Consider the following 67,601-nt stretch of genomic DNA (forward strand, 5'->3'; position numbering starts at 1 on the left):
GAGGATTTCTCACGCAGAGGCGGACTTTTGGGGGGAGCAGCAATCGATCGGACCGCCGAAGGAGAAACGAACATGGACGGAACCGATCTGAACAGCGGCCATTTTCAGAATGACCTCGACGGCCACCGAGCGTTCTCCTCCAAACGCTCTCTCTGGAAAAGATTCCTCAGACGGCACCGTAAAATGGCGGAACGAGACTAACCGACTGCTGGGGCCAATGGGGTGGCAGCGAAATTAACATAACACACAGAGGAACGAGAGGGAGGAAGAAATTGAGACAATTGGAAAAAAAAGTCCTTAAAAAAATCACTAGGCCCAGGTGATTATGGGAGGGTGTGTTGACCAGCACTTGGCTGACATTGCAGTCCCATTCCAGCAGGTGCGGGAGAGGTGCCGGTGCAGATATATGGGGTACAGGAAAATCTCCCAAAATCTGTCACCTCTCCACCCAAGAGGCAAGGCTCTCTGAATGGGCCCACTGTCCGTGGTTCTCCTCGGCCTATTTGGGCCCACCCTGGGCCGGGACGGACCTGCTACACTTTCTGTTTTTTCTGGGAATTCCTCCACTGTTATTACAGTCATCAGAGATGGGGGGGGGGGGCGGGGGCGGGAGCAGGTTTGGGCAGGGGGAGTGGAGCGAAGTGGGGGGGGGGGGGTAAGCTCCCGTCGAGGCGTTCCTCCTCCAGCCCTTGTAAAAACAGGAGGAGCGCTCCGCAGTCTCGTGCCCCCCCCGCCCCCCCTTCTCTTTTTTTTCGCAGAGAGGAAGCTGGGAGGGGCCCGCTGACTGACGGGCTGGGGCTAATGAGCGTGCTCAGACGTCTCGGGGAAAAAGGGAATGTTTCCTGGCTCGTTTCCCCAAAAGAGCCGGCGCACGGTGGGTGTTCTCGCCGCCGCCACCGCCGCCGCCGCCCCTCGGACTGAACGCTCCTCCTCCTTCTCCTCCTCCTCCTCCTGCGTCCTCCTTCTCCTCCTCCTGCGTCCTCCAGCCTCACGGGAACACGGTGGTAACAACGCCAGTAGGTTCCTCCCCACTCCACCCCAACAGAAACAGGGGTGAAGAGCTGCACTGTGGGTTCCTTCCCACTCCACCCAACAGAAACAGGGGTGAAGGGCTGCACTGCGCTCTCAGCCACAGGCAGATGGTTCTCCGCCACGCTGCGTTTCATTGCCACACTGAAGGCATGGTATTACCACACCACTACCACACCATTACCATACCATTACCACACCACTACCACACCATTACCCATTCTTTATCTGCAGTAGATTGGCTGGTCACACTCCAGTCTGACAGACTTCGTCCTCCACCCAAACCTACCCTCCCAAACCAGTGCTGTGTGTGTAATTTCAGAAGGGTGGAGGGCAGGAAGTCACTGTTTGGCAGTTAGGAAGAAGCTGGCATCCAGTGGTTTTGTGTGAGCCACCTGGAAAAGTTCAGGGAACCACACACCCCCCCCCCCCACACCCCCCCATTCCCCCACCCAAATTCTCCCACAGCCCTTCCAAGCTCCTTAATGGAAATATATGATCTGGTTAGTCTACGTCACCCCCAAAACAGCCCAGTTCATATATATACCGTATGTATCGCTAATTCACAGAGGGCTTATTAGCGGTGATCTCGACACGTTAACTGCGCCGACGCCCGGGAAACCTGCGTCGTGGCGACGGTTGCCGGAGCGACGGCGGCGGGCGGGCGGGCGGTCGACACGCTCGCGGGGTAAGGGGAAGCTGCGGGCGGAGCGCAGGCGGATTGGCGGTAATGGGACGGCGGCGGGGGCTAAATATAGCGCTCGCCACGGGGAAGCGCGGTGAGGAAGGGAAACAGGCGCGCTGACAACCCTGCCCTCCGCTGTCCTTTCACGCTCCGGGACCTCGGCTGCGGCCGGACGGGGCAGGCCGCTGACTGCGCAGTCTGTCTGCGCAGAGCAGCCGGCCAGCTGAACATACCCCCCCATAGAACATATCCAGTGGTTCGACTGCGCAGAGGGACATCTGTCTTGTACAGACAGCGAGGCAGGTGCTCCAGGGGGAAGACTCCAGGTACCACCCCCCCCCCCCCACCTCCCCCCTTAACTCCCAGGATATAGGGGGTTCCTGGGCATCACCCAGCCTACAGATATCCTCCAGGTAAATCAGACAGGGTGACACAAGTCCCTTCTCCTTTGTCTGGAGCAGCTGAAGCTCACAATGCAAAAATGCTGAACTAAGCATTCTCCTACAAGGGGGGGTGTGGGGGGTGGTGTTGTCTGGCAGAGGGAACTAAACATGATTGAGCCAAATCCAGATCAGAAACTGAAAGTGAGAAATTGCCTTCTTCTCAGCCTGTGGCTGCAGTTGAAGAATATGCACTGCATTGTAGAACACTATGAAAAGCAATGGCACTAGTATTAAAAATGCATGTATGCTGCTGATGTCAATTTGACTGGTCTATGACTTCAGAAACAAAGACACAGAATATAACTACACCACAATACATCACACAAAATGCCAACTCTGTATATCTGTTTCCAGAGGACAGGGAGCATGAAATATAAACAGATCACTGTGCAAAATGATGTAATGTTTTGGCAATATTCAACTCCCTATTTCATCTAATTAAATATTCTGTAGTGAGGACTATTCAGAGTACTACCTCGGGTAAATGCAGTTCAGTAGAATATATTATATGCTGTGACTTGTATTTAAAAACATCCTTTAGTGTACACTTCCTCCTCCACACCTAATGATGCATTTTATCGTTTAAGATCACTGTGACGAACATTTGCTATTGATCAGCACCGACGAAGCAGCGCATTCCGTTACATTCATCGGACCAGATCGGTCATTCCTTTCGTCCCCGAAAAGGACCGTCTCTGCCTTGTGAAACAAAGGCACTGTCGTCTCGGTACAGTAAGAAAAATAAGGTGGGGGTTGGGTGAACTGATGCATCACTTACAGGATGGAACTGGGCAGCACCGAGTCGATTCCTCCTGTCTCTTGATTATAAATGAAATGACGTCATGCGTTTGAGGGAGTCGAACTAGCTTGAAGTGGGCGTGTCCTCTCCGTTCTGACGAACTTGATGGACGGGCCTTTACAGAAATTACTGGGCAAACATATTGGACATTTTAAAGCAGGTATTGCAAAACGCCGAGAGAAACAGTAATGTATTAATTGACCTAGGTATCTGGACGCTTATATCTCCGCGTGTGCGTGCGTACGCACACACAAATAGCCTATAAAATGTGTGTATGCTAATTTACTTACCAGATGCGCAATGGACCGTAGTCCACACTACCTACCACAATTAGATAATTATGATTCAGATCTTTTAATCGTTCAGACATGGAATCCTGTGAAAGGGCTCTTAAAATGAACTCCCTTAAACTCCTAAATTAACTTCCACATAATTACACAAAAAAAATGAAACTCGGACGAAGGGAGTAAAAACTCATAAGGTGTGTATCGAAACTCTCATAAGTATAGATGACTTACAGGGAAAGTACCACGACAGGTGAAAACATTAGTTTCCAGGTGTCACTCTTGAAACAACTGTAAGACTAGTGTTAGGGTGGCTTATTTCCAAGCTTCCGAGTCTTATGTTGATTGCATGTATTTAAATCGGCTCGCTACACGGTGATTTGTGCGTATTAGGCTACCAAAAAGACACTTGCCTCGACATGTCCTGTAATAGACCCACTACTGTATATTCGGATGTTGTCTCTTTAAAAGGCGATCCCGCACGCGGAATCCAGGGGGCAGGTCTTTTAACTGGGGTTAGGCTGAGTCTCGGAATACAGTACTGTATAAGTTTCTGCTTGCTGCTCGCTGACAGGAGACGGAATGTGAACTAGGATAACGCATTAGCTAGGTTGTGCAAGGTACTGTCACAGTAAAGTCGCGTTTGTTCCTTTTAATAACTTATTTTATTTTTTTTGCAAATTGCTTTGCGATTTTTGTAGCTATAAAAACTGAGACAAGAAAGCCCAGGCTGGTGTGTACTATTTACGCTGGGGGTTTTTTTTTACACGCAGAGCTGACAGAGAAGCTGGCGTCTCTCTCCTGTCCAGTTATTAAAAGGACCAGAGAGTGAAAGGAAAACTGTCAAGATGGCAGCGGCGAGAGGAATATGAATTTGCGGACATTAATCGTTTCTTCTGTAGCGAGCTAGCTGAAGTTTCTGCTGCAGCTGTTATTGTTCTTGGTTTGTTTATGTTTTTTTATTTTTATTATTATTATTATTCCTCGAAGTTATTTTGAAAAGCTGATCAGCCAACAGGAATATTCCGACGGAGGGGTAGGCTACTGGAGGTGGACGTACATGTTTTTATAATTTACAACGTCAGTGCAATTTTCTTCGATTTTTCAGGTAGCCTACTCTCAATATTTGTAGCGTCTTAGCAAGCTTACTCGCATTGCATCACAGCACCGTTGGATCTACGCACGCACCGAACTTAATTCACGCTTTTGTTTTCAAAGCCTTTGATTCGGCGTTCGATTTGTTAATAACCTGTTAATATTGATCAGCATCAAACAAGGTAAACAAACAACCAAATATATTTAGTGATGTATCCGTATACAAGTTACCTTCTATAACGATAGCTAACTAGTTAGCTAGGTAGCTAGAGATCATTTGGTGAGGACATGGTGTTGAAGAGAGGCTACATGTTACTGGAATACAAGCAGCTAATGGAAATTGTTTTATTATAGCTGCAAAGCTCGTTGTGAAGAAGAAGAAAAATATAGCCTATAACACAGACTAAAGCGTTTAGCCTAATTTAGGCTGCAACACATTGCGTCGTGTGGATCTCTTTTGGGAGCATTGGACTGGGTACCAACTTAGGCTAAAACCAATTGAGACGCATTGATGGAATGCGACTTTGACAGGTATTCGCTACTTGTTTGTTGACTGATTGGTGTGTAGCAGGGACGAATACCGAGCGTAGAGATGGCAGAGGTACTATCGCCAGACCCGCTGTCTCAATTAGACGTCGAAATTGATCCAGAGTTTGAACCACAAAAAAGACCGAGATCGTGCACCTGGCCTTTACCCCGACCCGAGTCCAGCGCGGGGAAACCCGAACCCAGCGACGCGGACATTATCCCCGAGGAAGAGGACGATGAAGAAGAATCGATGACCATCAACGCCAGCGGCGCACTAAGCAACACCAGCATCGCGGGGGAAGACCAAAACAGTCCAAACGGCATAGCCTCGGACATACATGCATCGTCCCTCGGCCAGGACAGCGCGGGTTCCCCGCTCTCCACCCAGTCCCCAGCCACCACTGGCAGCGGCGCGAGCAGCAATGGCCTGGGCTCCCAGCAGCCGAGGAAGTCCTCCTCGCGCAGGAACGCTTGGGGGAACCTCTCGTACGCAGACCTTATAACCAAAGCCATACAGAGCACGCCCGATAAAAGACTGACCTTGTCCCAAATCTACGACTGGATGGTCAGATGTGTACCATACTTCAAGGACAAAGGAGACAGCAACAGCTCCGCTGGGTGGAAGGTAAGCACGCGCTTCTGTCGCCCATCAAAACAATAACAAGAAACACATGTAGCTGTCTGGAGCTCGCACGCTCGTTTCCGTGTATTGCAAGTGTTTGTGGTTCCAGCTGAAGCCGTTAGAAAAATGCAAGCAAAGCGTATTTTTTTAAGGGCGACCGTTACTTTGGAATGTTCAAGGCTTGACAGCTGCTATAACTGGTTGACGATTGAGTTCTGTAGCGAGTTTAATTTATTTGTTTATTTTTAGAAGATGACATTTGGCTATACCAATATAGAGCTCCTGAGCCTTTATCAATAGTAAAACAAATCCTAAATGTAAATAGCCCAAATGTTTGCATTTGCAGCACTACCTGTTCAAGGTCTTTAAAGTCACTTGGCAACATGACAACTTATGTTGTCATGTTGCCAGTGACTTATGTAAAAGCCCCAGTGCGTCGATTGTACGTGCAACCGTGTTGATATCGGTATTCCGATTACATAATGGCTTAAATGCAGGCAAGATCTGAGGACGACAAAAAATTACCTTCAAAGGTAAATAGCCCCCTGCTTTAAGTCAGAAAATAAAGACACGTGGAGCTTAAGTCGTATCTGAATACGGAAAAGTTTGGAAACCAGCATGCGGTCTCGTGAATTGTTGCGCTGGTCTAAACGGTGGAAAATTGTCACGCTAGGAGAGTAATCCATTCTGACGGCCACGCAGAGTATATTAGACCATACTTCGACACTACTCTGACGCCCGAGGAATGCAACGTATGAAAGATTAGGTTTCGGCCGCTGGTTAAGCTTCTGCAGGCCGCGACAACACGCTGCTATCGCGTCACTCTAAATTTAGCCTTTGTACACGAGCTTGTGTTTTCGTTACGCATTTAGCAAGATGCTGAAGGCTTCACAGACCTCAAAATGCTGCGGCGTCCACATGTTGGCTAGAACATTTTTTTTAAACAACCGGTAGGCTACTCCTCACGAGCCCGCAGTTTGTGCGTTAACACCACTATCTAGGTTCCTTATCCTACCTTATCTCTGTATGACGTCAGCCGTATATTTTATTGTGGGGAGGAGGCGGACTGATTGTACATATACTTACTTTATAAAGTGTCTTTTATCGACTGCACTGAACATTGTGACAAGGTGTTTTATCCACAAAGCATATTTTATATAAACCGCAACTCGGATCGATGAAGGAGAAAACCCCATCCGAACTCCGTGGTGAAAGGACTGTCTGTTATAAATGCAGTAGCTCACCGAGGTTAAAAATAGACCATCAAACATTTCCTGGTTTCGCCACAGCTGACTGGCACAGGCCAGGTAGGTTCCCGGTGTACTGCCAATATACAGAAGGCAACGGCGCAATATTGCCTCAGTGGAAGACGTTTACCAACAAGGGATTCCTGTAAACATTCCTTGCAATGTATTCTACAGTGTCGAAAACTTGCCTGGGCTTGTTCCAGTGAACTTTGCACCTCCTGTTACTTAACCCTGCGTAACTTTGCACGGATTCCCGCCCTCTGCAGCAGCAGGGCCAGCTCTGGGGGAACGCAGGGCACTATATCGCTGCCTTCCTATGTTCCCTATGCGTCTGAATCGCGCGTGCTTTGTAAAACGATAGCGCACGCATAGCAAGGCTGTTGAAAAAGCAACCCTTTATGTCATCCCTGAGACGATCGAAGCCGATTAGATAGTCAGAATGGGTGTCTGGATTTCACTTGATTCTGTCCACTTTCTCTTTACAACCTTGAGAACCAAGGGAAGCCCAATTGAAATGGAAATCAGGAATGAAGAGAGAAACCTGTTGTGGAATAGAGTAGGAAGACGCTTATACATTAGCAGCATATATGTGTTCTGTAAAGTGTAGACAACAGCTGGCTTTGAAAAAAATAGTCGCTGTTCCTGTAATAGCTATGGGCAGAATATGAAAGTAACTCCAGAAGATAATCCATTTAGCAGAACTGCTGCTGCTTACGTGACATTTTTAAAAATCGTTCATTCAATAATAATTTAGATTCAGTTCCATTTGAAACTCGCACTCTGATTGGATTATGGACCGAATCCAAACGAACTGCCTCTTAATATTGCCGGTACACTGCGGGTATCATGCAGGTATGCCCTGCAAACATTTTCCCCGCACTGTGTTTCTGACGAATGATTTGAAGGAGAGAGGTCGTTAGATTGCGGACCACTTTCACCTCAACAAAAAAACAATGAATAATAGATGCTCTGATACGGTCTACAGGACTTTTACCGTCTCTGCTTACAACAATAAAAAGCAAACAACCAATACATGGCTGAGAACTCCGTCAGTTTGGAGACTCAGTTCTTTGAAGTTATAAAATTCAGTTATATGTGCCCATTTCTCCATGCACTTCTGTAATTCACTCGTGTCAGATAAGTTTAAATTTTACCCATCATCCTCCATTCACTCCATTTGATCCTTAATAATAAATGACTTTGCCACTGGCCACACTGCATGAATATCACACCAGCACTGTTGACACAGAGGTCAAAGGTCAATGGCTAACAAGATAGGGAGGTGCCAGTTTTCCACCGTTTGATACACAGCAAATGCTGATAGTATATTTGACTTTTGAAATGTAAAATGTACTTTAAAAAACACGAAGTGTACCTTGTAAATGGTTGCACATGCCTAGGTTAGGGTACAACGCGTTGGTGTGTGTCATACGGCTATAGCAGAACATTGTGATGTAGTGGTGGTTAGGGACCATGTTACATATATGCGATGAGGAGCATTTCATATCATGAACCTCAAAGCAGAGGTTAGTCTTCTCTGTATAAGCTATAATACATTCATTGTAACAGTTGTTATACCATTTGTGTAAGGTGCAAGATCACAAATGTGTGATTAGAGTGTTCTTATCTGAACATTCTAATGCTGATGTAACAATCATTGCTGGCAGTTGAAAGCAGTGGAGTTCTAGAACACTGACTTATAATTTTGAAGAAGAAGAAAAAAACATTCCAAAAAAAAAAAGCCTACTCTTCAAATGGTCAACTCTTTGCCTAGCGTTTGGGTTCGTTGGTCAGGTTTTCGGGTCTGGACCGATGGCCGGCGGGACCTTGAGGAAGTTCCCGGCACTGTGGAGCAGAGTCCTGTGCATCCACTCATTTCCGATTTCTCAACATCTCCCCGAGCAGTTGTCTGAAAAATGTCAATTTGGCCAGGAGTATTCCGGCTATGCGTTCCCCTCGCTCGGACGCCCCATTGCAGTGCCCGCCAGCTGTACCTGGCTGGTGCACGGTGAGGCCAGCGGTTGCTATGATAACAGACGAAAGGTCTGGAACCTTCGTCTTCCTCCCGGAACGTCCAGGCCAGCCGAGCTGCCGTCGTTTCCTATCCAACAGTGAGACCTCGTTCAAAAACAAATGGACTCATGGGAACAGCGGGTTATTTCAGGGGCAGCTGTCACACCTGACCGATTATGGAGGGTTCACAGATAATGCCCCCCCCCCCCCCCCCCCCAAACAACCCCTCCCCCAAAAATCTGCACCACCGCAGTCGTCAGGTTTATGAGAAATTTTTGAAGAAGTCAACGTCGGAGCAGGCCTGGAACCTCACTGAGAGAAATTCAGAGTGGCCCGGCTCCGTTCCTGCGTTTCCCCTCCCCCTCCCCCTCCCCCAGGGGAACAGCGGGGGGGGGGGGGGGTCTGTCCTTTTAGCACGGAAGCACAATATAAAAAGTGTCTAATAAACAGCTCGGCTTCAGTCTGGGGTGTTACACAGCCTGGTGCGTTCCTCACTGGTGGTAATTCTCAGCTGGTGAGCACAGTTGCCTTTGAGCATGCATGCTATGAACGGGCCAGTAGTGCCACTGGAACCGCAGTAGAATGTGGATGCAGAGGAGAGAGCTGCTGAAAAGATGTGTGACACGCTTAACCCCAGTGCATTGTGGGTCATGAACAAATAGCTATTTATAGTGCAATAAGGCTTCAAATGTAGCCACATAAGAGCGGGGTAAAGCCCCTTATAGGATGCCATGCCCCAAATACAAACTCTAACTTTTAACCACCTGTCTCCTTGACTATTTATCCTTTTTATTTTTTTTGTATTTTAAGCCCATGGTTATCTTTTTTTTTAAAAGGTGAATTTCAACCAGGTGTACGTGGGATGCGTTCACCTGATCCACCTGAACGGTGCTGCTTTGCTTATCTATTTGGTGTGTACACACACACACACACACACACACACACACGCACACAGTGCACCAACACTCCGGAACTTTGTGTTGCTTACTTGAACATTTATCATAATCGCGTCTGAAGCTGATAAGCGTAATGGCTCAAGTTTATTTGAGGCTCTATTCTGTTTACAGTGATTATTGTAGGATTGAGTGCTGTCCACCTCCTCCCCCCCACCCTCCTCTTGCCCCCATTTTGTCATAATGACCTTTCAACCTGCTTATGACCTCAGACTGTAGCGCCAGGTAGGATACAGTAGGATCTGGATGAGGTTGTGTAGACCAGCAAGTAAGTCAGAGGGATAATTTGTACAATCTGGCAACCCGGTGCGTGGAAACATCCTGGATAGATAGATAGATATTGAAAATGGCAGGAGGAAAACTTAACAGCGGCGCAGATAGATGACTTCCGTCACAGAAAAGGTCACGGCATATTGGTCGAAATGGCGGTCTGAAGCTCTTTGTTCTTTAACGAGGCCGACCAGGCGACGTGATGAAGCCGAGGTATTATCTACGGGGGGGGTGGGGGGATGGGGGGGGGGGGATTTGGTGTACCACAGCCACGCGAGTTTCTCTTGCGTGACGCGAATAGAAATACGAATCTGACTGGTGAGGTTCCTGTCGCGTACAGTCAACCTTCATCACACAGCAGAACCCCTGAGGTGGGAACACAGTAGGAAAGGCAGAGCGTTCGTAACTCTGAAAGCGGTGTGTGAGCATAGACATGTTTTAAGGACGCAGGACGTTGAGTTGTCCGCATTAAGACCTGCAAAATAATTTGGCCGGGTTGACTGGTGTGAAGGTGAGTTAGTTCACTCGATTCCGTGTTCCCGCCCCTCCACACCTCTCTTCTGTCCGCGCTCTTCCCTCTTCATCGGCGCACGCAACCGACTTTTTAATAATTCAGTGCTTTCAGTATTAATTCAGCTCCTTCAGATTAATTTTTAAGAGACTGCTCGTGGGCAAAAAAAAAAAAAAGCCTGCGTTTGAGAGCGCTGCTGGATCTTTGTCGTCTCCGCTTCTCTCTTTCTCGGCTCTCTGAAATACAGAACGTCCTAAACAAGATGGCAGGAGGCCTTTGGGCACTCTTCGTCTTTTTTTTCCGCGGAGGACGGCGGTGTTTTCCGACTTTGTTTCCGAGGCACCGGCGGGTGGCGACGGCTCAGTGTTTTCAGTGTACGTTTTGAGGGGCGGAAAAGCCAGACAAAACCGGTACTCTAAAAAGACGGTGTCCTTATTACTTTATTTTGAGTGACTGCGAAGTAGGAGACTGTATCATAATTTGGTCTCATGCAAGTGATGTCAGAGGTGAGGGACCGGTAAACGAGGATATCATTTCCTGATAAAACGTTTTGGGTTTTTTTTTTTTTCATACTCTAACTGAAGCAGCCTGATGTTTGAGTGGATAGCAGTGGAGGATAAATCATTCACACACAGGAGAAGTTACAGATTCACTTTCGAAGCCTCCGGTCTCCTTATCAATCATGCTCTGTCATTTTAAAAGTACAGCCAAAAGTACCAAGCCGGAGTTTTTTTTTTTTTTTTTTTTTTTTTGGAGCTGGTGAGAAAGTCGGGTCCCACCAGTGTAACTCGTCTAATCCAAATTTCCAGTTTGATGCTTCGTATGCTAGAAACTAGCATGTTTGCAGAAGAAGGAGATGAAGAATAAAAAAAACTAGAGCAGAAGAGGAAAATAAATGTGTGTAAATGGACAAGCTGGGGGTGTGTGCGTTTACATACAAGCAGGAAGTGGCTATTTTGGAGCATCAGATTGAGGGGGGGAAAAAAACCCTCCTCTAATTACCCTCAAATTGCTACCTTTCCAGCCCCTCCTGCCCTTTCCTGGGCCTTGTCTGCAGTTGGGATCTTCCCCTCGCTGCCACAGCCGTGCTGTGCCGTACCAGCGTTGTGTCGGCAGATGAGTCATCGTCAGTGGCGCCACGGCGATGGAGCCGAACGTGTCATTTAGGCCACGCCCCCACCGCGTGATGGGTACGGCACCCCCCCCGGCCCCCAGCCCGTGTCACGCGACCGCATGCGGCCGCACTCCCCACCGCCTGGTACGCAGCTGGGGAGGTCCCGCCGGCAGACCTGGGTCAAATACGCATTCATTTTTGGGTTCAAATACTTTTCTGTGCTCTGTTGATCTTGCCTGATGTAACTGAGTCTGCCAATATGACCAGAAGAGGGTGGGGTTTTTGCACTTTTTGACAGCATTTCATTGGTTCCAATACACACTAGACAAGCTCAGTAAAGCGTAGAGAAGCATTTGAATCAAAAACAAATATGTATTTGACCCAGCCGGGTCTGCGAGCCGGGAGTCGGGTCATCGAGGAAAGGGGGGGGGGGGGGTTAATAGGACAGGAGGGGGGGGGGGGCAAGGCGAATACACAGCAGAGTTCTCTGCGCTCGGTGAGCAGGCGGAGAGTTAGCGGCGCGTGGAGGCCGTGTGATAAAAGGGTGCCCCCTTCAGCTCGGCAGTCCCACAGCTCAGATAACGTACGACGAGGGCTGGGCGTCGCCCGATAAACGCCCTCGCGCTTCCCCCCCCCCCCCCCCCCCACGCTTCGCCACGGGCCACCTCCCCGCCAGGCCAATGCGCACATCTTTGCGCTCAATCAGAGGCACTGTGGTCCAGCACGTGTAGCGGGGTGAGTCTGGCGTGTCCACAGGAAAGCTGGGGCTTAGCAGCTCGCGTGTTAAGGCTCCGCAGTACGAGCCCTAGGCCCCCCCACACGCCCACCTTCACCGCTGAGACGGTTTGTTTTGAAGGTCACCTGCTGCTCTGACCAGGCTTTTTTTTTTTTAAAACCTACCCCCTCCCCCAAAAGCTGTCTCTTTTAGTTACGCCACTCCAGTCCTGCACCGCTCTCTTGAGCGGGCGGAGCTAAACTGTTCTTGATTAAATTTTAATTGACTAAAATACGGCTAGCTTTCTGTGTCAGGAGTCTGGACCCAAGATGAACCGGTAATTAAAGATGACAAGATTCTGTAACAGTGTGACATTAGGAAACATAATGAACACCTTTGTGTAAAAAGAGCTCTTTTTTGTTACACACAAAAGTAAAAGTGGACTATTATTTGGTTTATTTTAAGTTATTGTTTGGTTTACACCATTATGACTCATTTTTAATAATAATACAGGAAGGAATACATCTACTTCCTCTCTTTTTGTTTTTATCTCAAAAGCATCAGATTGAGTTTTATTACTTTAGATTGTGAATGTGGTCACAGTGTCGACTGCACAGAAACCCCAACCAGGAATTTTTTTAAAAATTAACAAGCAATTTCAATGACGATAGTATAGTTCCTACAGCACAGTATTGCTGCAACACAGTGTTCCATTTTTACAGTACTTTAATAGGAGTTCGCCCTCTGAAAATCATTTAAGAATAATAACAGATTTAAGCATGCCGGTACTGTCCGCCATATCTACCGGTCCAACGTGAGCCCTGCAGACAGGCCGAGGTTCTCTCTAATGAACTGAAACGCAGACGGAGAGTGTGGCCTGTGCTTCGAGCGGGCGGCCAGCCGGCCTGCCTGCCCGCCCGCCTCCCGCTCGTGAGCGAAAACGAAGTGGACACGCGGGGTCCGAGTCGGGACGTGCGCTGCCCGAAAGGTCGGTAACTCGAGACTCGCGTCCCGCCGGTAAGAAGAAGTGAGAAGGGCCCGTTGGGTCACTTTCGGATTTTGGCCCGGCTGCGCTCTTGGCCGGTTAGCGCTTGGTTAAGTGCGGCCTCTGGTTTCTCGCCGAGATGGGCGTGCGAAGGGCGTGTGTGGTGGATTGAGTGGCACGGGGTGAGCTTATTGGCTCAGGAGAGAGGTGAGAGAGAGAGTGAGAGAGAGAGAGGAGAGAGAGAGGGAGAGAGTGAGAGGAGAGAGAGAGGGAGAGAGAGAGAGAGGTGAGAGAGAGAGTGAGAGAGAGAGAGGAGAGGAGAGAGAGAGTGAGAGGAGAGAGAGGTGTGAGAGAGAGAGAGGCGAGAGAGAGAGAGGTGAGAGAGAGAGTGAGAGAGAGGGAGAGAGAGAGAGTGAGAGAGGTGAGAGGAGAGAGAGAGAGGTGAGAGAGAGAGAGGTGAGAGAGTGAGAGAGGTGAGAGGAGAGAGAGAGAGGTGAGAGAGTGAGAGAGGTGAGAGGAGAGAGAGAGAGGTGAGAGAGAGAGAGATAGGGAGAGAGATACAGAAGTGGCTTTCCATTGGTAATCCGTTCTCTTTATAGAGTCGAAAATCTGCCCGGGGTATGAGGAACGCTGCCAGCTAGAAGTAGGTCTCATGTGGCACCACACATTTACTCAACTAACGGAACTGGCCAGATTACATGGCTTTCCCTCACCTTGGAGCACAGGTAGCACGGCAGCTAGCTGCTAGCAGCTATTTCCGCCATTCATTTTTTTACTGAAATTAAGCATCAAATGCTCTTGGCAAGCTACCATTGCAAACCTGTAATATAACAAGTAGGCTATTTGAAATAATGAGCTTGCCGCTTGAATAATTCCGATTTACCTCAAGGACCTTTTCCTCTTTTTCTTAAAGCTGACAACCATATATGCATACATATATGGACAACAGCTGCCTTTGTGCAGATGATTGTAATATATTGCTTTATTTACACATACCTCCCTCTCCGTGGCATTACTCCACACTGACATGCGATACGAAACCGACAGGGAGTCATGTGTGTGTGTCTGCATGTCTGTGTGTGTGTGTGTGAGTGTGTGTGTGTGTGTGCTTGTCTGTGTGTGTCTGTGTGTGCGTGTGTGTGTGTCTGTGTGTGCGTGTGTGTGTGTCTGTGTGTGCGTGTGTGTGTGTGTGTGTGCGTGTGTGTGGGTTAGCTGACTGCTGCTCTTCATGTCAGACGCGCGTGTGGCTCAGTGCTTATGAGGGCATGAAATCGCTCCAGTGCTCTGAGGCACAGGACTGCACTTTTACCCCCGAACCCAGCGTGTGCGTCCTGTCTGTCTGAGCCCGTCTCACTGGGCTGTCCCTGAGTCCTGTCTCTAACTGCCGTCCTGAATCCCATCTCTGAATCTCATCTCTGAGTCTCGTCTCTGAATCCTCTCTCTGAATCCTGTCTCTGAGTCCTGTGTCTGAATCTTGTCTTTGAATCCTATCTCTGAGCCCAGTCCTGAATCATGTCTCTGAGTCCCGTCTCTCTGAGTCCTGAGGGTGCGGTCCCGTTTGAGTCCCTGCTCACCTGTCTAAAGGGCATCCCAGAGTAAAGGTCACTGATTGGCTGTGGGGCAGTTGGGCTGTAAACCGTGCTGGCCTGTGCCAGTTGCCAGTAAACAGACTGGAACAGGACACGGGGACGACGTCAACAGCAACGGCGGCGACAGAAAGGTCCGATTGTGCGGCGGCGGGCGGGCGGTCCCACGCGAAAACGAGAACGGTCCTCGTAAAACCTTGTTTGTTCCTAAATTAAGTTAGCGTCAACACAAGGAGCGTTGTGCCGCCGCTTTTGGTGGAGACAATGATCGCGTAAGAGGGGAGGGGGTGGGTGGAATGTTGTGATGTGTACATCACTTGGGGGGGGATGGGGGGGGGGACGGTGGAGTTTCTGAGGAATACCAGGTCTTTGATATTGTTTGGACTCCATTGCCGAAGCGCCAGCATGGGCTGGGAGTGAACGGGAGTCCCTGTTTGGTGCAGAGGCCCCCGACGGTAGGACGCTCTCACCAATCCCAGACATGCTTTTTTTTATGCAATGTTCAACCTTCCAAATCACCAGCTCTCCCTTAGAGTAGGAAAAGCAGGGAGGTTAAGGGAGGAGGTATGGGTAGGTTGGGGGGGTGTCGGGGGGGTGGGGTGGGTTGAGGGGGTGTCGGGGGGGGGGTATTTCAGTGATATGAGGCATGGGCTCAGCTGATGAAATTGAGAGGCGTGTTTTGTAACGTGATGCTCTGCGGAGTTTCTTGGCTCCCGCTGAATCCCCCCCCCCCTTACGTGCCTTTTAAAGACCCTCTCCAGCCTGTCGAGGCGCTCAGCTGCTGATTCGCTCTCGGTGCGAATCCTTTTGAAAACGTGTTTGGACAGGGCCGGCGACTGCTGAGGACGGCCGGCGGTGACCGAGAGCTCAAATTAGCCACTCGGCTAGCGCCGCGGCGTGCGCGAGGACCCCAACCTCGGCGAGGGGGTGACCGGGCCTCAATGTCGCAGCAGCGAGGACCACGGAAGACAGATGGCCTTAAGAGCAGAACTTCAACTCAGCCGAATTTTAAGAGTGGACAGAAGGCTCATAAGATTGATAAATCGCAAAACACTGTAGCTCTCCACAGGGTCTGTCCAGACCTCCCACACTGCCTGTTTCATTTTAGCATAAAAAAACAAAAAACAAAAAAAACGATTATTTATAAAAACATTCAGGAAAAAAATTCAAGTAAAACTTCTGTTATTCAAATCTGTTGTTCACTTGCTCAACAAACCGTAAACTGAGTGAACTCTTCAGCGACTTTCCCGGGACAAAGAGGAATTAGTTACTGCATCTATAATGACGGCGCATAATGGCGATAAAAACGACTCCTATTCGCCGAGCCGGATGAAAAAAAACAGCTAATCTACTGCGTTTGAGGGACCCGTTGAGGCCCCCCAAACGCCCAGAAACCGCGCGTAGCCGCCATAGCCCCCCCCCCCCTGTTAGCGCGACCCGGGGGTCTGAAAGAAGGGTTTTGTTTGGCGGTGAAAGTCGGTCTGAGGCGCCGAGGGAGGGTCCCGGCTCGGGGCTTTAAAGGAGTTTGGTTTTGTTTTGTTTTTTCGCGGTTGAATGAGGGTCCATCTGAGCCCCAACATTGGCGAGCTTCAGCTCCTTCGGGCTGGACGGGCATTCCGGACCGCACGCCGACACGTTTCAACTTGGGCCCCCCGCAACTCCCTCCCCCCCACCCCGACCAGTGCGGGACGGGGGGTGGGGGCAGGGTGGGAGGCCCCTCGTTCGACCGCAGTTTCCCTCTACGCTCTCTTCCTGTTTTCTTTTATTTTTTTTCTCGCTGTCTGAAGCTCCCAGTGATGTGAGGTTACAGTGCTGGGGCCCCTCTCTTACAGAGGAAGGAGGGGGTGGGGGGGGGCAAGGAGGGGGGAGGACGAAACGCGAAGCAGCCATGAGGGCTTTAAGGACAGGCTTTTGTGCGCCAAACCGGTGTGTAAATTCGGGTTACAGAAGGACAATGATGCAGAACGTTCTCAATACATTCCGTCCTCCCGCCGCACGCCAGGACGGAACAGAGAAGGTTTCTCTCCGTTTTCCTTCGCTTTTTATTTGTTTTTCTTTTTTTTCTTTTTTTTTCTTTTCTTTGACAGCGGAGAGGCGTTCTAGGGACGCGTCCGTGTCACGTGACGCCTGCTTGCCTGGCCCTCTCGCTCCGGAGCGGAGCTCGCGTTTATTTGCACGTTTGTTTGCACGTTTATTTGCACGTTTGTTTGCGACGCTGCCCCTGGTTACCAGGCGGACCTCCGGTGCGGTTTCCCCGCGGTCGTTTTCCCAGAAGGCCGCTGGGCTGCTGACCAGGAAGTGATCGACGTGGCACCGATTTCAGAACAGAGCTGGTTCTGCAGGCCCCGGGTCAAGCCTGGAACCCCAGCAGCCCCGATGTTTAAAAAAAAAAAAGAAAAGTAAATAAAAAAGGTTCTAATCCCGTGTCACTCTTCAAGAGTGGGAGCCAAGCGTGTGGGTGCGCGTGTGTGTGCGTTGTGCATGTGCGTGTGTGTGCAGATGTGTGTGCGCATGTTTGTGTATGTGTGCGTGTATGTTGTGCATGTGTGTGTGTGTGTGTGTGTGTGTGTGTGTGTGTGTGCATGGACCTGTTGTCGGGGGAGGCAGGACGGTTATGCTGTTATTTTACCGACAGAAGGCAGGACTGACGCAGGCGAAAATAAGATGTGAGCACTGATGTGAGGAGAGCCAAGCTTTGCCCGTGTAGGTGTTGTGCATGTGTGTGCGCCGCTTTCTGAGTCCGTGTGAATAAAAATCACATTCTGAGGTGTCACATTTGGGCTCGTTGCGGTTCGCTCTGTTACACAGTGACTGAAGTGGCCTAACCCCCTGCCCCCTCTGCCTCTCGTGATAAGGAGACATTAATCATCCGTTTTGACAAGGAAATTACAATACTTTATACTTTAACCTTTTTTTTTTTTTTTTTTTTTTTTTGGGGCGATAATGCAATGATTTCAGTCCATTCAGAGGGAGCTACTTAGCATAAGTGATATTCGGGGAGTAGTTAGGTCGGTAATGGTCAGAAATTATTGTCATACAAAGCACTTTAGTAAAACAATGCATAATTCATGGTGGGCCTCCCTTCTCTCTAACACTCCCCCCCCCCCCACCCCCCCCAACCCCCCCCCCCCCCAAAAGGTTTTAGCCTGCTACTGATACGCCTTGCAAAGTGCCATCATAGCATTGGTCCCTGTGGGGCTGGATTGTTGATTATTGCTCAGTGGTGACATCACAGGAACACTGAAAGGCTTTTAGCCTGATTAATCTACGCCGGGGGGGGGCGGGGGGCGGGGGAGGGGGGGGAGCTGCCTGGCTCTGAAAATAAACAGAGATTTTGGGTCTTTGGCACGGCAAGCGGGGGCCTTCGTGTGTCTCTCGCACGCGGGCCTTCACCACAAAAATTCACGCTCGTTTCCGCTAAAAAAAAAAAAATGGCGTTGCGTGCTGCTGCTGCTGTTTCGTCCAAAAGAGGAAAGAAAAAAAAAGTCACACCAAGGGCTTTTTTTTTTAATGGCTGCAGCTGAATTTGACGTTTTCCATAAGAACTTCTGCAGCTGTTGCAAATGTGAGATATTTTTTTTTTGTTGTGCAATGGATCGTTTTAACACATTCATTTTCTTTAATGGACGAGCTGCTTAAGGTGTGACAGAACACCGGGATGCCTGTCCTGGCATTTCTGTTTTGTTGCAGTCCTAAATTGGATCATTTTGCCCACCCCAACCCCTAACCCGTCCCCCGTCCCCCAGCCACCCCCGCCCCCCACAGATGCCGACCTACCCGCTCACCAACCGATCTGTTAGCATAACTTAAAACATGTTAGCCTACCTTACTTGTCTTCTGCATTTACCTTCACTTTTCTCCTTAGTTTGAAAAGAGAAAGATGAATTTGTGGTTTTGGGACACTGGCGTGAGAGAGCCCGGATGCAAAGCTGCCCTACAGAACAACGTTTTTCATTTTTCCACAAACACATTTACGGCCTTTCTGGTAACACGTGTGGCCTTTCTGTGTTGTTTGTTGTCAAGTGTGCGTGAATGAATTGATTTCATTCCTTGGAGAGGGATGGGGGGAGGGCGATGTTTTGTTTACAACCAGAAGACAGCCGTTTGGAGAGCTGATTTCAGAGCTCGCTCAAGTACGTGGTTCTGTTATGCTGTACTGGGTCTGGTGAGGGAATAGTCAGTCCGGTTCTGTTACACTTTAATGGATCTGGTGCGGGAATAGTCAGCCTGGTTCTGTTACGCTTTAATGGATCTGCTGCGGGAATAGTCAGCCTGGTTCTGTTACACTTTAATGGGTCTGGTGCGGGAATAGTCAGTCTGGTTCTGTTACACTATAATGGGTCTGGTGCGGGAATAGTCAGTCTGGTTCTGTTACACTATAATGGGTCTGGTGCGGGAATAGTCAGTCCGGTTCTGTTACACTATAATGGGTCTGGTGTGGGAATAGTCAGCCTGGTTCTGTTACACTTTAATGGGTCTGGTGTGGGAATAGTCAGCCTGGTTCTGTTACACTTTAATGGATCTGGTGCGGGAATAGTCAGCCTGGTTCTGTTACACTTTAATGGATCTGGTGCGGGAATAGTCAGCCTGGTTCTGTTACACTTTAATGGATCTGGTGCGGGAATAGTCAGTCTGGTTCTGTTACACTTTAATGGATCTGGTGCGGGAATAGTCAGCCTGGTTCTGTTACACTTTAATGGATCTGGTGCGGGAATAGTCAGTCTGGTTCTGTTACACTTTAATGGATCTGGTGCGGGAATAGTCAGCCTGGTTCTGTTACACTTTAATGGATCTGGTGCGGGAATAGTCAGCCTATCTCTTCTTTCTCGGATTCTTTGACAGTTCTTTGACACCTTTTTTTTTTCCAAAGCTCAGCTCCGCTCGCTTGTGTGACTATGACTCCTCATTTGAGTTCCTTATTTCATAATACGTAATGACATTAGCCTGTGTGTGTCTCTGTGTGTATGTGTGTGTGTGGTGTGTGGTGGGTGTGGGGGGTGGGGGGGGTTTACATGCCAGAAATTTGAGTGTCGTGTTTCCTTTCATATTCTCAGCGAATACGCATTGGCCCATAAAGCCATGACGGTTGAAAAATAATGCATCCATGTTCTGTTGGGGAATTAGGCCTTAAGTTGAGAGCATATATTAACTAGCCTAAATTAAAAATGTTTTAGCATCCTCAGACAGACAACCAACCTCACTGAAAACGGACTTTAAGAAAATATAAAAATAAGTAAGTGTTCAGACTGGGCTGGCTTCAGCTCGCTCACCGCGCTGTACTGCGCGTCTCCCGGGGAGAGAGCCGTGCCGGGCTGGTTTACTCACACGGTGATCCGTTCAGCTCGCTCACCGCGCTGTACTGCGCGTCTCCCGGGGAGAGAGCCGTGCCGGGCTGGTTTACTCACACGGTGATCCGTTCAGCTCGCTCACCGCGCTGTACTGCGCGTCTCCCGGGGAGAGAGCCGTGCCGGGCTGGTTTACTCACACGGTGATCCGTTTGCCCGACTGAGCGACTGAATGTCCTCATCCCCCAGAATCCCGTTTCACGCGCAGCCTCGCACGGCCGCGGTCGACAGGGCTCCTCGATCGCCCGCTTCGTCACTGCCTTTGTCTTCGGGTTAATGACGGCACCGACATCTAGCACGTCTACACAGAGAGAGAGAGAGAGAGAGAGAGAGAGAGAGAGAGCGAGAGAGAGAGAGGGAAACAGGGAGAGAGAGAGAGAGAGAGAGAGAGGGAGAGAGAGAGAGGGAAACAGGGAGAGAGAGAGAGCCATTAGGAAATCCTTTGTTCGTTTTATCTGTGGAGGAACAGGGTTGTGTGGGTCAGCAGTAAAGCCATTGATTGACCAGTCTGTGCTGACGTGACCCACAGGTAACCTTTTTTAAAAAAAATTTTTTTTTTTTTTTTTTTACGTTAATGGTCTGAAATCTGCTGTGGGGTACATAAAAACGCTGTTAATATTGTTATTGTTATATTCGGCTGTAATGAAGTATCGAATGGGTCGAGGAGGATGCCCAATCATAATTTTTCCGTCTTTATCTGCGGTGCTGGATGATACGCTTTGCGTGTGTGTGTGTGTGTGTGTGTGTGTGTGTGTGTGGGGAAATGTCCTTGCTGACCACACCTCAGATTTCCTACCGGTGACCGCCATAAGTAATGACACCTACATGAATCAATTTAATCACACGGCAGTTAATATTTTATTTACCAAATGGGAGTCATGCATAATTCAGACATCTGGGAATACGCTGGTACCCGTACCGTCGATATCGCAAAAAAAAATGGGGGGGGGGGGGGGGTCTGTGGTGGTGAGGAAGGGGGAAGGGGGAAGGAGGGAGGGCAAGGAAAAGGTTTTTGCTTCACCTGCCTTTGTTCTTCCCAGCCGTTTTATCCGCTAAGCATTCTGGGATTTTGTGTTCCCAGCTCTGCTACGGCTGTGCTCGCAAACGCTACACTGACACACTTAGAAGCTAAGGCTAAGACTACAAACACCAACCAGAGCAGGAACGAGCACTAACGAGCAGCTAACTCCACAGGCCCCCTGGGGGGATGACTGCAGTCAGTCACCTCTCCCCCCCCCTCGTTCGGCTCCCCGCTCCAGCCTTGAATTTGACTGCGTTCCCCTCGACTCCCCCCCCCCCCCCCGGAGCTCTTTGTTGATTACACGGAAGGCGCCATGGACGGACGGACGGACAGACCACCGGAACGTTCCGCGGGGCGCCGCGGCGGAGCTGCTCGTGATGGCGCGTTTAACCTAACGGCCTGGGGTTTCGAATGTCCTTCGCGTTGGTAGCGGTGAGAATGTTCGGGGAGCGCGGAATGTCTTCGTAAAACAAAAGTTGCGCTCTTTTCTGGCCCGGAGAGGAGGCCGCAGAGCTGGCGGCGTGTTTACATTAGCGTCGGGCTCGGGCTACGCCGCTGCGCGTCGGGGGAGCCGTTTCGCAGTTACGCACACCTCCGGTCACGCATCGCCCCGGGGTTCGAGACCGCTTTCTCTGGGCTCGCTCTCCCCTACCGCCCCCAGCGTACCCAGACTGGGCCCGGCAGCGGTAGCTGTGTCCACTGTAACGCGAAACGAAGGCTCGGGATGTTTTCATTGGCCCAGAGCAAGGAAGAACAGCCAAAAATGGCCTGTTTTTGTTTTATTTTACTGCAGGAAAGGCAGAGTTCCAGGTACAAAAAAAGTCAAATAAAGGGTAAATACTCTGTTTATTGTTCCAACCTGGAATGCACAGTAGACCTTAATTACACACGTGTCAGGTGTGGTCAAGCGCTTTGGAAAGGTGACAAGCGTTCTCACATGACCAAGGAAAGGTCATTAATCACACCGCTGATGGATCCATCTTGTTTCCTTTACCTTAAAAAAAAGACTTCTATTTGAAACAATTCCAGGTTAGCTACCTTATTCCCTGCTATGTCTCGACCGGGAATCAAACCCACACAAGCCCAGTTCCCTAATCGCTACGCTACACTGCCACTCCAGACAGGCTGCAGACACAAAATGAAATGCAGAGGATAACTGTAATGAAGTATCGAACGGGTTGAGGAGGATACTCGTAATGTCATGATTGTTCAGCCTTTATCTGTGGGCCTCGGATGCTGTGATGATGTTGCGTTGTGTATGGAGGGCCATGATGCAGGAGTGTTGTCGGGGGCACCCCGTTGGGGGCACCGTGTTGGGGGCACTGTGTCAGGGGCACCCTGTTGGGGGCACAGTGCTGGGGGCACCCTGTCGGGGGCACTGTGTCGGAGGCACCCTGTTGGGGGCACTGTGCTGGGGGCACCCTGTTGGGGGCACGGTGCTGGGGGCACCCTGTTGGGGGCACGGTGCTGGGGGCACCCTGTTGGGGGCACTGTGCTGGGGGCACCCTGTCGGGGGCACTGTGCTGGGGGCACCCTGTCGGGGGCACTGTGTTGGGGCACCCTGTCGGGGGCACTGTGCTGGGGGCACCCTGTCGGGGGCACTGTGTCTTTGATGGCGCTGGGAGTGAGTCAGAGGTTAAGTTCTCCTAATCCGACAGCTCAGGATGAATGTGGCTGTGACAGTGATACTCAATAAGGCGCTTAGCCACTGGCTGCAGGAAGGGTAGCACAGCCTTCATGGAGAAATAGTGCCCTTTTTTTTACTCCCTCACTGGGCCTGTATAGAGACTATTTCCATAGTCGCGTCGTTATCATCGAGGCCAGAATTAAATATACATGGCAAATGAGTCAGATTATCCCCACCAACTGTCCTCAAGCCTAACCTGATAATTGAAAATAATAAAATTTTTAAATCAGTTTCTAATTTTATTTATTTATTTTTTTTTAAATACAACAGAACTAGGCAATCAGGGTACTTTTAAACGGTGCCTGAAAAATGAGTCAAGCCAGTTACTGGTATTTGCATACTTCGCACGTCGTCATGGGAAAGGCTAGAATTTGTGTGTGCATGTGTCTGTATGTGTGTGTGTGGTGTGTGTGTACGTGTGCATGCGTGTGTGTGCATGTGTGTGCGTGTATATGTGCGTGCGTACGTGTGTGTGTGTGCGTGTGCGCGTCTCCTGAAAAAGCACAGCAACAGCAGAGAAACGGCAGAAGCAGAACTCGCTGTTTAATCTGGCTGAATGCAGTCAATATTTAACCGTCCTTTTCCAGCTGTATTTGTCTTTTTTTCACGAGGAAAGGAGCTATCAATTTAGATTACAACCCCCCCCCCCTTCCCCCCCTCCCCTGGGTAAGATATACAGCTCTTGAGCTTATTTGACTGCGCAGCTCCTGGTGATTATTGAAAACTGTATGGAAACTGTGGGCTCCGTTCCGACGGCGGCCGCCGCCATTGGCTGCCGCGCACTCCACCCCCGCGCCCGATTGGCCGACGGCCGCAGCGGAGGAATCAATCAGCTGACTGGAAGCGTATGTAGGTCAGTGTGTAGCAATGTGAAAGCCGCTAGCTAGCAGCTCTCTCACTCTCTGAACCGGCGTTGTGTAAATTGGCTGCGTTCCAGCCACTGTTAACTGCTCTGAGAGCGAGCGAGAGAGAGAGAGAGAGAGAGAGAGAGAGAGAGCAGCGTTGCTGGGGGAAGGGGGGGAGGGGCAACGTTTTCTGTCTGACTCCCAAGTTGTGTTCCCCTGGTGCTTTACTTGCAAATTAAAGACTTGCTGCCTGCTGTTAAAAATTCTCTCATATTGTCCCGATAAACTCCCCCCCCCCCCCCCCCCCCCGTCACCGAACAAGTTTATGTGTCATTGAATGCCGGTCCCTGATTGGCTGACGGCTGCGATCACCCCCCCCCCCCCTTCCTCCCCCCCCCATTCTTTTCCACCAAATGTTCTCTCTTGTCATGAGTTTCAATGTTTTCTTTTCTGAGGGGAAAAAAAGAGCGTGACGTAGGAAGTGAGCGATAGTTTCACAAGGGCACGTAGTTCAGCCTCTTCATGGCGTTTCATTTTTTTCTCGGTTTTGTTGTAACTGTGTCATTTTTTTGTCACCAGGCTGAGGGGGTTGTGGGGGGGGGGGGGGGTCGGGGTGTGCTAGGCAGTCGCCTCCCAAATCGATTATTATTCACACACAAAAAAAAAAAACAATGTATTAGCGCTCTGAGGGGTGTGCAGCTAGGGCTACTTTGTTCATGCACTGAGATGAAGACGCACACACGGACTAGAAGTGGCCCGGCTGGTCTCTGGGGAAACCCCCCGCTCCTGTAAGAATTCTGACATTTGGTGTGTGTGTGTGTTGCGTGCGGGACGCGGGAGAACACGGATCGCTGAATAAACAGGCGTCTTTGAGTCCGCAGCGCCTGTGTCAATAGCCCCGGTCTCGCCGTGGCGGACGGCTGTTAAATCTTCCCTTCATATACCTGAACAAGCTGAGAGAGAGAGAAGAGAAAAGGCCGGGCCTTTGGAAACCGAGAGTTTGTGGCTGTTCGGTGGTCTAAAGCACAGCCTTGCCTCCATTCTCCATTCGCCTGCAGCCCAGCGTACTGTTAACAGACTGTCGGATTTTCTGTCAGTTTTTCATTTATTTTTTTTAAAACAAAAAATAGTGTTAATAAAAATGCATGTTTGGATGATTTAGAATTCCACATAGATTCCCACCAGCCTGCACACACATATGCACACACGCATGCACGCATGCACAAATGCACACACACACACACACACACACATGCACATACACTGGGGTGTAGCATGAAATTCTGGGCCCTGTGGAAATGCAGTCACTGGGCCTCTTCCTCTTTTTAGTTCAGGTATTTTGAGGGGGCCCCCCCACCCCTCTCCCTCCCTGCTTGGGTCCCTGGGTAGTCAGTTCTACTATCAGGCCCCCCCCCCCCTCCATGCACGCACGCACGCACACACACACACACACACACACACACACACACACACGCACACAATCTGCGCTGCTGTAACCGGCGATATGAACTGCCGTTGGCGCGGTAACGCAGGCTGTTGAAACTCGGGACTTTGCTTCTGAAAAGATGCTTTTGAAAGGCGCATGAACCCGAGAGAGAGAGAGAGAGAAAGAAAGAGAGAGAGAGAGAGAGGAGGAGAGAGAGAAAGAAAGAGAGAGAGAGAGGTAAGAGGGGGAGAAAGAGAGGGTGAGAGAGAGAGAGGCAGAGAGACAGAAAGAGGAGAGAGGGGGAGAAAGAGAGAGAGAGAGACAGAGAGAGCGAGGGAAAGAGAGAGAGAGAGAGCAGGCTGTGCTACCGGTCCGGCTGGTTTGGAGCGTTCAGGCAGAAAACCCTGCAGGCTGCCGAAAAGCACTTCAGTGTGTCAGTGCTTCTTTTTTTTTTTTAAACCAGTCTAGTCATCCACACGCCACCCCCGAAGACTCCGTTTTTTAATGAACCCTCAAAAGAAAAAAAAAGAAAAAAAACACACGACACTCAGATCAAAATGCTGTGGCCCGATTCAGAATTAGTTTTTTTTTTTTTTTTTTTGGAACACAGGATAAGTTTTACGGCTGACTAGGTTAGCTGAAATGTGAGCGGCGTTCTTTGTCCGGTCAAAGTAGGGAGAAGTTTTCCGGTCAGCGCTCGACCGCAGGCGATGCGTGTGCGCTTTTGTAAATAAAAAAAAAAGGCTCTGTGTGTTGCGAAGCCGTGATGTTTGCCTCTCTCTCTGTTTTTTTTATTTTTTTATTGCTTCACCGCGCCGTTACGGAAGAGCGTCGCCGCGGCTCGTTAGCCGACGGTCTGAGAAGGCCGGCCGAGGCCTCTCCCCCCGCGCCGCGTCCGCCTGCTTGTTGCCCGGTTACGCTACGCTACGCGCCACACGGCGCCGCGGTTCCATCGGACCCGGACCATTTGCGCTACGCGAGTCGGAACGGTGCCGCCAGGGGCCCTCGGCGTTCCGACGCGCCGGGAACCTGACAGGGTGTCACAGGGGCGCACAGCAAGGGCCCATCCGTTTTTCAGGATTTTGTGCCAACTTCTCTTCTTGATTATTCAGTCAGCTCAGTCATATCTTGATCTGAAAATGGCGTAAGCGCCAGCTTCAGCTGCACACTGCGAGCGCATCCTAAAGAGTTTACTTCTGTGAAACTGGGGACCAATGATTGGCTGAGGTTGGTCCTGAGGGGGTTTGAGGTGCGTGATGTCACTGATAAAGTTACGTGTCGGGGGGGTGGGGGGGGAAACAGATTTACAGTGCATACACATTATAGCTGCACTTTTCAAATCCGCACCAGACTAAACAGAGCCTTAGTTTACATGTGCACAGTGTACGTGAAGGTCACAGCGTCTGAGAACTTCTTTTGACAGTTATAAAATACATTAACAAAACTGAACACATAAATGTTCCTAAGTAAACGTATCTCACTCTATGTTTCATTAAGGGGGGGAGGGGGTGGTCATTAAATAGAGGTTTTTTAGGGGGGGGGGGGGGTTGGGGGGATATTGGAGGGGTGGTGTTTTCTGGACTGTACGAAAACTCTATCGGCATCTATCGGAGTGTTTCTTAAATCCTGGCTTGGTGCTGCGTGTCACAGAGAGGGCCTCGGTGTGTTTGAATAGTCACGGCGCTCACACAGCTGGGGAGGGGAGAGGGGGGATTTGCTCCTTGCAGCTGAAGGAAAGTGGAAAATGGCTGCAGAGAAGGGCCTTCCTCTCAGCGCGTCGGCCCGCGCTGCCACTGTTGCCTAGCGCAGAGAGTGCACCCAGAGGGCTCTCTCTCTGTGCTCCCGAGATACGCAGACACACAATACCAGTGTGTGTGTGTGTGTGTGTGTGTGTGTGTGTCCACACAATGAGTGTGTGTGTGTGTGTGTGTATGTGTGTCCACACAATGAGTGTGTGTGTGTGTGTGTGCACACAATAAGAGTGTGTCCACACAATGAGTGTGTGTGTGTGTGTGTATGCGTGTGTGTGTGCACCCACACAATGAGTGTGTGTTTATGTGTGTGTCTGTGTGTGTAAATTTCTTTGGGCTGGCTATTTATTTTATTTATTTATTTCAAAATGATTTCTGGGTTCATTGTTTGCTGGAGCGGGGCGGGGGCCTTTGGGCCTGGGGGGCGGGGGGGGGGGGGGGGTCCGTGTGGGCCGGCCGCTCGCTGTGATAGGCCCTGCGTTGTCGGAGCCGCGGTAACGGCGGTGTGCTGGAGCGCGGGGCGGTTGGACGGCTTCCAGCAGCGCTCGCACGGAATACACTGCCGGCCTTTGTTACGCGATCTCAGAGAGAGAAGACCTCGCAAACGGGGGGGAGGGGGACGGGGGGGGGGCTTTGGAGGGGGGGGGGGGGGGGGGGGGGGGCGGAGTAGGTGATGGTTGAGAAGGCAGCAGTGAATGATTTCTTCGGTGAGTTATTTGACTTTTACATAATGTTTATGGGTTACTCCCCACCACTACCCACCCCCACCCTGCTAACATTACGCTCTCCTGTTCTGCCAGGCCTCTTTGCAGATGTTTCCTTTCGCGTGCGTACATTTGCTGCGTCATTTTAACCACGCCGAACTGTCACCGCTGAACGGGGCGATACGAAGCGAAGCCAGAGAGTCGCTGCAGCTGAGCCGCGCGGGCCCAACCGTCGCTGCGTGTTCCCTCCGCCTGGCCGCGCTGCGCCGGTGCGGCTGCGCTGATGTGGCTGCGCTGGTGCAGCTGCGCTGTTGCTGCGGCGCTTGTGGTGTCGCAACATGGGGGAACGCGCGCGGTAAAGTAAAGAGTTCATTTAAAGTTTACGGCTTAGCGCGCGCTCTGGGGATTACAACCGTACGCCCGCGGTTCTGTCGCCGAAAAGCTGAAACTGTGTATAAATATCTCTGAGTGCTCGTTACGCGACAGCCAACCGGGAGCTCACTGTCTGTCTGAATATCCAGGACACTTCCAGTTTTTAAATGACTTGGTAACACACCATAGTTTTTAGAATGGAGTATGACGCAGCTTATTGGTAGAATAAAAAGTTAAAAGACAACGTCTGCTTAATGACAAATGGTATCTGGTGCTACCGATAAAATATTAACATTTTTTATGAATAAAGCGGGTGTCCTTCTAAGGGGGCGTGGCCTAAATGACCAGTTCTTTCCAGTGGGCCAATGGAAACAAGCCTGCGGGTTTAATCCAGTAATGGGCTTGGGCGGAGAGGTTACCGGAATGACGGTGATGTCACCGTGTCAATCAAAACGATGACCCCCCCCGCGGTACAGTCAGAGGTGAGCGGGTCGCCCGGCTCACGGCACAGGGACGGGACGGGGCGGGACGGGACGGGGAACGCCGTCCCAGGTGAGCCTGGTTAGCGGCTTAGCCGTAAGCCGCTGCTATTGTGAGCCATTCATTCTGCCGAAAAAGGGCTCAGAGGCACTGTGACAAAGAGAACTCTGAAAAGCGCAGGGGGAGAGAGAGAGAGGGTGAGAGAGACAGAGGGAGGGAGCGTTAGAGAGAGCTAAAGAGAGAGAGAAAGAGAGAGGGAGGGTGAGAGAGAGAGGGTGAGGGAGAAACAGAGAGAGGGAGAGAGAGAGAGGGAGGGGGTGAGGGAGAAACAGAGAGAGGTAGAGAGAGAGGGTGAGAGAGAGAGGGAGAGACGGTGAGAGAGAGAAAGAGGGAGACAGAGAGAGGGAGAGAGAAAGAGAGAGACAGTGAGAGAGAGAGTGAGAGTGAGAGTGAGAAAGAGAAAGAGAAGTCATGTAGCCGCTCTAGGCCATCTTCCATTCATCCTAATATCAGAGAGTGGAAACATAAATAAGATTGGCGCTTTTATGAAGAATGTCTGAGAGGGGCTTTGGGCTGCGGTGTCCGCAGAATCAATACAAGCCACTGTTACCTTGTGCGGCCCGACTCTCCCCCTTGGAGCGGGTTTCAGAAAACAGCAGCGGCACAAAAGACTTAAGTGGGCATCTCCACAGTCACATGACAGGGCGAACGCAGCATCTGACTGAACCTGACTGTGCCAGGCTGACCTCCATTCCCTTTCCCACACACGCACACATGCACACACACACACACGCACACGCACGCACACACACACATACACTACACACACACACACACACACACACACACTGGCCTCAAGGTGTTTACCAGGGACCTGGCTTTATGAGGGTGGTCAAATGGGATCACACCACGGACGAGCTTTACGTGTCTGCGTCCCGGGGACTTGACTGAAGGCCTTTGTCTTAAGACACCGCCCCCCCCCTCCCCACCCCCCCTCGTACTCAGGTCGTTACGTTAGCGAAGGAGGAGCGACACCCATGGCAACACCAGCGAGAAAAAAAAAAACTTCTCGCATGTGATTGGCTGTTTTTGTTGTTGTTGTTGTTGTTGTTGTTGTTTGTTGTTATTCCTCGCTTCGGCTGCTGCGATTGGCTCGCCACCCGTGATGTAATCGAGACTCGTCGGGCGGCCCCTGATTGATTTGCGTCGCCTTGGGTTGCCGCCACGGCAAGATCTGATTCAGCTTGTTTAAGGAGGGGGGGGGGGGGCGGTTGGCGTGGCGTAGCGTCCCAACGGCTTTTGGCTTGGCGGTAACCTCCCTGGTCCTGCCCTGGTGCGGGGGCCGTCCCAGATCAAACGGTGACACGCTTTCATCAAAGGCTCCCAATTAGCAGAGCAACTGAACAGAAGGGGGGGAGATCTGGGTTCGGGTTGGGGTTAGTATGCGGGGGTCGTGTTTAGGGTCGTACTCAGAAGAGGATCTCAGGGTAAGGACTGCTGATGTAAGACGAGGTTTTGCTTTACTGCGCATAAAGGATAAGGATGGGATGGGGGCAGCGGCCTCCTCATCCCAGACCAGCGCTCCTGCTCCAGGAGGCGTTAGACCGAAGGGTGTCAAACTCCGGTCCAGGAGGGCCGCAGTGTCTGCCGGTTTTCCTGGGTCTTCTCAGCACCAGCGGGTCCACTGAAGTCAAATCTGGCCCTCAAATCCAAATCCGGCCCAGGTTTTCTTTTCTGCCAAGTAATTAACTGAACAGTTTGTGCTACCGTTTGGCCAGTCTGTCTCTGTCACACCTGACTCCCAGGTAACGGAAGGGTGGGAAACCAGCAGTTCTCTTGGCCCTCGAGGACCGTGATTTGAGTGACAGGGATTTAAGTCATTGATTTGGCGAAAGCATCCACACACATTGTTCTCAAGGCCTTAACCGGCAGCCAATTGAAACAAAGCCACAAAAAAGCGCAGCAGACTCCGCGGCCCGTGGGGAGCTTACTTAGACACCCCCGGCTTCAGAAACACTGAAGGCCCCTGTTCCCTGTTCCTGTTCTGGGGTCAGTTTTTCCCTACAGGCCATAATGGTCTGCATCAGCACTCTAGCACTGAGACCAATACGGGCCCCCCCCACTCCAGCTCTGAGACCAATACGGGCCCCAGGAGCCACTCGCACGGATCAGGATTTAAACTTTTTTTTTTTTTGGTCTGGGCGATGGGGGCGGCCTGGCCCGGCCCGTGCCGATGCCCTTGTTGAGCCTGAATGTGTTTGCCCCCCCCCCCTACCCCCCCCAGTCCTTTCCACTTGACTGATTACGGCCGGGCGCTCTCTGAAAGCTCGGTGACAAGCGGAGATTAGCGTCTGACGGAGCCGCAGAGGGCCGCGGGAATGTGAGAGATAACACCTCCGCAGACGCCATTTGCTCACGCAGAGGCCGCGGGGAGGGGAGAGCGTGTTCGTGTGTGGGTGTGGGATTGTGTGTGTGTGTGTACGTCTGCTTTACTGTGCGTGTGTGTGTGTGTGCATATGTGCCTGTGTGTCTGTGTGTGAGTGTGTGTGCATGTGTGTGTGTGTGTGTGTGTGTGCACGTGGGTTTGGGTGTGTGTGTGTGTGAGTGTGTGCATGTGTGTGTTTGTGTGTCTGTGTGTGAGTATGTGTACGTCTGCTTTACTGTGCGCATGTGTGTGTGTGTGTGTGTGTGTGCATATGTGCCTGTGTGTGTGTGTGCACGTGGGTTTGGGTGAGTGTGTGTGTGCGTGTGTGTCTGTGTGTGTGTGTGTGTGCATGTGTGTCTGTGTGTGAGTGTATGTGCGTGTGTGTGTCTGTGTGTGATCCCACTCAGTCGGGCATTGGGATATCCTGTACCCTGTTCAATGGTAGGAGTGACAAAATGAATTGCAGCAAATTCATTTTGTTCAAAATATTATAAAGCACCAGCACCCAGAGGAGTGGAACAAGCATCCTCTTGGCCCTCCCCCCAAAATAAACAATCCGTTGTTTGTCCCTGTCAGGGGGTAACGGGAACAAGCAATAACGGGTGCAGGAAAGTCCCGCTGGTACAAGGTGAAAAGAAAAATGTAATCACTTCTCAAGGATGAGCGCAAAGAAAAAAATCATTTCGAGTGTACGCATCAGGTTTTACAGTTGTCCTCCCCACTGACGCGCTGTACCTACGCGGTACCGAAGAGAACGGAGAGCCCCGATAGTCAGACAGAAACATTCGTTCGCCGTACCGCTTTTTAATTCGAACCTACTAAGTGAACACGTCCGGCGATTTACCGCGAGGGCGTAAATAAAACACGCTCAAAAGCGCGCCCGAGACGTTCGAATCGAGTCGTTTTAACGGCCGTCGTTTGGCGGATTGCGGTAATTAATTAATCAATTAATTAATCGGCGGTTAGCGTGCCGTCGGGTGGTACGCTAATGCTAACGCTAACGCTAGCGGTCGGCGGTATTGTTTTGGTTGAAAAACCCCGCTGCTGCTTCTCTCCGGGGCCTCGGCCTGTACCGTGCTGAAGCGGCCAGATTTAAGCTGACTTAGCACTTGTGTGGACGGTGGGGGGGGGAGCGGGGGGCGGGGGGGGGGGGGGGGGGGGGGGGGTGGGACGCGTCACCTTATCTGGTGTCATGTGGACGTGATTAATGGTCTTAAGGCATTTGGTTTTAGTGAGGGCGCAAGCTGCTTTTCAGAGTGCATTTCAAAGAGGGGCTGGGAAAGTGGAAAGCAAGGATAGCCGCACGAATAGAAGCTGGGGCTATCCCGCTCCTTAAATCGTTTGTGCGAGCGCTTGCTTGCTTGCTTGCTTGCGCACGCGAGACTGCGAAACGTCATCATTTTTTTGTTATTGTTTCCGTCATCTTTTTATGATCGCAATGCCAATTACTTTGAGAATGTTACCTTAATGGCTATTTTTAAATGTTCACACCCATACGATGGGGATTTCCTGACCTTACCTGTGAATCCAGTGTCATGGGTTGTTACAAACCAGACCAACAATGTTCCTTTCTCTCTTCTCTGCAATAGCTTAAATCACATAAAGATTTAAAATTCAACTCTGATTTCAGATTTCTTAAGATGTGAATTTGGTTCCTGGTTTTGTTTATAAGCACAAGCACAACTAGTCTCAATATAAACTTGCACTTATGCATCTGAAAAGTGCTACGAACCCTTATGTAATGCATATTAATGGTCATAAAGGCTTTATAAATGCTTCATAACTGCCACCCAAAGTATTACCCAACTTGTTGTTCCGTGCTATTCTTTCCACACCATTGACTGATTTTCACTGTTACAAAATAGCCAAATAGCTGTGGAAACACATCTGTGTCCTGTCAAACTCACTAATACCAACTGGGCAAGAGAAGTTATCCAAGGGGAAAGCACAGAATGTCCTTAAAAGTGTCAAAAAAAGGTACATATCTATGAATTACTAATGATGTATGTTTGAGGAGGGCTGTAGTGGCCGTTCTCTCACTTTGGGGGGGGGGGGGGCGGTTTGAATTAAACGCGAGGTCCTCCCTCGGAGCTCGGTGTGCTGAAGGAGACTTGCCGCAGATGATCTTTAAATTGGTACGCGGTTGGTCAGTCGGTCGGTCCCTGGGGAGTCCTCCGGACCGCTCACCGGTGGGAAAAATAGGTCACACACTTTATAAAACGGAGGAGGGGGGAAAAAAACTAATTGAGCTTTGATGTAGACTTATTTTCTTATTATTATCTTGGTGAGAACATCTACATGAATGGGGGTGGGTGGGGGGTCCACTAAAAATTTTGGAGACGAGGTCTGTCCCGTGTTTAAGGTGGAGAACAGAAATGTGGCGATGGCAGGAGAGGCCAGGAGCTTCCTCAGCAGCAGGACTCGACTGATTCACCTCGCCGTTCTGCAAGCCAAGCGGTTTCCCGAAAAACTGAGGTTCACACAAATGACCGTGTTGGGCAACAGTGGACAGGGTTTAAGAGGAAAAAAAATAAAAATCTGCACACTGTCACACTCCGCATGCAGGTTTAAAATTAGAAACAAAAAGCCCGTTTGGCAGCCTGGTTACAGACCGCATCAGGGCAGGGAGGGCGGAGGGGTGGCCGGAAAAAAAAAATCGCTGAGCTCAGCAGGCAAAACCGGTGACTTCTGTCCTACTGTCTGAAGACGAGCGTCCTGCAACGTGGCCGAGCCGCCAGGGGACGGAGAGACGTGCGTTTTCAGTGCGCTGCAAAACAAAACAAAAAAAAACAAAACAACAAAAACAAAAAAACGGAAGGGCCACTGTGGCAAAGGGCAAGTCACATGACACGGTAACGACCAGCTGACAAAGGGTGGGCCAGAGATGTACAGATGGCCTCTGGTCAGGCCGGGCCGCTCGACGCTGGTGAAGATGGTTAGGTGTGTGTGTGTGTGTGCACTGCCACCTCTGCCTGTGTTTACAGGGGACCTTACAGGTAATAGGAAGACAATAGTCATGGTCATCTGGCCTTTTTTTAAAAACATTTTAACAACAGCAGAACAGCGCAGGAGTGTATCAGTGGCCTTCGGCCGGACGGGCGCAGAAGGGGTGCGTTTTTAAAAAAACGCAAACCGACGCTGGACAGATTAAGCCAGCGGCTTGGAGCTTACGCGTTGAGATCACCAGGCGCCTTGGCGTGCCGGGGTGGCGAAACGGAAGATTCTGGTAATTAAGCCGGCACCGAGCTGGATTTTCATTCGTGGAAGGACAGTATTCAAGGGGGGACGGGGGGGGGGGGTTATTCCCGGTCGAGTGTAACCTCACTGGACGCTGTGTCTGGAAGAGGTGGTGGGGTTTTCCCCCCCAAGTACAAGTGTAATATTGCTGAACACCTTTTTTTTTTGGTGGGTGTGGGGGTGTAACCATAGACGCTTCATCTCAGCCATCCCAACACCTCCCCTCCACCCCTCTTTTTTTTGGCACTGTCAGTTGTCTGGCGCGGATGCCAGGTCACAAGGCGGTGGCGGTGGCGGTGGCGGTGTGTCTATATAAATAAATATAAGGGTGCTCGGCGCAGCTGGGACGGGACACGGGGACTTCCAGGCAGCGCTGTTCCTGGAACCGCTGCTCACTGTGGTAGCAGGGCTGTTTAAGGGTCACACACACAGACCCCCCCTCCCCCCCCCCTCCGGCCCCAGAATGACCCCCTCGGCCGCGCCCTCCGTTCTCCGCACGGCGCGGCGGGTGTGCGCGGCGGACTCCGCGGCAGGAAGGGCTTAACGCTCGGCCCCCTGGGAAGGGGCGGGGACGTCTCCTCTCCGCTGGGGTATGGTAAAGCCTTTCTCAAAGCCGGGCCATTTTGGGCCGGCCCTGAAAACCGCACGTTCTCACTCCCAACGGGAGAGAGAGAGAGAGAGAGAGAGAGAGACGCTTTTATCACTGCCGTTCTATTTTTCTTTTTTTGTTTATTTAAAAACTGTTGTCTCGCGCTCTCTCCCTTCTCTGCACGGCCATTATGGAGCGGAGAGAGAGAGAGAGAGAGAGAGAGAGAGAGAGAGAGGAATAAAAATAAACAGGGCCTCGGTGAATTACCATGGTTACTCGTTTTAATGGGTTTTCGTTCTCGAAACGAGGAGGGCGGCTCTGAGGTCGTCTCGTGTTTTTGTGAAAAGTCGGCCGTCCTCGGAGCACCGCGCCGCGCGGGTCAGCGGGTTCGCCCCGGCGGGAGGCGAGCCGTTCGGTCTGGGGAAGCGATCGGCGTCGTGGGGGGGTTTCTGACTTCTGACGTGCTGGCGTTTTGAAAACCCGGTGAACGAGGTGAACGCCTTAGGCCGGAATAGCGTTCGCTGTGTGAACTAAACCACGTTCTTGGCTAGAAATAGCCGTACAAAATAAGTATCGTACCTTACTGAACCCGTGTTTAGCAGTTGTCTGTGACCATGAAATGCACTTTTTTTGTACGTCGCTTTGGATAAAAGCGTCTGCCAAATAAATGTAATGTAATGTAATGTAAAAAAAAAAAAAAAGTGACATTTTGCCTGTTCCTGTTGCCGCCGTCGAAGAAAAGCTGGAATGGCGACGGTCTTCCCCCTCAAAAGCCGGGGTGCTCTTCTCCAGGTAAATCGACGGGCAGAGCGAAGGGCAGTCACTGAGGTGGAAAGGCACCGGCCCACAATGCAAAGCACGCTGTCTCGAGGGGCGAGGGCAATGGACACCTGAGAGGTGTGGAGCTCGGGAGACTAGATTCGCTAGAGGTTGCAGGTTCAAGACCTGGGTGAGGCGCAGCCCGCTGTCTCGCCCAAGTTACGCAACTCTGACCGCATCAGTACGTTCCGTGTAAACGGAGGGCTTGTAAAATGTAAATCGTTCTCGATAAAACACTTCCCTGTTCTCCACGTGGATGTCCACAAAGTCAGTGATTACTCCAATATAAAACCCAGACAGATAATGGTTCTATAAAGAGGGGATAAAGTCTGTTTTTTTTACTGTCTGCAGCTGCTGAATAAAGTCAGTTTCTGCGCACCGCATTCTGTTAGACGAGAAAAAAAAAAAAAAACTTGTGTGAAAGAAACGTGTGATGGCGTGAAACAAATCTCCCACTGGAGAACAGATCTGTAGACCCTTTCTTGAAAATCACCCGCTCCAGTGTGGAGCTCTAGGGTTAGCACGCTACACCTGATTTTGGGTCACGTGCAAGTCAGGTGAGTTTACAGAGTTTAAGGCCGCAGTTCCCTCCCCCTACCCCCCCCCCCCCCCCCCCCCCCCCCCCCAAAGGTAAATAGGTAAATGCAGTGCGGGAGCTGTAGTTTTTTCTGCCCTCGCCGTCGCGTTGGTTCCTCTTCGCGCTGAAAGACCAGCGCAGGAAATAACGGTGCACAGCTGTTTTCGCTATATTATCAAAGAAAGATTGTGAGATGTGTAACCCAGGTGGGGGGGGGGGGGGGGGGGGGGGGGCTCTTCACCTCTGCTTCCTGATCGCAGTGGAGCGTGTAGCTCCAACGCAGCTCCAACGCAAGCTGGTAAACCTCCAGACGCCCCCCGCCCACCACATTTTTTTCTGGGCTCCATCTTTGTTTTCTTAAAAGGTGATTCATGACCATCACTGTTTTTTGAGTACCCGTTTCTCCACTTTGGGGTTCAGTGCGATCGCTCCCCTATTCTTGAACGTCGCGTTTTTAACAAAACCACCCAAACCCAACCCCCCCCCCCCCCCCCCCCCCCCGGGGTCGATCACGAGGGAATAATTTGTGCTGAAATATATCTCAGCAGGATCTCTGCATGCAGACAGGGTGTTAAAGAGGAAGTTAGATTATAAAACTAGAAGAGACCGCCCCCCCCCCCCCCCTCCTCACGCCTCCATCCCTTTTAATGGGCTGTGACCAAATGCAGCTTTGTGATTGGTCCCACCCGATTCCCGATTGGCTTCTCCGTGATTGGCTGGATTTGGGAGTAGCTCTGCGCCTCTCTTGGTTCTGTGCTAGTTCAGCGGTACTCATTGTTCTTTCCATTCGAAATATTTTTGTTTAAAAAAAAAAGAAAAAACATGGCTGTTGTGCACCATTTAATATGTTCACAAGATGTTTTTGCGCATGGAACTGGCATCTTCGAGTGCTGAGAGAGGCCTCTCTATGGACAATAAAAGGCTGATTTCTTTTACACGGTTTGTATTTCAGCCATTTCCTGCCGTGAAAAGTTCTGGCGAGTGCAGGCGGTAGTCCGTGCCATCGACTGGTTGAGGACAGGGGCCGGGTTCCTGGCTCCCAGGGTAGTTTCGAGTGCTCAAGTCACGCATGTAACTGCCCCGTAGGAATCATAAAACAGACGAAATCTGACTTTTTTTGTTTTCTACCAAACATCCCCCTTCCCCCCCCCCTCCCTCAATCTTTAAGAAGAAAACTGTCGAAGAAACTTCTTTAAGACGTCCACTGTTTTTATTCTGTTCCGGTACTCGGATTATCATTTCAGAGCCCCCCTTCCCCCCGACCCCCACACGCGAAAGACCTCTTGCTGGAAGTTTATTTTTAAAGACATAAATACAGAAATATTCGACGAGGGGGCCCCGCTGCCTCTAACCCGTCCCAGATGTGGGCCGCGGCTCAGAGAGGAATGTGAGGAAGCGAACGGGACGGCCGGAGCGGGGGCCCGTTCGAAAACCGCTCCCCCCCCCCCCCCTCCCTCGCCTACGTTCCGCTGCCAAAAAGGCGGGCCCCTCCTGCGCTTTTCAAAACGCACTCCGGGGCGCGGGGCGTGGGGCGTGCGGCGGGACGCTTAAATCCGTGGCACGAGAACGCAGGTCGGAGAGAGACCCCCGGATACCCCCTCCCCCCGATTTTACACAACCCAAGGGCTGTTTGAATTCCCTGCTGCTGCCACGTTTGAAAGGAACGGTTTTTTTTTAAAACTTTTTTTCCCCCCCCTCTTCGCTGTAGCCTGGAGAGGTTGCTGGAGAGAGGTGCCCTTCCCTGAACTCCGTTTTCCTAGAAAACCCCGCTGGAAAGCAGCACACACACACGCCGCTGAGCGCTAAATCAGCTCTGGTACAGGGACATTTCGGTCCCTGGCGAACCCGGTTAAAAATCCGCATTACAGCCAAATTAACAGGGCCGCGGTGATCCAGCGTCCTGATTTAGGAGCGTGCTCGCTGGACAGTTTAAAAAAAATGAATAATACTCAAAAAAGAAAAAAAAGAAAAGACTGAAAGAGAAGACAAGGCTGCCTTTAAAATGTATCCACAGCAGATCTCCCTATTTTCCCCTTTTTCTTATGGTTCTCCATACGTTTGTCGATGTCTGAGCTGCTGTCAGTATCTTTCTGACCCCCCCCCCCCCTTGGAGTTAAGTGTGGGGTGTTTCCTGCAGAGAGCTGATTTCAGGTTCTGACCGTCAGCATTCTCGCTCACTGCTTGGGCTAAAGCCCAAAGTCTTTAAGAACTTCAGGAGATTTTAGGTTAGGACTGTTAAATGTGCAGGAAGGAAGGGATGGAACTGTGTGTGTGTGCGTCAGGGTGCGTGTGAGGGTGACAGAGAGTTATGAGAGAGAGTGTGTGTGTGTGAGTCAGATAGAGAGAGAGAGTGAGTGTGTGTGTGTGTGTTTGTGCGTGAACAAGTGTGTGTGTGTAAGTGCATGTGTGTGCACGCACATTGTTTTTTACCAAGATCGTGGATCTGTTCCATGCTCTCTCGCACCACAAAGATAAAGTGCTGGAATCAGCAGGCCTGTGTAAGAGTTGTGTGAAATCAGCATTTGGGTGATTACATTAATCACTTGTCCCGTCCGTTCAGCTGTTGTTTTGACTGGGGGGTGGTGGGGCCGGGGGGGGGGGGGGGGGTGTACAGCTGCAGCGTTTAGTACAGGCCTGCCTGTATTGTTCAGCCCGATAGGACGGGTAGAGTGTCATAGGGCATCCAAGGGCCTGCAAGCCACACTGACTGTGTGTGGAACTATGTGTTCAGACTGATTTGCGTGGACCCCTGGGTTCAGTGAAAGGTGACTGCTTTGTGTTCGGTGTTCAAATGCTTATCTGTGTTAGACGTTTCTGTCTCTGGCCTGTTTTTTTTTTTTTTTTTTGGCTTTTTCCTCCTCCATCTCCTGTCCCACCCACCCACTCACCACCAGCATGTCTCCATCTGCCTCATTACCGCCCTCTCATTTTGCAACGCTTTCTGCTCCGGTATTTCCACTCCAAATACTTTCACTCGACCAACGTCGGTCCCACATCGGACGATTGATCAGTTTGTCTCTCTGCAGTTGGCAGCGGTGCGGTACTTCTGACAGTAATCCGCCCTGAGTCTGCCCAGCGGAGAACCCGAGAGCCAAAAAAAAAAAAAAATTAAAAGCAGATCTACTGCGATTTTTCACGCAGGCAGATTTCTAGCCACCCGTTGCGTAAAAAGGAGAAACCCGCCCCTGCCGGCTCCCCAGATGTCACGGCGAGATTACCTCCAGAGACGGAGCGGGGGGGGGGTGGGAAGGCGGCGCTTGACCGGGGAAATCGTTTGACGCGACGCGGAAAGATAACGATGCTGAGCGCCTGAAAGGTGCGGGCTTTATCAGCTGCACAGATACCGCGGCCGTCCGCAGGCTGTGCTGCGCCCGTGTGCCGCGTGGCATCACGCGCTTCTGCGTCGTGTGGGGGCGACGCTGCGCGTGACCGGTTAGCTCTCGCGGTTCCCGCCGGAAGTGCCGCCTCCTCCCGCCCGCCAGAACCGAACGTTCTCGGGAGCGGTTCTGGCGGGGACGGCGGCGAAGTTCGCGCACCGCTGCGACGCTTGGCAGTATGGTGGGGGGGGGGGGGGTTAAGCTGAGGGCTTTTTCTGGGAGGTTCCCGTCTCCGCCCCCCCTCCGGAATTGGCAGAGAGGGTGACGGAGCATGTGTTGTGGAAACAGAGGATTGTGGGCCGCGCCTTCCGCCGACACCTCCGTCGCCCTTCTTCAGGACACGGGATAAATCAGGGCTTATGACATCACAATGGGCCGTCCGCCGGTGTTCCGGCCAGGACGGGAAAGGTCAAGGAACTCTCAGTAGCTCATACTGTGGCAGCCTTCACCTGCTGCTGTGATTTATTTATTACCCAGAATTCAGAACAAAAATCCTCTGATTCTGGGGCTGCTGGATAGCTCACTCTGTAGAAGTGCCACTTGTGGCACACGTGAGCGCCAGGGTCTCAGAGGCAGAGGCAGCTAAGGCCAGCTATGCCTGGGAGCCCTTCAGGGGTGGCACAGAATTGACCTTGCATCGCCCAAGGGTTATATGGTAGGGGACTCAGTCGTTTGGACGTCCAGCCGCCTGTGGCTTGTTCTGCACGCGTATGATTGGGTCTCCTCTGCCACTGCGCATGGGTCTGGCCTGTGGCTGCGGTATGAAAAGAAGCAGCTGGCTGGCACCACATGTTTCGTACCACGAGTCGTCTGCACTCTCCCAAACCGGCTGCAGGGGGTCGCATGTGAGCACACCTGTGCATAGTTCGCAAAAATTTGGACATTCCAAATTCGGGTGGGATTAGAGAGAAAAAAATATCCCATGATGCTTGGGAAGATGAGGGGTGGGGAACGGGTTGACGGTGGTTTTTGTTTTCTGCTCGCGTAATGAAGGTGCTTCTTTATATTATTAGCCTTAATTTTAAAGCGTTTCCTAGAACCACCCAGCAGAAGGTTCTGCCACAGTCATATCGGCCAAGGAATTCAGTTCATTGCTTCTTGCTGTGGTTTTTATATATATATCCGTGGGTTAAGCTCGTACAATGGCACTAAGTGAACTGCATAAGGATCTTTTTTTCTTTCCTTTATTTTTTAAAAAGAAAAAGCAGGCGTAGGTGTTAGCCGCTTCTCACCGCCGTCCGTTCCTCACTTTCCAGTTCAGGGCGAAATATAAAATCCATTTAACAAAAAAAAGAGAAAAAGGAAAAAAAAAGAAGTTGGAAGCCCCTGTGAGAAAGACGGATCTGTTCATCTTTTCATCCAGCTTGAGCTCCCCCTCCTTTCCTCTGCCCCCTCTTCTTTGGCTCCCCCTCTCCCTCTCTCCCTCCCTCCCTCTCTCTCCCTCTCTCTCGGGCAGTGCCCACCCAGGGCTGGGTATTATGCCTTTTCAATGGCTCTTTTGTGTGGGGCTTGCAGACTCCGTCCTCCCGCAGGCAGAGCCTTCGGGCGCAGTGAAGCGCTCTGTTTACAGCCCCCGGACCCTAGGTATGCGCTCGCTGCTGCGTGTGTGTGTGTGCGTGTGTGTGTGTGTGTGCGTGTGTGTGCGTGTGTGTGTGTGTGTGTGTGTGTGTGTGTGTGTGTGTGTGTGTGTGTGTGCGTGTGTGTGTGTGTGGGTGACCGCCAAGGCCGGGGACAAACGTCAGACTGCTGCTCGTAAATTTTCTCATCCCTGGGGGGGGCTCTGTGCCGGGGGTTGGTGGGAAGGGGGGGGGGGAGTGGCTGGGGGCAGGGTGGGAAGGGCTTTGGGGGGCTGGGAGATGGTGGTATAGGCAAGGGGGGATGGGGTAGGGTAGGGCGGGGGTGGCGTTTTTGTAAAGCGATTCTGAAAAACCCACACGAGTGCAAAAAGAGACGCGCAGACTTTCTGAAAACGGGGGTGTTCTCAGGAGCGGGACAGCCTTCGGAGGCGCACGGGCGCGGTGGTTAAACTGCCCGCTACCTCCCCCCCGTTCCTAAAACGCTGCCTCTCGTACTCGTTATCGGCCTCGGGGTTTTCAAAGCCAGCCAGATGTGGGCTCCAGGGATCGCTAATCGTACATCAGAGGGGCGAAAGGAACGTCGAGATGTCCCACCAGGGGGAATTGTGGGATAGTGCTTGCTAGTGAAACTTCTTGCCTCAGACTGAAGCGGGTAATTGTAAATAGATGAGTCAACAATGTGAAAACAGTAGAATGCGTAAGTCAAGTATTAGCATTAGCTGTATCAAGTTATTTACCTTTCAAGCCTTGACGAGTCCATACATTTATTTATCTTTCTCTCCTAGTAAGAAAAACAATGAAGAACACTTTACTTAAAAAAGAAAAACACACGTTAAGAAAAATAGCTCAGATAATTACGGCATGTTGTGATATATTTGTTTATTTTGCGCTCAGGTTAAGTTATCTTGAGCGGAGCTGCCAGCGTCGCTCACGCCCTTCCCTCGGAAGCCGCTGGACCGCAGCTGCCGCTGGGAAACCGTCCAATAAGAAAGAAAGAAAGAAAAAAAGAAATGCAAAAAAAAAAAAAAAAAAGACGACGTATTCAACCTGAGGCTGGGGACTGCTCTGTGTCACCTGTGGTTTTCCCAGCAGAGATAGACGGGGACGGGCCTCCGCCCTGAGCGGGCCGACGCGGTCCAGACGGCCCTCGTGCGTCTTAATGAACTCACGCGCTCCTGCGCTGCGTCTCGCATGGGGAACCGGCCGACGAGAAAACGACTCCTGCGCCTCTTTTTAAAATATATATATATATATATATATATTAATTTTTTGTTCCAGGAAAATGCGCTGTGCTCCTGCAGGGGGGCTGGATGCTCGCAGCTATTTATTTCTGAGGAACTTTTATCTGGGATTAAACTCGACTTGACCTCAACATACACCAATGACTGCTCCCACCCCCCCCCCACCCCCCCCCCCCAAAAAAAAGTTTCACTGGGCGCACAACGAGCGACTTTAGCGTTTTCCCCGCGCCAGCCGGCTAGCGATGTTAACGCAGAGGCGTCGACGTGGGGGGGGGCTGGACAAGGGCGGCGGGGGGGGGGGGGGGGGTCAGGGAATATGACATGGCGTGGGCGCGTACTCTCTCTCTCTCTGCAAACGGTACTGTCACACAAACGCCACTGTGCTGCCCGTGGAACAGCCTCCAGTGCGTGTGTGCGTAAGTGTGTGTGTACGTGTGTGTGTGTGTGTGTTACGTTCTTTCTTCAAACTGACCGCAGACGATAATGCGCAACGACGACGCGTTTAACCCTCCCCACCCTCCTAAGCACATATAGAGAAGAGATGAGTGTACCAATCACGCTGACAGTTTAAAACCTGCGTGGTTTCTTAGGCCAGTGGCACACAGGACTCGACTGACTGAGTGTAGGCTGTGGAAAAGCCTTTACACTCCAGTGTGTAAGGTGTGTGTGTGTGTAGGCTGTGGAAAAGCCTTTACAGTGTGTAAGGTGTGTGTGTGTGTGTGTGTGTGTGTGTGTGTGTGTGTGTGTCTGTATGTGTGTGTGTGTGTGTGTGTATGTGTGTGTGTGTGTGTGTGTGTGTGTGTAGGCTGTGGAATAAACCCGCCGTGTCAGAGAGAGTAAAATGTGCCAGTCTTGCTCAGCACTCGCTCCCCCATGCCTGCACCGCCGCGGGTCACAGGGAAGTTCCGCTGAGCTGCAGCGTTCCCTCGGCTGGTCCGTCTGGCTCGGCGAGCCGATTCTCGCGCGATAGCGGAGCACGTGGCGGCCATACCTGTGGCACAGGTGCGGGGGCGACGTGCTGACTATGCGTCCAGGGGCAGTCTGACTGTACAGTACTGTACTGTACCACTTCTGTACCATTTTATTTTAGGAAAAGCAGGGAGGGGGGGAAATTAACAAATACTGTATGGGGGCTAATTTATTAAACGGAGTAGCAGCTGGCGTCGTACATTGCTCATTCAGAAAAAAGTCATGTCTGTCATATTCGCAAGAGAAATGAAGTTGATGTGGGCTACAGTTTACAAAACTGAGTATTAACTAAACGGGTATGTTTTTTGCCCAGAATAATGCTGAGTATGAGAAAAACTCAAAATAATAATACAGATTACAGTGTACAGTATGCCCACGATGTAAAATTTGAAATGTATTCTTTATACTGTCTTTGTGGGCGGTTTTAGCAATATCCTGTCCCTTGATATGGAAAGTAAGTTTTTACTATCACGAGCATTAATATTCTCAGAGTAACTGCCAATTGTAAAAATGCAAATACATTTTTTTTGGACCAATGTCAGTACTGAAACCAGTTCTGATAATTTGTGGGATAAAATCACAAATTATACCTTTTCCTCATAATTATGATTCTTCAGCTTGAGTGGATTGTCCAGTGTTATTTATCTGTGCAGCTGTTGATGAGGGTGAAATATATATAAGCCTTTAATTATGTAAATACATTTTCAGATCATGGATTCACCCATTCAAACGGCCAGCCATTTTTTTTAAAGGAACCTTCGTCTTCTGCCGGTTTTAGTGTTACAGACGGCTACCTTTCAGTATAACGGATGATTACGTTTTGTGCAGGCGCCTAATCAAGTTTGCCGAGCGAGGACGACAATGACGACAATGGCTTTATTGGCAAATTGCGGGCTCGAATTATAATGACGGTTAAATACCCATGCAGGACCTCGCGCGCGCGTGTGGCCTCCGGACCAGACATGCGCGAAACCGTGCGTGTCTGACAGTGCACGCGCACTCTCTCGTAAAGCGCGGGGAACGGTCTGGATAAGCCCACCCGCGAGTGTGAAATTAATATTTTATGTGATGGAATGTAGGTCACCGCCATTGTTTTCGCGTTTTACTCTGGCGGTACAGAGCTGCGAAGAGACAAAGCTGTTTGCGTGACATTCTTCCTCAGCACACTGAATGTACAGAGGACGGAAATGAGCTATTACAACCAGCAAACATTGCCAAGGTTAACACAAATTATTATTATTATTATTATTATTATTATTATTATTTATTATTATTATTATTATTATTATTATTATTTATTATTATCATTGTTGTTGTTGTTTGTCTCAGTGCAGTTTCGGTTAATAATAGCTTACTTCTGTTTCTTGTTTGTGTGCTGAAGAATGGACAATAATAATGATAATAATGATGATGATAATAATAATAATAATAATCTACTTTAGTAGGATATTCAGAATATGCTGTATGACTGAGTGGCGTGGGACTTGTCATACCCCTCCAGGAACTGAAAGTGGAATCTCCCGCCATAAGAGAGGATTCTTTGTCATGCGACCGTGCTAATTGAAATGTTTGCTGTAGATTTACGAGCGAAGTGTGGGCAGAGAAAACGTGAGCTATGCATTGTGGGTCAGGACACACACACACACACACACACACACTGGCTGACACAGGCCACCGCGCCTGTCCTGCTGTTCCCTCACACCGAAGATGCTTTAACTTCCTGAACCGTTGACCGTAAAGGAGACATCTTAAGGCTGTTTTTTTCCGTTATGCGAAAATAAAATATGTAGGCTACATATTGAACGTGCAGGTGAGCATGCCTTACGTAATGACATGGGGAAGATTTCTGAAGTTTTCATCATGTAGGTCATCAAAGGCACTATTTGAAAACTATGTTGAAAACCGTTCAACTTTTAAAAACTTAAAAAAATGTTTTTTACTGAATGCGAGTGGTGGCTTCTTGAGTTTACCCCCTTTTGTGACGAGAGTCCGAGGACGCTCTTCCTTGCGAAGGGGCGGGGCGGGGCCGTGTCCGGTGTCTGCATGTGTGTTGGTGCTGCGCGAAGCTCATACATTCCGTACAGGAACCGTATGATAAAACGCTGTCCCGTACAGCATGTTCTTTTCATCTCCCGCAGCTGAGTGTGTCCGGTCGCTCCGCGTAGCTTTTCTGTGCTCTCCGCTGAGCGTCAAACTGCCCTATGCCAAAAAAAAAGAAGAAAAAAAGAAAACAGGTGTCACACACGGTGTAAATGAATGCGCATGTGGGTATTAGATTTTGCTCCCGGAAGTTTGGGGAGCGAAAGTGCGAGAGCTGAAGGGTGTATAGCGATGAAAGGCTTTTCCTCCTTAATGGCGAGGACAGGGTGGGATAACTGCTGTGTGCATACTTCATCTGGGAGCGTTAGCATGAACAAGGCAGGCTTTCAGGCAGTGGTTTTCAGCTGTCAGTGGCTGTGTCTGGGGCTGTTAAGAGTGGATCTTCAGGCCTGTGTGTGTGTGTGTGTGTGTGTGTGTGTCTGCCAGTCTGCGTGTGTGTGTATGTTAGTGTGTTTACATGTGTGTGTGTGTGGTGATCTGTTTGTATTTGTTTATGTGTGTGTGTGTGTGTGCCTGCGCGTGTGTTTGTCAACAAGGGTGACCGTGGAATGCAACAGAGTAGCATTCCGATGGGTGGGACAGCTAGTATGTGTGTGTAGAGGGGAGTGGGGGGGGGGGGGGGGGGGGGGGGCAGGGTGTGACTTGAGAAGGCCACGGCCGACAGCGCCCGATTCCCCTCCCCCCTCTTTCCCCGGGGCCCCGCCCCGAGTCCTGCACGGGACGGCGGTGGGGAGAGGCGGCCAGCGCTCGGCCCAGAGAGGCACATCATTTTGGGTTTCAGGGAATGGAATGTTCTCCTCCAGCCCTCCACGACAGCTGGGAATGAGGAGAGAGAGTAGGGTCACCGTAAAAATAACTCCCCCCCCCCCCCCCCCCCCCCCGACCCGACGTATCCCTGCCCCGCCGCGGTTTATTTATAAACCCCGCGCTACGCGTCGACAGTAGCAGCTCGCTGTGTCCAAAAGTTTTTTTAAAATTATTATTATATACGGGCCCGTGTCTGTACTGTATGTGCGCGCACGTACGTCACGTATGGCAACAGGTCGCCCTACATCTGCCTGGTGAGGTAAATATTTAACCCCTTTCTGGTCGTAAAAAACCCGTCCGATTAAACTTCACGACTTTTTTTTTCCTTTTTCCCCCCATTGGCCTGTTCAAGGCGTTGGAATTGAACACACACACAGAAACGATTCCTGGAAGTTCCAGAAAGTTCTTTCCCTTTTACTGTGGTCATAAATTCTCTCTTTATTTTTTAAATAAAGAAACAGAAGGGCGTTGGTGCTACACGCTCACGATCTTTAAAGCTTTTTGAGACACAGGTCAGTGTGTAATTGCTTAAGCTCAAGTTTGCCTTCCTGTGCTGGCCAAGCGGAGCACCTTTATGGTAAATAAGCCTGTTGTCTCAAAGCAGCGAGAGGAATCTCCGTTGCGTCTGCTCCCGCAGGGCTGCCTCTGCCGCTCAGGGGACCTGTATTTTTCCATTTGCGTTTCACTGCAGAACGAGTGGGTCTGGTAGGCGGGTGGTGATACAGAGCTGTATCTCAATGGCGATAGGTGGGGGAGTGCCGCTGCTGCACTGGACCCAGCAAGCACTTTTTTGTAGTTTTTTTCTTTTCTTTTTTTTGGAGTCAATTAAAAGTGAAGTGTGAATCAGTGGATCTTGTGGACGGACACTTCGTGACCCTGCGCTGAAAGCGGAGCGGGGTTGGTTTTGATTGGTGGGAGGCGGGTGGTGAGGGGGCGTGTCCAGCGGCGTGACATCACTCCGCCAGCAGGATGTCACTTAACATTCCGGCCTTGCCTCTCAGCTTTCAATATGTACTCAAATTCAGAATCTGGGTGTCAAAAAATTGGCACGTTAAATTTGTTCAAACAATTCCCTGCTTTATTCCCCCTTTACTTACAGTAGTTCCCCCACTTAATTAGCACATACATTTGCTGCTGCAGAAGTCCCAAAATAATTTGCAGCTGTTAAGCATTAGAAATGTACAAAAAAAAAAAAAACTAAATACAGGAAATAATTGAACCAATTAAGTAAATAAGACCGAGACATAGCAGAAACCAGGATCCTGTGCATGAAAACAGTCTCTAGTAGCGTCTGTTCGGTGAACTCCTGACCTGTCTCGTGTTTTATTTACCGAGTATAGGATTTATATTTAGGCATTTAGTTTCAACCTCGCCGAACATCTTTTTAAAAAAAATCTGGTTCTTCCCCGCAAGCAGTAAGTATTGACATTTCACACAGGTTACGGAGGGCTGATATTATGTAATAAAAGGTTTGTGTTCTGCAGAAACACGTGTCTCTACTGGAAGCAGGAGGGGGGAACTCTGTAGATAAAACAGCCATATAGATTTTTGTTGTGGCATAGGGTTAGGGGCAGATAGAGGCGAGCCCCCCCCCCCCATCCCCCCCCCGTCCCTCCCTCCAGTGCTTTTTAGGAAAATAAATGAAAACATGAAAAATTCTGTGGCTGAAAAATGGGAAGGGGGGGGGAAGCATAAGAATGATTTTTGAGGTGCGTTGGCTTCACCCTTCTCCAGACTTATATAACATGAAGGGGTTCTGACGTACTCTTAGAGGCCATTTTTGACTGTAGAGTGAGAAAATTCAGCCGGCGCAGCTGCGCAGAGGGGTGAAAATGACACCCCTTCTCGACCGGTCTGAGAGAGCGAGAGAGAAAGAGAGAGAGAGAGGAAGACGGATGACCTTAAGCTTGGTTTGACCTGCCTTTCAGTCGGCTCTCTAAATGGGTGTCTGCTCCCCACCCCGTCCCGTCCCGTCCCGCTTGGCCCCGCCCATTCCCGGAGCGAGAGGGAGGTCTCCGTGTTTACAGTTGCATAACCCCATAACCGGCGGGCCGATTTAGGGCCTGTGTGACGGGCGCAGGAAACCCCCCCAAGGCTGCTTTGCACTGAAGGGGTAGAGGGCAGGGTGGGAGCGGCTCGGGGGGGGGGGGGTGGAGAAAAGGGGCTCGGTCACAACCGTGGGGGGCGTGGCTTTGAGCCAGGCCACACCCACTTTAAAAAAATGTAAACGCTAAGAGTTGAACTCTGACCTCTTGCTGAACCTGTCCATCAACGGAAATACACTACAGTGGCCAAGTAACAATGCATACATTCAGCTGAGGAATACAGGAGCCTTGATCCAATGGCTACAAAAGAATAAAGAAGTAGAATCAGAAGGAAAATCGTGACAGGTGTGAATGTGAACTTGACAGGGGCCTTCCTGAGAGAGAGAGCCAGCTGTATGGAAGGCCATGACGGCACTGCAGTGGTCATTGGTTTGTTTGGTCCTGAGGTCCTCTTTAATGGGAAGCTCCCTTGGACAGTGCCTGAGGACGTTGTTTTCGCTTGATTGGTCCTCAGGGTCCTGGTGGGCGGAGTTAGCTCTGTGAAAGGGAGAACTGATTCTCTGAAAGTGTTTTTTTTTTTTTTTTTTTGGACTAGGATGTTGGCTGATAGAGACAGCTGCTGTCTGTCCTGCCAAACTCTAGAGCCAGGCCAAGGACTGCAGCGTCCAGTTACACAATTCCTCTGCCCCTCTGCCCCCCTGCCCCCCTGTCCCCCTGCACCCCCCCCCCCTAAAAAAAAAGGAAAGGAAAAGAAAGTCAGTGGATTCCTACTTGTGTAGCTGACAGTGATTAATTGTTACCACATGTTGCTGTCAGACAAAAAGAGCTCTGTGTTCTTGTGTAGCCCCTTGCAGCTGGTGTCTCTGTTAATGTTGTGAGCGAGAGAGAGAGAGAGAGAGAGAGAAACTGAGGTTTTAAAAAGGCATTTTGGTGTCTGATACACAAGTAAGGTGGATAGCACGCAAAGTAAAAAATAAAAATAAAAAAAAAACCCTAAAAAAAACAGGCAAGCGTGCTCAAGGATCTGTCAGCTACACATTAGCTACAGGCCAGGTGAAGAGAAATAACAATTTTGTCATCCCTGGGAGGGAGGGAGAAGGGGGGGGGGGGGGGCGGGCGCTAACTCTGAAAAGCTTGCAGAGCCTAGTCTGCTCTCTGCAGAGAAACGCACAGTTTATGAATCACAGCTCCTGGCTTAGTCGAATGTTTTTTTTTTTCTTTTTCTTAATGGGCATGAGAATATGCACGAGAGGAGCCAGCGCAGTAAATACGCTCCCCGTGCTGCGTTCGCACTGCATGCTGGGGCTTTTTCGCGTACGCACAGACATTTTCTCACACATACGCCGGCGGGCAGGTGCGCAGTTCATCGCGGCATTGGCAGGATGCTTGAGAAGCATGACCCCAGTCCACACAGCGACTCCTCCTCCTCTGTTCCTGTTGTATTTCCAACATCAAAGTTAGTTTTTTTATTTTTTATAAATGCATTAGATTAAACCCTGTACTTGCGACATTTGCTCTGTATTTAAACTAATTGGGCGCAAGGTCTTTAAGCGTCTTTTTTGTTTTTGAGAAACGGCAGCGGCAGCGGGGAACGCTTGGGCGCGTTTTGTCGAGCGGTGTTTGTCAAAAAGTCGTCGTAAAACACCCGACGTCATTCCTCGTGAGATGCCAGCTTATGTAAACAGCGGTTTCCTTGACATCTCTCTTCATTATGAGCTCGGAACGTACGCACACGCGCGCGCTCTCTCTCTCGCTCGCTCGCTCAAGGTCACGAGACTCGCTCCCGGAGAGAGTCTCCGAGGGGTGGCCTCCGAGTTAGCGATCGGAGCGCGCCGCCGCCTCCTCCTCCTCCTCCTCCTCCTCCTCCGAAAACTGATTTATTTCCAGAACGGTGTCTCGTTTCTCTCGGGGGCCGTTCCTTTTGTCTGAAAACAAGGGAACGTTAGGTGGCGACGGAACGGAACAGAATGAAGAGCGAGGTGGTTGTGGTTAAAAAAAAAAAACAAATAAAAAGAAAACAAGAACATCTTGAAATGTCACCGGTTGAACGGTGCAGTAAATCAAAAGCAGCATTTTTGTGGTGCGGTGTGCACGCAGTAAAAGTCTTCGTGTTTCTTTTATGGCTAACGGAGTGCCCCGAGAACGATCATCGGGAATAAAAAAACGACTCCCGTCGGAGTCGATTTTTACACTGAAATCTTTTGACTAGTGTGAAATGAATCGGGATGTGTTTTAATGCAGAAATACAGGGAAGGAAATGGGAGCACTGTTCTGTGCAGAGGGGCGTACCTGTTACCTGTTACCTGCGCCTCAGGGGGGTCCCCGAACGTTTGTGGAAAACAACCCCATGTCGCGGTTATGCCAGGGAATCACCTGCATCAAGGGGTGGGTGGAGCTGCAACATCCCGATGCAGCTCTCCTTTCAATTCTGCAGGTATATCCCGCAGTTAAACAGTAGCATTTAAACATAACCCCCAAAACACTCCGGCCTAGTCATACATCATATGCAAGTGTTTGATATTGTGGTCTGATGCGGACTGACAATATTATTAATACTCGCACAAAATTTCAAAAAGAAACTAAACTTAAAAAAAAAGTTTCTCTCGCAACCACACAACCCCAATATTTAGAACCCCCGGGTCAACCTCCTTCACTGTACAGATGTCAGAATAGAAATATGATCCTTTTAGGACTAGGTCTAGCCTCCACCTCCTTGCGTACGCATTACAACCGACACGAAACACATGAGAAGTGCTGTTCTTTCACAGCAATATTTGCCCTTTTGTTTTTGTTTCGTTTTTTTGGTTACACTCTGTTCCCTTTTGAAAAAAAAAAAAAAAAAGCCATTAAATTCCAGTCAGCGCTGGCGCTCGGAGTGAGCTTCGTGCGGCGTGACTCATGCTCCTGGACGTGCGGCGAAAAAACGAGAGTTCGCACGCCAACGCGCCCCCCCCCCCCCCCCAGCTCCGTACAGAATGTACAGAAAGGCGTGCGGTAGGAGCGGTAAACCACGGCTGCCTCGGCGCGGCGGTTTTGCAATCGGTAGAACCCGGGGGGGGGGGGGGGGGTGGGTTTGGGGAGGAGGGGGGGGGAAACCACTCCGCGTGGCAAAAAAAGCGTCAGGTGATAAATTATATCTGCGAGAATGTGGTCGTTCCAGGAAAAAAAAAGGGATTTTTTTTTCTTTTCTTTTCTTCCCTTTTTCTTTTTTTTTCTTTTTTTTTTTGGTGTGGAGATGTGATGGGTGAGAAGAACGCCCCACGGGGATCTAATGTGCGTTCTTTTTGTAAAATGGCATTTAAGGCCTTATCGCGTACTTAAAGAGTTTTCCTGCAAATACAACCCCAATACAGAGTACAAGTTCTGAGTTAGCCAGGTGCCTCCAAGCAACTTCAGGCAAAGAAAAAAAAAAGGGGGGGGGGGGGCACTTGGGGGATGGGGATCACCAAGGCTACAGCACCAGTTCACACTTGAAACAACAGTCCTGGGGGGGGGGGGGGGGCGTTTACAACGTCAGGGTCCGTATGAGTATCAGAAACTTAACTTCCTGCTGCCCTGGCGTTGAACCAGTGTGGGTTTTTATATGTGTGTTTATGGCTTTGGCCTTTAATCCGAATCGGCAGGCTGCTTCTTCGGGTCGCTAGATTGCAGGCCCCTCCCACCCACCCACATGTTTTCATTTGCTAATAGAAAAAAAGCTATTCCGTTTAAAAAAATTTTTTTTTAAAGAAATATAAATCTTAGGCAAATGCGTGTCAGCTACAGTTCCTCACTTCTTGTTTCTGCTATGCCCGCATTGTACAGCAGACTCACAAGGGATGAATTTAATTAAGGGGGGGGGGGGCAGCCCTCCCCGCTCCCTCCCTCCCTCCCTCCCTCCCTCCTCATGAACATTCAAGAATGACCTCAGCAGCAAGCGAACTCTACTCCGCCATCACGCGACGCTCGCCCGCGGGCCCTGAATCAGGCCTGGGAAGCGTTGGCGGTAACCTCTGCCGGCGGCTTCGTTCGCTCGCGCACGCACGGGCCACGCGACGCGGCGCTCGTAAAACAATCGGATCGGCGGCTCTGTGTGCACTCCTCGCTCTCGTCCAAATCCGCTGCGCTGCTGAAGAAATTTTTGCTTTAGTCTTTTTTAAAAAACATTTGCGCACTCGCAAGGGGGGGCGTAAGTTCCGTTTGTCCCCGCAACACTCTGACGGCGAATTTAAAGGCTTCCAGGCAAAAGCGTGCTGTTTGTTATTATCTTTTAAAAAAACCTGAACAACACTTTTTGATCTCTCAGTACAATTATCAACAATGAATGTTTAGAGAACCGAGTACACGCATAAGTTCTTGGTTGAGAAGAGGACTCCCCTGGTCCAATCAGCACATTCGCATCAAATGAGCATTTTTTAAATGCTTTTTGTTGACCGACAATAAACCCTGACTATATTTAGCAGTGAGTTCTGCATTCCAGATGGTGAATTAAATGTACTTTTTGTATTGTTGTGAGTGTACGGTATCTGGGCCTGCTTAAGCATCTGCCATTTGTAGATATCCGTGCATTGCTATTGGTAAAGCATTGCATCAGATGATCGTATAAGGAAGTAAGGATTCCAGTAATGTTTTGAACCTTGTAACAGAACAAGGGTGTGTTGAATTTTAAAGACCTTTTTTTATGATGCAGTTTCCTGAGGTTTTGTTCATAACATTAATAGTTCTTCACCGGTACTTGCATAAACAATGGGTGATATTTATCTGGTGACACTGAACTCCACCTAGTCTCAAAAAAAAAAGGATTCCCCATTTTCAGCTTGGCAAAAATTATGTAACGTGGTACAGGGTGTGCCCTTTTGTTTCCCATCATTAATATGCTCAATTATGACATTAGTTATTATATGAACTTGGAGGACTGCAATTACTTTGCTGGGTAACCTTGGCAACAAGGGGTCATTAGACTGTATCTGAAGTGCCCGTCCCCTCCCCCCATATCGGCTGTCTTGGCTCAAAGTGGGTAAAAAAAAACATGAAAGCATAAGATTTCACAAAAGTGTAGGCCTTTGTGAAGGGGAGGAGAGGACAAAGGCTATGCAAAATCAAAAACTGATTTCACAAGTATTGATGGCTAAAACGTATGACTGATGCAGTGTAGCATCTTCTGTAAATTCTCCTCTGATTGGTCGAAATGGATACGTGGGATGTAACACCTCCATCTTTTTTTTTTTGTTGTTGTCTTTGTGCAGAACTCCATCCGGCACAACCTCTCCCTGCACAGCCGGTTCATCCGGGTCCAGAACGAGGGAACGGGAAAGAGCTCCTGGTGGATGATCAACCCCGACGGCGGGAAGGGCGGGAAGGCTCCGCGGCGACGGGCCGTCTCCATGGACAACAGCAACAAGTACGCCAAGAGCCGCGGCCGGGCGGCCAAGAAGAAGGCCGCCCTGCAGGCCGCCCAGGAGGGGGGCGCCGAGAGCCCGTCGGGCCTGTCCAAGTGGCCCGGCAGCCCCACGTCGCGGAGCAGCGACGAGCTGGACGCCTGGACCGACTTCCGCTCGCGCACCAACTCCAACGCCAGCACCGTCAGCGGCCGCCTCTCGCCCATCCTGGCCAACCCCGAGCTGGACGAGGTGCCCGACGACGAGCCGCCCCTCTCCCCCATGCTCTACTCCAGCCCCAACAGCCTGTCCCCCGCGGGGGGCAAGCCCTGTCCCGCCGAGCTGCCCCGCCTGGCCGACCTGGCCGGCACCATGAACCTCAACGACGGGCTCTCCGAGAACCTCATGGACGACCTCCTCAACAACATCAACCTGACCACGTCCCAGCAGCCCTCCCCCGGAGGAGGGAGCGGGGCGGGGGTTGCGCCCGGGGCCCCGGGGGCCGGGGGCCCCATGCAGCGGAGCTCCAGCTTCACTTTCGGATCCAAGGGCGGGGGGCTGGGCTCCCCCTCAGGCAGCTACAGCAACTCCATTTTTGGGCCGCCCTCGCTGACGGGCATGCGCCAGTCGCCCATGCAGACCATCCAGGAGAACAAGGCGGCCACCTTCTCCTGCATCTCCCACTTCGGCAACCAGACCCTGCAGGACCTGCTCAACTCGGAGGCGCCCAGCCACGCCGACGTCATGATGACGCAGTCGGACCCGCTCATGTCCCAGGCCAGCGCCTCCGTCTCCTCCCAGAACTCCCGCCGGAACCTCATCCTCCGCAACGACCCCATGATGTCCTTCACCGCCGCCCAGCCCAACCAGGGCGGCCCGGGCCACGGGAGCCTCCTCCTGCACCAGGCCCAGAGCTCCCTGCTGACCGGCGGGAGGACGGGCCTCTCCGCCTCCATCAACGGGGCTCTGGGGCTGGCCAACGACTCCAACAACCTGGTCTCCGTCAAGAGCCAGCTGCAGTCCTCCGGCGGGAACTCGGCCATGCAGGTGGGCCCCTCGGACTCGTCGCTGTACTCCGGCCTCAACGGCGGCCAGGACAAGTTCCCCAGCGACCTGGACCTGGACATGTTCAACGGGAGCCTGGAGTGCGACATGGACTCCATCATCCGCAGCGAGCTGATGGACGCCGACGGGCTGGACTTCAACTTCGACACGCTCATCTCCGCGCAGAACGTGGTCAACCTCAACGTCGGCAGCTTCGCCAACCCCAAGCAGGCCTCTCAGAGCTGGGTGCCCGGCTGAGAGCTGGGGGGAGGGGGTGGGGCGCCGGGAGGGAGGGGCAAAGCAGGTGAGCTCGAAACGCCTTTGCCGCAGATTTGTGAAAACGGAAACGCGTTTGCATACGATTCAAGGACATAAGCTTGTAGTGTCCCATGTTTGTTGTAGGTACACTTGTACTACGGGTGTGTGTGTGTGTGTGTGTGTGTGTGTACAGCGAACTTCTACAAAAAAATAGTATTATCATACATTCTGTGAAGTGTGCTAGCAAGTCGTGAACCAACAGTCTGTGTGTGTGTGTGTGTGTGTGTAGGGCCTCTGTGTCATGTATAAATGAGCTTTTAGCAGGGTCTAGGGAATGCCATTTTGCCTCAGGCAAAGACGCACCTTTGGCAAGGTGCCCCGTCCCGATGGCCTGCAGGTGTACGCTGACCTCTACAGCGTTGCCTTGGGGGTCGGATGTTTGGACCGGGCTTTTGGAAATGCCAGGGGTAGCGGCCCAGGTCAAGAGCTAGCAGCTGGGTGAACTCGCTAAGCGCACAACAACAAGTTGTGGGGGAGGACAATGCCAAGGAAGGATAGGAGCTCCACCAATCACAGAGTGCTTCCATAAAAATAAGAAACAATAACGCCTATGGTGACTGGTTCATACTTTCCGGTTGCACTTCTGGGAGACTTTCAGTGATGAAGGGAGGAGCACAGCTGTAATGTTTCCACCAATTACAGATGGCTTTGCTCCATTTGTTTTTTAACAATGTTCTCCATGCGGTTGGAGGAGAGCTCCCATCTGGTTTCTATGTGAAAATCAAGCCAGCATCCTATCTGTAGTTTATTATTCCTGGTGCACAACGCAGTGCTCAGGCCGAGCCATTTACTTTAATCTCGAGAGTTGGAAGGACCTCTGATTGGTGGAATTTCAGGCAGGCAGTTGGTAAACAATTTGGAATTCTTGGATTCAGGTCCCAGGTGGGGCACTGCCGTTGTACCCTTGAGCGAGGAACTCAACCCGAATTTCTTCAGTAAAATATCCAGCCCTATAATTGGATGGTATGCAAAAAGAAAACATGCAAACTCTGTAACTCGCTGCCTATAAGAGCATCTGCAAAATACCTCAAATTTAAATGACGAAAAGGATGGAAAGTTTCGCATGCCTTTATGTTCATGAGTCACAGATGCCTATATAAACAGGTCAGATTCACACAGATGTATGACAAATGAGAAGACAAATGACAAAAAAGATGATTTGGCTGATCCATGCAAGCGCAGCCGGTCTCTCGGGCAACCAAGCCCAGATGTAGCTTGTGGCTACAGTGTCTCCCGTGGGTCAGATGGGGCTTAGTTGACATTTGCATGCCGTTGCCATGATTCGTGTCCTCCCTTACACGCGATTTACATGCCACTACACCTGAACGTACGCAGGTGCGTCTTTGGGGCAGGTCTGACAGCGCATGAGCCAGTGCCTTAACGATGACCCTCGTTAACCTTCACGGAAAGGGTTTGAGGACTGGCGTGCCCCGAAACGAGAGGAAGGCCCCTTAGTGCGCGTCCACCTTTAGACACAAGCTGAGGGAAACGGTTAAGGTGACCTTCAGTTTTTTTTTTGGTGGGGTGGGGGGTGGAGGCATTGTCAGCGACTGCAGAATATCCTTGATAAATCCTGACTGTACACACCACACCTGTCCGGTTGGGTTAACGTGACCGTACCGGACGTGTGAATACGCGCGTTGGAAGGGCACTGGGTCACGTCTCCACTGGCGTGAGCGCGCCCGGCTGTAACGCCCGCGGATCAGTCAGACCCCTGCGTGAACGTCGGGCTCCTGCTTCCGGTTTCGCCATATTCCTGCAAGCCTTGCCTGCATCAAAGACAATTAACCCTTTGAAGAGTAGGGTTTTTTTTGGAATGTTTCTTTCTTAGCTCAGTGTTCTAGAACTGCGTTGCTTTCGGTTACCGGCGGCGATTGTGACATCAGCGTTAGAATGTTCTGAGTTAAGGACATTCTAATGGCATGTTTGTGATCTTAACCGCTTAATAAGGTTAAATGAGGTTAAGCAAGGTGGCAGACTGCCTGTACTTTATGTTGAAAATGGCCCCTCTATTGTTCATAAACCCAAAATTGTTTTATCAGGCTCTGGAAGCAAGGGGTCCGGCCAGGAAGGAACACAGACTTTTTAGGAACGCCCAAGTCTTTCGTAACGAGCCGACTCTGGACTCTGATTCTGCTGGATCTGGACATTTTTAAAAAACAAACAAAAAAAAAACATTTTAAACGTCTCTAAATAGATGTGTTTTGTCTTTCTTCTCGCTTTTGACAGATCCAAACTGTGATGCAAGACCCACCACGACGTCCTTTTGCCAAACCAGCGAACGCAGCATGACGTGCGGAACGACGGCCCCGTTTTTCCAGCAGGAGAACCTCCCCCGAGAACCGGACACACACACAGCGTCACCGCAAAAACTGACGGGCACAGATCCAAGAACATTCGCTTCAGCTTTCCTGGAGTTCCCTACTGACAGACAGCAGCAAAACAAACATGACACACAAAAAAAAAAAATGAAAACGACAAGAATGAACTCGTTTGAAAATTATGCAATCTTGTTTTCAGAAATAACATGTAATAAACCACGCATAGGTATCAGAAAGTTATAGTGTTCTTTAAAAAAGGAAAAGAGGAAAAAAAAAAAAAGCTTGTGAGTATAGTGTAGCCTTTTACAGTACAGTAGTTTCTGTAAAGACGTGATGTGGTGTTCTCTCATACAGTGGTTTTCTGGGATGTTTTCATCATTTGAATATCTTCCTCGTTTTTCCTCCACGCTTTTAATGTTTTAATGTTGTCACTGTTTCACATTTGACCTCTGACCTTATTTTCTCCCGCCCCCCTCCACTATATCCTGCTGCCACAGTTTTGTTTTTTGAAAGCAGAGTGGCCTCAGTCTGGAAAATTTAATGAGGAATCGCCTCATTTCTAGACTGGAACCCAAGAAAAGGGGTATAAATTGTATGTAATTCGGTGTACTCCAGTTTGTTTGTTGTTAGTTCTTTTTCGTAGCCTTACTAAACTTTTTTATTGCTTTAACCCCCTATCCAATTTTAAATCATATTATTCCCCCCTTCCCTGCCCCCCCCCCCCCCCAAAAAAAAGAGAAACATAACCCAATCTACAATTATAGGAGAGATTGTAACTGTGTGTATACGTAACTGTAAAACAAAACAAAAAAGAATTTAATAAACATCTGTCAAGGTTCTATGTGGTAAATATGAAGTGCTAAGAAATGGGGAAAGTCCCATTTGCAAGGTTTATGAGGACTAAAAGTATATGTAGCCAAAATATGTTTTAGCATTTGTGTATACTTCTAAGCCATAATGGGTGCTAAATAAACAGTGTTCAGTCTGTCCTTGCAGGCTTTGCGTTTTCCAGTTAACAGATAAAGTGCTTGTGATTTTAAAAATAATAATAATAAAATTAATAGTGAAAGAGATGATATGGCAGCATTCCGGGTGACTAAGCACCTGAAAGCCATTTTATGGAGAAAACAAATAAGCTATCTTGTATATTGCCAAATTACTTGAACACGTGAGAGAGATGCTGGCAGCCAAAAAAAAAAAAAGAAGAAAAAAAAAAGAAACAAAAAAAACACAAACAGGGAAATTAGTTTAGCTCAGGCTGTTGCAGTTTGGTGGAAATGAGGGAACTTCATATATGCAACCGAACCACTGCTCAGGGTGCGGGAAGGCCTGCCTGACAACCAGAGATGGATTTTATTTCACAAATCCGGCTTTTTGCTTTTTTTATTTTCCTGTGAGACACTGGTGTTATTATCTAAGCTGCGGTCTTCTCCTAGAAGAAGAGAAACATAAATCGGCTTTTTTTTTTTTTTTTTTTGTAAATCTTTTCTGCTTTCAACACGGGCTTTTTTTTTTCTTTTTTTTTTCTTTTCTTCCAGCCTGCCGCTAACGTTCCGGAACGCTGGTACACGCGCGGAAGCGCTAAAGCTTCAGACTCCAACCAAAACGTCTCTTCTTGTTTTTCTCCCGAGTTCAGATACATTATCGATCGTTCCGTGTAGCACCTACATGTTTCTCTATGTATACATATGTTTATGCGTACATGCCATTGCATCGCTTGATTTATATATATATATATATATATATATATATATATATAGATCCATCCATCCTTGTTGATTCATGTAGTGCTTACCCATCACTGATGGACAGGTGATGACAGCACTGTAACCTTAGACAGTGGCAAGGCTGAGTTAATGAGAGACAGAAGGCTGATGGAAATAGGCTGCCCAGTCTCTTTAGCCATAAGGATGGCTGTGAACAGTCTTTCTCTCTCTCTCTCCTGTTTCCCTCCCTTTGGGGGCGAGGACAGTGGAGGTTTCCCGTTTTTTGTAAGATAGTGTGATGCATTGTGCTGTGTACTTTAACATGAAGCAGGGGAAGATTTATTATGCATGGCTGGTAGGTGAATGCATCTAGCAGTGCAACCTTGAAGCTCAGTGCATGATCCCTCTCCATTCTGGCCACACACACGCACACACATGCACGCACGCACAAATCACGAAATCCAAATCTGCTAGTCACACATATGCGCGCACATACATTCGTACACACACACACACACGTACACTCACACACGCACACACACACGCACACACACACCCACAGACACACACCCCGCCCCCACTGCACCCCAGGTGAATCAGCAGCTTTGGAGCAGCATATGCAAGCGTGTCAGATCTTCCTTAGAAAGCTGTCGCAACCTTGACCACCTGTTCTGCTCTAAGCGCAAGTCCGCCCCGCCCTCCCCTCCTCCCGCCCCCCTCCGCCCCGACCACCTCAGACCCACAATGCCATTCACTGACTGAATGTGTTTCTCCTTGTGAAAATGTGTGGGTAGAATAATAGCATATCAACTGTTTTAAAGGCATTACACAGTGGTGAAGACTTTTTTTTTTTTTTTTTTGGTCCTCGTCTCTTATTAAGGTAGTATTATACACAGATTCCTATTTCACAGACACTGGGGAAACTAGGGATGGCCAGAAATGCTTTGACATTGTGTGCCTCCTTAAATTACTGTTGAAATGACGCTGAGGGGGAAACTATTGGGGGGGGCTTGGGGGGGGGAGCTGTTATTTATTGTCCTAAATGAAAGTTTTCTGGAAAGCTTCAAGGCAGGGGAGGAGAGAGAGAGGAGATTAGATTTTGGCACAGGCCTGGAGTGAAATACAACGCCCCCCCCCCCGCCCTTCCTGCCAGGACAGCGCCCCCAAATCCCACCAGTGAGAGAGCAGCAGACCTGGACCGCTGCCCGTTAAAACCGCACAACAAGAGTGCACTCACCGGGCAGAGAGCCACACAGCACTTCTCCCTCTCTTTTTTTTCTTTCTTCTTTCTTTTCCTCTCTCTCTCTCTCTCTGTTTTTTTTTTTTTCTGGTAGCACAAAGCGTTGGTGGAAACATAGCCCCCGCCCGAAACAATGTGGTACAGTTCACACAAAGGGGATTCGGGAGACGCCGTGCAATCGAACTTGCGTCACGTAATCGTCAGAGAATTTTTATTTCTTTTTTTTTTTTTTTTTTTTTTTAAAGGCTAAATTAAAGTTTATTTGGCGTCCGAGTCTGAAGCTCCACGGATTCTCTGCTAATGTGCCCAGAAGCCCTTGTTGCTCAATCGTAGACACGTCATTGCATGATCAATCAAAGGAAAATAACAAATAACAACAAACATCTTAAAATTCTTATTGGAGCTCAATAAACAAAGATCTAAGGGATGAAAACGAGATATTGGCAAGTGGTCAAGCCACGTGGAAGTGCGTTTGTGTGTGTGTGTGTGTGTGCGTGTGTGTGTGTGTGTGCGTGTGTTTGTGTGTGTACGCGTGTGCAGCCAGACATTCTAACCCAGAGAGAGAGAGAATACTTGCAGTTTAATTTCCATTGCTTATACTGCTGAAAGGAGGCGGAGATAGTCTAATTAGAAGCCTTCCACTGGGCCATTTTTGTGTCAATCAAGGTGCTGGATTGATTCAGATCCCTCCCCCCCCCCCCCCATGGTCATATGTTTGCTGCTCAAAACGGAGGGCATGAGCAAACACAAACCCTGGGTTTAGACCACCCCCTCGATCTGGTGCTCGACAGTCTGACCACTCGTTACTGTACACTTAGGGTTGAGAGTCGTTGCCCGATGGTGCTTTCCTTTCGCGAATCCGATTTTATGCACCCACGTGGAAATCAGAAAAATATGCTACTACCTTAATAAAGGAACGGTCTGTCAAACCTTAATCTGAAACCCTTTCTCACTGCCCCCCCCCCCCCCAACCTCCACCCCCCCACCACCAACCACCACCACCACCACTCCCACCCCTTTTAATCTCTCGTAGTAATTGCTTCTCTACTTGATGTTAGTGTGTACTTTTCCTGTGTATTCCACTATGAATTGTAATCTAGTTTGTATAAGAAATGGTGAGCATGTAAATAAAGCTCAGTGAAGCTCTACAGTCGGACTCGAGGCCTCCGTTCTTCTTCACGTCGTCTTCGTGTTCGTCCGCCATGTTTTCTGCTCGTCTGCACTGCTTAACTTTGAATATGGTCTAAAATTTCGGAGGGGGGGGGGGGGGGGGGGAAGAAAAAAAGTGTGGCTTGGATTGTTAACCTTTGGATGACTTTGTGGCCATGTACCCCCCAGCTCCCCATGCCCTTCCCCCCCCCCCACCCCCTTCCACTGGCTCTGGACTATTTTGGTCTGTCATCTTCCCCCCCCCCCCCGAACTGGCCATGGGGGCACAGCCTGAAGCCAAGAGGATTACACGTGTAATTTTGGGTTTTGGCGCAGGTCAGGTTACTGATACCGGAAGAATGTGTAAGGAAGGGAAAGGAGAGGGCGCCGCCCCCTTACGCAAACGGAATATACTGGAAATAACGTAGAAGTAAAAATGCATTAACCAGGACACTGTGACACTTCATCGTATCATATCGGCAATTGTGGAAACTGGTTCAACATACAACGCTGATTTTCTAAGAAGTCCTCAGATTTACAACATAACATTGCAGTATCTCTCATTTCTATTGCGGACCATGTTCCTGCTAGCATACACAGAGTCTGCACAGGCCCCAGAATTAAGGAAAGGGGGGGGTGTACTATGATTTGGGGCTGTTCCGTTTGGAGCCGTCTAATTTGAAGCGGCCCTGTTTGAAGGCTGTCTTGTTTGGGGCGGTCCTGTTTGAAGGCGGTCCTGTTTGGGGTGGTCCTTGTTTGGGGCAATCCTGTTTGAAGGCAATCCTGTTTGAAGGCGGTCCTGTTTGGGGTGGTCTGGTTTGGGGCGGTCCTGTTTGAAGGCGGTCCTGTTTGAAGGTGGTCCTGTTTGGGGAGGTCCTGTTTGAAGGCAGTCCTGTTTGGGGCGGTTCTTGTTTGGGGCGGTCCTGTTTGAAGGCGGTCCTGTTTGAAGGTGGTCCTGTTTGGGGCGGTCCTGTTTGCAGGCAGTCTTGTTTGGGGCAGTACTTATTTGCAGGCAGTCTTGTTTGGGGCAGTACTTATTTGCAGGCAGTCTTGTTTGGGGCAGTACTTATTTGCAGGCAGTCTAGTTTGGGGCAGTACTTATTTGCAGGCAGTCCCTCCCCTACGCTACCAGCACAAATGTAGCCTCTCACGGTCAGAACACCGAGTGCCTCCAGTCACGCCTGGCATTCTGTCCACTCTCCACCCAGTGAAATACAACAGCCTCGGACATAAAGGTCAAGTGCGTCAGACAGCGCTAAAACCGTCCACAAACACATCCAGTGCAGTACTGTGGGTACATGCTGGTTTCAGCAACGGTGTCCAAATGATCATCATCATCTTAAAAACCAGTGCTGCTCTAATTCTGTGTGCCGAATTAGGGTTGATATGAAAACCTACAGGACGCTAGATCTCCAGGAACAGGGTTGGGTAGCTTTGGTCGAAAATCAAAGTCAGGTTTATGGACTGGATTCTCAGCAGGAGTTTCAGTGGAACTGTACGCAAAGTGTCCGTACGCCATTTTCCCTCGCTTTCCCTCTGTCAGGTTTAGTCAAGTCTTTTCCAGGAGGGTCATACAGGTTTCTGGTTGTTGGTCCGTCCTAATCCATAACCACAGAATTGGAATAATTATTAGATTATATTATTGTTAATGTGACTGTGTGGTAGAGTATCACCATTCAGTCTGTATTTATTTGTTAATAAATCAATCAAGCTGATCGATGAGCCCCCAGTGGGAAAAAAAAAGTCCAGGAGCAGGGCATTACCTACCCCTTCTATTTTTTTTTGCCTTTCGTTTAGTCATCGTCTCAGATTTCATCATGATGTCCCCACAATATTATTTACTCACTGCAACGTTTTGAGTTGCGCAAAGTTCACGGTAACCTTTGCCTTCGGTTATAAACAGCGTGACATAGTGAGTGGTCATCTCCTCCAGGAGATGTCCCGTCCCGTCCCTTTCCCCCCCCCCGCCCCCCCGAGCAGGAACAGAGCAGGAACAGAGAGGTGCGTAGGGAGCACTGCAGCTGGACAGCTGGACCCTTTGCCACGCCCACTTAAATCTGCTGAGCCGGATCTGCGGGCGAGCAGATAAGCAAAAGAGACTTCCTTTCAGAAATATCCGGACAGGTAATTTACCCAGCATTCTCTGCTGTGGCAGCAGGCTGTCAGAAATAAACACAGAACTCGAAGTAATCTCAACTGTAGTCAAAACGCTGAAGCCTAAAAGTATAACTGGCAAGAACTAAACCCATCTGCCTGCAGACCGAATCCACTGCTGTGCCATACTAAAAATATTCTTGCTGTATGAAGTCATTTTATAATGTATTATATAATCGGACATGTACTATATCTATGATATATTTTCTGGCCTCTGTATATATATATATATCAGAATCTTTGGACTTCAGTCCTGTCCTGTCCTCCCTTGGTACTGACCATTTCTGACAGCGCTGCTTTTGATAATAACATCTCTGGAAAATGAAATCTTGCTGAGAGAGAGAGAGAGAGAGAGAGAGAGAGAGAGAGAGCCCGAGTTTGAAAAGGTCTGCCCTGGATTCAGTGGGCCCAGAGCGCTAAGCCGACGCACGCACGTCTCCCACGTGTTCTTCAGCCGAGTGTCCTTGCGTGACCCCCCCCCCCCCGCCCCCCCCAGCTGATCCAGCGTGGCGGATACCTCACGCCGCTGCTCCGACTCGCTCGACGGTTAACCCCATACCGCAGCGTACGCGCCGCAAAAACAAAAACTAACAATACGCAAGACTGTACGTTTTTTAAAAATATTTAGATCACTCACATTTTTTTGCTAAATACGACAAAAAAAGATTGCCAGTGAGGCGGGGCCACTTTGGACCACATTGCTGGTGAGTCATTGGCTGTGAAGAATGACTGACACATCGGATCACACAGGTCAGATAACGTTCGGGTGACAGTGGATAAAGTGTCCTGATTTCACCGCTTTCGCCGAGAATTGTCCCCTGCTGTTCCCATCACTTCCTCTTTCAGAGCATTTAAGGACTTTCCTGATGTCTGTCTTTCACACTGAGATGCTCTCCAGTCTTTTCTCCGTCTCGGAGCTCATATTCGCTCAGTGTCGGATGGCTTTGTGTAATGCAGGCAATCCAGGTAACTGACCAAGCCAGCTTCAAATGTAATGTTCTGGAATCAATGCATGGACATGCACTGAGCAGAAAATGTGTGTGTTCATGCATTGTGGCACATGCGTGCGTGTATCTGTGCACGGGTACAGGTGTGCAGTATATACATGCGTGCACCCATGCATGTGTGTGTGCGTGCGTGCACACCTGTGTTTGTGTGTGCATGCACACCTGTGTTTGCCTGTGTGTGTGTGTGTGAGAGAGAGAGTATGCGTGTGTTTCTGCACGCACCTGTGTGTTTTTGTCTGTTTGCATGCTCGCACATGTCATCCTATCCTCTCTGCACACCTTAGTCACAGCTGAGCGCAAAGAGCTACTCACACAAGAGCAGTCACGAATCTGTCACTGCATCACAAATGGAGCTCTGTGAATACAGTCACACTTATTTATGTACAGCGTAACTGTACAGTACAGTATGTGATGTGCCGGCTCCCTCCAGCTCTCTCCTCCCACCCCCTCTCTTTCTCTCTTTCTCTCTCTCTCTCTCTCTCTCTCTCTCTCTCTCTCTCTCGCACTCTCACTCTCTCTCTCTCTTGCTCCCTCGCTCTCTCTCTCTCTCTCTCCACTGGCCTGTGTGCTCGTGTCCCCGGAGATAAAGCCTCTGTGACACACATTCAGCTCTCAGCTGATTGGATGCTGCTGTAATCTCTATATGGGTATATCTTTGGGCTCCACGGTCACACACACAGAAACAGACAAACACATACACACACACACACACATACAAGCACACGCATACACCACAGTAGCAAACACACACACACACACACACACACACACACAGAGTCACACAAGCATGCACATGCATCGCAGAAGCACACACAGAACCAGACGCGCGCGCACACACACACACACACACACACACACACACACACACACACACACACACACACACACACACACACACACACACACACACACACACACACACACACACAAGCACACGCATACACCACAGTAGCAAACACACACACACACACAGACACACACAGAAACATACACGCACGGACGCGCACGCACACACACACACACAGCAGATGCAGTGTTATCCTCACTACAGGGTCTCCACAGCAGTGACGCTCTCAGGCTGTTGGGTAGAGCCCTTCCCCAGGGTGCAGTTCTGTTTGTTTACCCGGCCGGGCAGACAGAACGCACGCACGTCTGTGGCCCTTTTTCAGATGGAGGCCGCTCAGACCTCGGGAGGAAAGGCTCCATTTGCTGAGAAACGCGTGTGAAATGCAGGACAAGGCCCACTGCACACAGCAGAGGGGACACGGCAAACAGCCGAATGCAAACCCAGAACCCTGAGCATGAGCGGGCAACGAGCGATCACGCACACGTATGCGCGCACACCCACACACACAAAACATACACACACCCACACACACAAAACATACACACACCCACGCACACGCACAGGCACACACACACAAACGCACGCACACGTATGCGCACACACCCACACACACAAAACATACACACACCCACACACACAAAACACACACACCCACGCACACGCACAGGCACACACACACAAACGCACGCACACGTATGCGCACACACCCACAAACGCACGCACACGGACACACACACGCGCACACACACACAAACGTACGCACATGTACATGCTCTGACATGTTCGAGTGGCAAAGCGGCCGCTGCTATTTTATTTATTTATTTTTGACGTAGTCTATGGTCGAGGGCAGAGCCTCTGCTAAGAAGCATCGAGGGCGCTTTGCAATCTGGAACGCGTTTCTCTACCAGACCAGAGGCCCGGCGGCGGAATGCACCAGTATCAGAGGGGTTTGTGGGTCGGGAGGGGTCATGCCCCTGCCCCCCCCCCCCCCCCCCCCCCCCCCAGTGGCAACGTTAGCGAGGAGACCCAGCCTCTCAGGTCATTAAGAGGTTAACCACGTCTGGACAGACCCTGGGCCCGATTGGCTTATTTTTGGTTACAGGACTTAGCAGCATGTGGGGCTCAGCCAATGAGAGAAGAGTAGAGAGGAAGCTCATCATCATATCCTAAATTGTGACCTAGGAGTACACCGGGAACCCCATTACGAGAAAGCCCGACCGCGAGAAACGAACAGCGCTGCAGCCAACTATTCCGCCATTCCCGCTACCAGTTGAGAAAGATGTCAAATCAGACGGCATCGCACTTACCGCTATTTCACGTGTTAACGAGCTGCCGCTATACGCACTGAAGTCTGCGACGCTCGACCATTCCGGAAGGTCACACCCGTAAAAACGGCGGGAACAGCTGCACCGTGATGTCATCACCGCAAAAGAACCCCGTGACACATGCAGCTATTCGTGCTCGCTCTCCACCTGGAATGTACAACAACAACAAAAAACACCATCGTGGATTAATTAACCAATAGCGACAACAAGCCTTTTCCACGTAGGTCACCTACAAACCTACAAGTGGCACAAAGCCTAGCGTTCCAATGGGAAGGCCACCTTCTCAAACACAAACAAGCGGAGGACTGGCAGTGCAGTGTGACTGTTTGGGAACAGGGCTTGTAACTCAAGGGTTGTGGCTTCAACTCCCAGCTGGGGCGTAGCCCGTGTACCCTTGAGCAAGGCGCCTGACTTCAACAGCTATAGTGAAATATCCAGGCGTATAAATGGACTGCATGTAAACGAATGTATGCGGTGTGACTTGCTCCGGATAAGACTGTCTGCCAAATGCTATAAATAATGATATAATGACTGTGCTGGTACTTGGGTATTTACTGTACTTTGGAGCTGTGTACCTCCTGGCAGTTTCTATACGAGAGGGGAAAATGAAAGGAGGTGTACGGCTGACTATCAGTATCAGCTACTGTACATTCGCTTCTGTTTCAATCCCACGCACACAGGCCACTCAGCCTTGTGGTTCCGTGCTCCTCACAGCTGATGGGCTTGGTGGAGGGGGTGGGGGGCGGATGCCAGGTGTCTGTAGATGTAAATAAGCCCTACTGCGTCCCTGCATCCCAACATCCGTCAAATCTGCTCTATTAGGGTAGAGAACGTGATCCCTGTTCGAGGGCAGGAAATGA

At 50.2% G+C, this 67,601-nt stretch overlaps 1 protein-coding gene across 1 annotated transcript; it reads left to right on the forward strand.

The window, feature by feature from the left end:
- The first annotated feature begins 3,769 nt into the window (after positions 1-3,769).
- foxo3b (forkhead box O3b) lies at positions 3,770-58,151 on the forward strand. The gene is made up of 3 exons (XM_035421818.1): positions 3,770-5,488; positions 53,499-54,978; positions 57,222-58,151. Exons 1-2 carry the CDS (start codon positions 4,928-4,930, stop codon positions 54,930-54,932), a joined length of 1,995 nt encoding a protein of 664 aa, XP_035277709.1. The 5' UTR covers positions 3,770-4,927; the 3' UTR covers positions 54,933-54,978; positions 57,222-58,151.
- The last annotated feature ends 9,450 nt before the right edge of the window (positions 58,152-67,601 follow it).

The sequence above is a fragment of the Anguilla anguilla genome, chromosome 6 (assembly GCF_013347855.1).
Source record: "Anguilla anguilla isolate fAngAng1 chromosome 6, fAngAng1.pri, whole genome shotgun sequence".
Lineage (NCBI taxonomy): Eukaryota > Metazoa > Chordata > Actinopteri > Anguilliformes > Anguillidae > Anguilla > Anguilla anguilla.

Bases quoted from the DNA above. Each gene is read 5' to 3' on its own strand.
- foxo3b (XM_035421818.1), top strand. From the start codon at position 4,928: ATGGCAGAGGTACTATCGCCAGACCCGCTGTCTCAATTAGACGTCGAA. The intron at 5,489-53,498 runs GTAAGCACGCGC...GTCTTTGTGCAG, and splicing joins ACAGCTCCGCTGGGTGGAAG to AACTCCATCCGGCACAACCT.